General features: G+C 37.6%; 2 protein-coding genes across 2 annotated transcripts; one reads left to right on the top strand and one right to left on the bottom strand.

Moving 5' to 3' along the window:
- Positions 1 to 7,993: 7,993 nt before the first annotated feature.
- Positions 7,994 to 8,506, bottom strand: LOC145805779 (uncharacterized). Its single transcript, XM_082900988.1, has one exon. It carries the CDS (start codon positions 8,504 to 8,506, stop codon positions 7,994 to 7,996), a length of 513 nt encoding a protein of 170 aa, XP_082757114.1.
- A 12,658-nt stretch (positions 8,507 to 21,164) lies between these two features.
- On the top strand, positions 21,165 to 23,894 carry LOC114305586 (uncharacterized). The gene is made up of 7 exons (XM_082900987.1): positions 21,165 to 21,603; positions 21,670 to 22,043; positions 22,132 to 22,200; positions 22,271 to 22,579; positions 22,811 to 22,958; positions 23,601 to 23,785; positions 23,877 to 23,894. The coding sequence occupies exons 1-7, from the start codon at positions 21,165 to 21,167 to the stop codon at positions 23,892 to 23,894; spliced, it is 1,542 nt and encodes a 513-aa protein (XP_082757113.1).
- Positions 23,895 to 60,948: the final 37,054 nt, after the last annotated feature.

The raw sequence follows: 60,948 nt of genomic DNA, 5'->3' as shown, positions 1-60,948 counted from the left end.
ATTAATTGTGTGGTCACATGAGAATTTAATGTGATATTTAATGAATTTACTGTGGTAATTAATTAATTTAATGTGTTATTTAATTATATATAATTAATCCAAATATTTATATATTTAAATTTGTTATATATATAAAAAAAAGAGGCGTTATAGATATATATATATTATGTTATATTTATATATATTACAATTATGTTGTATTATATAATATAATATTGTATAATAGTTTATTAGGTTATTATATATTGAGATTTAGGTTTATATTATAATATATTTAAGAAGTCAATTATGTAAGAAGTTAATTAGAAGAAAGAAAAAGAGAGGGTATGTGGCTGTGTGAGTAAGAGAAAAGGAGAGGAAGAAAAGAGTTGTATTTTGGTGGCTTCATTAATCTTCTAAATATTTCTTTGATCTTCAAAAAAATATTGTGAGTACAAAACCCACTTCCCTTGATTTATATTTAATTCGTTGTTTTTATTTATTTATTTATATGTATTTGATGTTAAATTGATTTCATATTTGCATATAGATGATTGATCGATTTTAATTATTTTGATTAGTTGTGTATGCAAGGTTTAGGGTTTTTAGTTGATTGATTGATTTTAATTATTTTGATTAGTTGTGTATGCCAGGTTTAGGGTTTTTATATAGATTTATTTTATGGTTGTATTATATGAAATTAAAATAAATTAGGAACCCATAGATAAATTTCTTACACTCTACCATGACTCCATGGATTGTTATTTTATCTGAGTGATGGTGAGAAAGAGTGTATAAAAAAAAGTGAGGATTATGAAATTTATTTGAATGTCTTAGGCTTGGCATTGTTATGTTGTTCTTATGAGTGAGATGTTTTATATATGTATATTGTTGCCTTGTTCTCATGAGTAAACGAGTGTTTTGATTTACGCGCGTACGTATATGCTAACCATTCGGGGAGTGTGGGTCAAACTCGGGATGATATCCTCGTGCAAGTTTGGCTTCGGAGCGGTGTTAGGTATACGGGAGGCACATGGGATATATGTGTAGGCCGGAAGTGGAGGCCGAAGTGGTGGATTAAGGTACAAAGAATTTCATTATGAGTTTATTAGTATAGTGTGAATTGTATTGATTTGTACATCTTGAAAAATAGTAAACGATCTCGATAACTTATGAAATTTGAGCAGAGGCATGTATACGTGATTCTAGACAACTTTTGTGTTTTAACTTTTTACTAAAAAGATCGATTAGAACTTATAATCAAATAATCTTGGTTATTGTAGTTTTGATTTATTTTAGCAATGCAGATTTTAGGTGTTGTTTTAACCCATGAAACGAGCTCATTTTTATTGGTTTCGCGAAAACTGAAGTAAAACATTATTCTGTACACTTTTCGCGTTTTGAACTTTTCCAAAAAAAAACATCTTAGGGTAGTTTTTGTTCGTTTTTAGCTTCAAATTTTTCAGTTGAATTCCGTTTAGGTTTTTCTATCAAGCTTTTCTCTCAACCTGTTCAGTTTCTGTTAAATTCGTTATCGTTCACTTTTTGGAAATTTGATTTTGTACAACTTTCGTTCTTTGAGTTTTGGTCAATTCGAATTATTTAAGCATGAAATGATGCATTTTTATACTTCTTTAGCAAGTTACTTATGATTAAATTATACTACCTTTATTTTGCAGGATGGTAGGTCTTACTAACTTTTTTTTATGCAGGGCTGACCTACCATATTTTTATTTCTATTTTGTTTACTTTATAATCAATTTATATTTTGTTGTGTACGAACATCGCGAATGAATTTACCAGAAAATGGTAAATCCATATAAAAACCCTAAACTTGGCATACACAACTAATCAAAATAATTAAAATCAATCAATCAACTAAAAACCCTAAACCTTACATACACAACTAAACAAAATAATTAAAATCAATCAATCAACTAAAAACCCTAAACCTTACATACACAATTAATCAAAATAATTAAAATCGATCAATCATCTACATGCAAATATGAATTCAATTTAACATCAAATAAATATAAATAAATAAATAAAAACAACGAATTAAATATAAATCAAGGGAAGTGGGTTTTGTACTCACAATATTTTTTTGAAGATCAAAGAAATATTTAAAATATTAATGAAGCCACCAAAACAAAACCCCAACTCTTTTCTTTCTCTCTTTTTCTCTTACTCACATAGCCACAGACCGTCTCTTTTTCTTTCTTCTAATTAACTTCTAACCTAATTGACTTCTTAAATATATTGTAATATAAATCTAAATCTCAATATATAATAACCTAATAAACTATTATACAATATTATATTATATAATACAACATAATTATAATATATATATATATATCTCCCCTTTTTTTTTATATATATAACAAATGTAAATATATAAATATTTGGATTAATTATATATAATTAAATAACACATTAAATTAATTAATTACCACATTAAATTCATTAAATATCATATTAAATTCTCATGTGACCATACAATTAATAAAGCTAAAAATAAAATAAGATAATAATAACCATACTAATAATAAATAAAGACTTAAGAAAATTAGGGTCGCTACACCTATAGATACAACGCACCACACAAAAGCAAAGCGTCCGATTTTGTACATGAACCATCTCTAGAGCCAGATCCCAATATTCTAGAAGTTGCTCTGATCCCACTGACCGCTGAAAAAGAAATGGCCAAGCAAAGGGCGATAAAGTCAATGATCACCAGGCCAAGCTCTTCTGCTATGCTAATGCGAAGGCTAGACAACCGCAGATAATGGTGGCACGGTTTTATCCTTGGCCTCAACAGTGGTGCCCTAAACTTCTTCTCAACTAAAGAAAAGGTCCTGGGTTACGGCTATCAAACAAACCCTTGTCGATGAAGATGTGGCCGAGTTCCTTCCGACTGAACAATTGGAAGCCATTGAACAAACTAAAACCATTGTAGTTGATGACCCTACTCATTTCCCCCTAGCATGGAATCCCACTTTGAAGTACAAAGGTCGTGCTATCAATGTGACTGATTTTGTCTACGCTGACAACAATAATTAGCTCGGTTTCAACTTGGCTAAGGCCTTGTGCTTACCAGCTGACATAGAAAGACATCAGCAATTGACCAAATTGAAGGCCATCAAATCGACTACCAAGTCCATAGTTTTGGTAAGTCGTTGAATTTTTATTTTGATGTCAATTGTTTGCTCGACTATCTTACTTCATTTCTTATTTCAGGCCGTACAAAACAATCAAGTTGCCCATGAACGTGTGCTGGAGCTGAGGAAAAGTCTCAGAGCTGCCATTGCTGACAATGAGGATAAGAAGACCAACCTGGAAAATCTCAAGGCTTCTCTCACGAAAATAACCACCAAGAGAGATTAGTTGGCTGAAAAGTTACACACGGCGGATGCAGAGAAGGCCAAGGCAGTGGAAGCTAAGAAGGTAAGATATTTGGTCGAGCTAAGAAAACTTAGGGAGCAACATAAGGCCGAGTTGAAGACTCAAATTAACAAGGCAGAAAATCAAGGCTTTGAGGTTGGGGAGAAGACTTATGAACGTCAAGTAAAGGCGACCAACGACATCTTCTTTTAGTGCGGCCGAAAGGCGGTAGCTAAGAAACTTGGCCAAGCCGAAAATACTGAAATCTTCCTGAATCCTCCTCTTCACTTCATTCCACCTTGCATAGAGGCATATGCTAACGTTGTGCAGGAAAAACTAATTGAGGCTGCCCAGGTGGAGAGTGCGGTGCAGTAAATGACGGCCCAGGGAAATAACATAGTGCAGTAGACAACCACCCAAGCTGAAGATGAAAGCGTTTCGCTGCCCGAGGCTACTGTAGAAGAAGGTATCACTTATCTGACTGCCGGTGTGGATGCTACGGCCGAGGAGGAAACTAGTGATCATGTTGCTTAATCATTTTTCCTTCTCTCTCTCTCTCTCTCTTCTTTATTTTTTTATTTTCTTATTTTTATTGTAACCGGACTAAATGCCCCTCATTTTGTAACCGCCCCAAGACTTAATGAACAACCCCAAAGTTTTTTCAAGAGTTGTCGTGTTGTCTTCTTCATTCTCCCTAACATTGCCTTTGCCCCTTAAACCAAGAAATATCTTTGACAAACCTTCTCACTGAACAAAAATCAGCTCAGCAAGGAAGTTTAAAATTGAATAAAACATGAACTTGATCCTACCGAGCAAAATTAGCTGGGCAAGGAAGTTTAAAGTTGGACAAAATGTCAACTTTCAATGTGCTGAGTGATATCAACTCGGCAAGGCAGTTTAAAGTTGAACCAAACACCAACTTTCATCCTACCGAGCAAAAATTAGCTCGATAAAGAATTTTAAAGTTGAACAAGACACCAACTTTCCTCCTGTCGAGCAAAAAGCAGCTTGGCAAGGAATTTTAAAGTTGAACAAAACACCAACTTTCATCTTGCCAAGCAAAATCAACTTGGCAAGGAATTTTAAAGTTGAACTATCACGACCCAAACCCGTCCCTAAAAGTTGGTCCATGACCGACCTGTACATAGGCCTCCAAACAAAATTTTAAAATAATATTTTACCATATATGGGGCCTTAGGCGGAAGCAATATCAATAAAAGACAACATCCATTGGGCTTGTGCATACCTGATGGTTTAATTAGATTTAAGCATTAACTACATTTCCAAATAGACATATACAATCACAGAATTTATATAGATCTCACACACCCTTACAGAAGATTTACTAATTTATATGACTCCCAACAATAAATTAAGGCCTCCACGTGAAGACATACCCCAGGTGTCTTGGCAGACAGGCGAACCTTTGTACAACTCTAGTGTCAATCCCCGATGACTCACCTACAGAAATATACATAAAACAGAATGAGCAAAGCTCAGTGAATAATAGCACTCAAACAATTTAATGATTAACTTGAGTTGTAATATTTATAACGTATATAAGTGTAAAGGTCATATAATTACTCTTGTCTTGCAAACATTTTCAGAATGGCCTTGGCCCCAGTTTTTAAACAGAATGGCTTTAAGCCCTTGAACAGAGTGGCATTAAGCCCTTAAACAGAATGGCAGTAAGCCCTTAAACTCCTTAAGCCCATAAACAGAACGACATTAAGCCATTTTCATGTATGTATGAACTCAAGTGGTGTCTCACATGGATTCTAGAGGTGGCTCACACTGTAGCACTTAGTTCCGTACAGCACTTTGTTCCATACCATAAATACAGAATGGCCTCTAGCCTAACAGATCATACAGAATGGCCATAGGCCCAGATTGGCTTTAAGCCTAGTTCATGTATGTATGGACTCAAGAGGTGGCTCGCACGGATTCTAGAGGTGACTCGCATTGCAGCACTTAGTTCCGTACAGCACGTTGTTCCATACCCGAAATACATAGATCTTAAAGACCGAACGATTCATATCATGTCATAGCATAGCATAAACAGAACGGATAAACAGAAACAAATTCATACATATTCTTAATTATGCTTGAATCATAAACAGAAATCAGGATTCATGTTTGATTATACATGGTACATTCAATAGCGCTAACAAATCAATATAGAGCATACTTGTTAGTTCCATAAAGGAACCTTCGGTACCGGGAACTTGTAACATACTTGAACCACAGTATTATTACCCCCGGGCAAGGGCCATAAGACCACGGTATTATTACCCTCGGGTAAGGGCCTTGTGCTAAGAATGACATGAATACTTTTATATATACGGACAATCATTCACTGATTCGAAACGTAACATATCAGAAAATAGAGCATTTCTTATCAGATCATGTCATTACAGTATGCTTAACAAAGACAGAACAATTCACTTTCTGACATGGGTTACATAATGATATTAAACCTTTGCATTCATGTTGTAGATTTTGAACAACCTCAGGTCCATATGTAACACAACAAAATTATTGCAGATTCATACAGGTGCACATGGCTTTTTCCAATTATTCTGATTCTTCGGAGGTATTTACACTCGGTGACTTATAACTGAATGACCTCAGGCCCTTTAGTAGCAAAATAGTATGCTCACATATTCACACCGAAACCGTTGTTCAAGAATGAACATAAGTTCCCTTTATTCATTAAGCACGACATAGTCCACTTACGGAGAATAGAATATTCATATTAACTATTAATCAGAATCATACAGAAGTATACACATTTGTTGAATCATTCATGTACGTTAACATAGTTAACCTGCAATTAACAGAGTGTTAATGGTAACCATTAGCTGTAAATAAAGTGTACTACGATAGTACTACTACTCACAGTGGTAGGTCTCTGATCGCGATGGAACGATGTCCTCCTATCGACTTACAAGTACAGTGCACAACACATAATATGAGATTATACTCGATCCTTTACTTATTCTCTTTGATCATTCAATCAATTAGCCATGGTGGTACCAAGCTCATTATTCCTTAATAAGTTTTACTCCATGTCTCAAAAAACAGGAGAAATCAATAGGAAATGGTTTAGGTGAAGAAATGGTATAAAATTGGTTGACAAAAAGTGAATAGTCGTCACTAATTTGGGCATAACTATTTCTGTATTTAGAATTTTTGAGTGAGACCACCGCCATTGGAAACTAGACTTCCAGATCTTGATTTTAGGCTCAAGAATCACTCAAAACGGAGTCCCGAGAAAAAGATATGCTTATTCAAATTTGGCTGAACAGAGTTGTCTCCCGCACGTGCGGGAAACAGAGCCGCACGTGCGGCCCTGGGCAGTTTGCAGTTCGAAAATGGCTGAAAAATTGGGACTTCTCATTTTCAAAATCAAACCTTCATTCCATGTAAATCAAAGCCCAAAACCCTTTAATACATGACCAATTTCACATTATTAATCTCCATTAAACATCATAACTCAAAATATGATTCAATTCCCAAGCGCAAGAACATAAGAACATAATATAGCCATAGTTGGGGTTCAAAGTTCACATCTCCCATATCAATCCTTGATTTCATGTAATTGATGCTTTAAACATAAGGATTCAAGATAGATGGTCATACCTTAGCTCAATCTTTGTTTTTCTTTTTGTTCTCTTCAATTTCCCTAAGCTTCCATGGTTGATTTTCTTTCTTTTTCTTCAATTTCTTCAAACCCCCATGGATTTGAGAAGCTTGCCTCTCTTTCTCTCTTCTTCTCCTTGAGTTCTCTCTTTCTCACGTGTCTTCCTCTCTCTTTCTACCTTAGATATTTTTAACTCAAATATCTTGAGTTCCCCAACTCACATAACATGTCTCCATATATATAAATATATACACACTTAAGCTTTCCACAATAAGGAGGCCAAACACGCCCTTACGAATCGCACAAAATCAAATTTCAATTAAACTTCCCAGATGACTCTAAAAATTATGTTGATCATAAATATGCCCTTTGTTCCGGTTTCTAAAACCTCTACGGCCTTCAATTTTGCAGTACAAAATTAACCACCCAAACATGCATTAACGAATCAGACAAATTAGAATTCCAATTAATTTTCCCAAATAGTTCTAAAAATTCCCATTAACATACCTGAGCACTCAATTTTGATTTCTGAACCTGTAAAGGTCGTCAATTCCAATCTTAAAGTCATAACTCAACAGATAGTTCTTCAATTCCAATAGATATAATTAAATTAAAACACATTATCCCCTAGTTAAATAAGGATGACTTCTTATACGCATTTTGGGGTTGTTACATGAACAAAACACTAACTTTCATCTTGCTGAGAAAAATCAGCTTAGTAATGAGGTTTGGTGTTGGCAGACCATCAGCTTTTGGTTGCCCCGAGGACCGTGCTGAATCTGCTCAGTGGGACTTAGTAGTATAGTAGTATAGTAAACCGAAAAGAAAACATATGAAAATACAACAATTTTGAAGAAAACAATCTCATTGTTTCATTACATCATAAGTAGAAAGGATTCCAACAAAAGCAAGGAAGATTACATAAGTGAGAAGGGTTAAGCCAAAAGTAAAGAAGATTACATTTAAAAGTAGAACAACTTTAGATTAGTCGCGTTCCATGGTTTGGGAATAGCTCGGCCATCCAAAGTCTTCTATGTGGTATGCCCCCTTTCTAGCCAAACCGGTAATTTTGTACGGTCCTTCCCAATTTACTCCCAGTTTTCCTTTACTCGGCACAAGAATATTGCCCATCACTTTACGCAAAACCCAATCTCCAATTTCGAACAATTGTGGGTGCATGGTCTTGTTATATTTCTTTGGCAACTCTTGTTGGTAAAGCGCAATGTGAGTTAGTGTTTTCTCCCTTCTTTCTTCAACAAGGTCCAACTCTAAGGCAATGGCTTTACCATTCAAATCTGGCTCAAAGTTCTCAGTTCTAATGGTTGGCATGCTAATTTCCAGCAAAACATCTGCCTCTATGCCATAGGCCATGTCAAAAGGCGTCTCCCTGGTTGACCTCCTTGGAGTAGTTCTATACACCCAAAGCACATTAGGGAGTTCCTCGGCCCATCTCCCTTTGGCTTTCTCCAGCCTCTTTTTCAGCTCGTCAAGAATCATTTTGTTTGAATCTTTGGCTTATTCGTTTGACTGAGGGTAGACTAGTGTGTAATTGTAGAACTCTATCTTTAATTCTCCACAAATCCCCTGAAGATCTTTCTATCAAATTGTGTGCCATTGTCTAAAATTAATGCCGATGGGACTCCAAACCGAGTGATCACATTCTGGTAAACGAACTTCTTTACATCTTTTTCTTTGATAGAGGCCAAGGGTTCAGCTTCAACCCATTTGGTGAAATAATTTGTTGTTGCGATGAAGAACTTACGATTGCCCAGTGCGGTTGGAAGTGGCCCAACAATGTCCAGTCCCGAGAGAGCAAAAAGCCAAGGGCTTGTTAGAGGTACGAGTTCTCTGGCCAGTTGATGGATTTGGTGTGTAAATTTTTGGCATTTCTAGCACTTCCATACATACTTCTGAGCGTCTGTTGCATGCACGACCACCAATACCTTTGAGAGATAGCTCGGTAGGCCAATGGCCTCCCCTCAATATGGCTTCTACACATGCCCTCATGAATTTCGAAGAAAAAGACCTCTGTCTAGCTGGGGTGAACACACTTTAAGTACAATTTAGTGAAAGACTTCTTATACAATGCTTTGGATGAGAAAATCCAAAACCGTTCAGACTTAGCCTAGATTTTGTTCACTTTTTTCTTCTTAGTTGGGAAGGTTCTGTCCTTTAGAAAGGTGATGGTGGGATCTATCATGATGGCCCTAGCTCAAAGCAAAACACCTCAATTACTTCTGGCTCTTCGATGTTTGGTTTTGGCAAGAATTCAATCAGGAAGGGGTTGGGAGTTGCAAGGTTTGCCATAGATACTAGACTGACTAATTCATCTACCTTGATGTTTTGTTCTTGACCGATCTGTGCTACTCTTATTGCTTGGAACTTCTTGATCTCTTCCCTCACCAAAGCTTGATACTTTGCCATTCTATCATCTCTGGTTTCGTATTTCCCTAACACTTGGTTCACCACTAGCTTTGAGTCATTATAAACCATCAGATCAGTTGCTTTCATATGCCAGGCACTTTTTAGCCTAACAACCAGTGCTTTATATTCAACTTCATTGTTTAATGCAGGAAACCCTAGTCTAATCTTGCTCAATCACAAGACTATCTGGAGAGATTAAGGCAACTCCTAGCCTGGCTCTATGTCAGTTTGATGCCACGTCGACAAAAAGCTTCCACATTTCACCAATGAACAACTTTCAACAATCCGTCGGATCTTCAAAGTTCTTTAATTTGGAGTTAAGATGATTTCTTTGTGTGACTTCTTCGAATGTACTTCCAACTCGCTGGTCAGCTGTCTGACCATTTCCTCGAAGATTGCCTCACTTCGGCATTGGGTACAATAAATTGCATTACTGGTTCCAAACCCAAGGGCATGCTATTAGACTGAGCAGATAGTGGAAAAGGTTCATCTTGGTGCAAAGTGGTTGTTAGCCAGACTGTCTTCGCATTAATTGATTTCTCTTGCTTGGTTGTTTGAGTTAGGTCAACGGGGCAAACCGGGTGAGTTTCAAGGGAGAATTTAGCCACAAAATTTGCTGAGGCTGGCACCTTAATTGTAATTTTGGGTTGGAACTTGAGTTATACTATCCTAGTTCAACCTGTTATTTTAAGATACTGCTAGAAAAATCTACCCTCTTAAACAATGCTTTCAGCGGGAATTTCCTTAGCACCACTATTGCATGAGTGTGAAAATAGTGTGCTAGCTTTCTAGAGGCCATCATAAGTGCCAAAGCAAGTTTCTCTAGGGGTAGGTAACTCGACTCTACATGGAGCAAACTTTTGCTCACAAAAAAGATAGGCAGGTGTTGTATTCCATCAACCCAAACGAGTACCGCACTAATAGCATGCTGAGAAACGACCAAGTACAGGAAAAGTTCTTCGTTGGGCTTTGGAGTCACCAAGAGTGGAGCAGCGGATAGGTATGCCTTCAAATTTGTTAGAGCTTGGTTACATTCTTCGTCCCAAAGGAAGTTGGACCTAAGAGATTGGAAGAAAGGCCTATAATGATATGATGACCGCCTAATAAATCTATTAAGCATGGCTGCCATCTCGGCAATATGTTGCACGTTCTTTGTGGAATTTTGCTGCTCTAACTCTTGTATTGCCTTTATCTGTGAGGGCTTTGCTTCTATTCCATGGTTTGTCACCAAGAAGCCTAAAAATTTCCCCAACCCCGTGGCGAATGTGCACTTGGATGCATTCAAGCGCAACTTGTGACGCTTGAGGATTTCAAATATTTCAACAAGGTCGGCCAGATAATCAGATTCAAACTTGCTTTTGACCACCATGTCGTCAATGTAGGCCTCCATTATACGGCCGAGCAAAGGAGCAAACATTTTGGTGATCATTCTTTGAAAGGTTGCCCCTGCATTCTTCAAACTGAAAGGCATGACCTTGTAATAATACAACCCTCTTAGGGTTGTGAAGGAAGTGATCTCTCTGTTCGACTCGTACATGGTTATATGGTGATAGCTGCGGTATACATCTAAGAAATTGAACCTCATATGCTCGGCTATAAGGTCCACCAATTGGTTGATTCTAGGTGGCAGGAAGCTATCTTTAGGGCAAGCTTTGTTGACTATCTTGTAGTCGATGCAAACTCGCCACTTTTCATTCTTCTTCGGTACCACCACTTGTTGAAAATCCATTTGGGTAGTGCACCTCTTGGATTGCCCTTGCTTCTAACAAGTTTTTGACCTCCTTTGCAATCACCTCGGCGTGATGGAAGGCTAATCGCTGAGTTCGTTGTATGACCGGCCGGGAATTCAGAAAGACATTGAACTAATGGAAAATGAAGCTTGGATCAATGCCAGGCATATCGTAATGTGTCCAAAAAAACACTTCCATGTTAGAAATCAAAAAGTCCACAATTTCCAACCATTCTTTGCTAGACAAAGATGATTCTAGCAGAAAGAACTTACTCGGATCATTTTCATCAATTTGGACTTCCACCAAGTCCTCCACAGCCTTCTCTTTAGCTTTATTGCCAACATTGACTAGGACTTCTTTGTCCTTCGGTCCTTCGATCCTTCGATCATCTGGACGAAGCCTTTAGCAGCCAGGCTACCATTTACCACAACAAAGCATTGCTTTGACATCATTTGGTCTCCCCAAACTTCTTCTATCACCTCAGATATTGAAGGGGAGCACATTATTTGGTGATAAGTTGATGCCACTGCTTGTATGACATGCAACCATCCTCTTCCAACAATTAGGTTGTAGGTAGAAAACACATTCAGCACCCAAAACTCCACTTTCTTGGTGACCGAGACTGCTTTTATCGGCAATATGATCTTGCCCAATGGCCATTTGGGCTAAGAATTAAAGTCGACCAAAGGAAAAGTTGCTAGTGCCAAGTCTTTGTTCTCCAACTTCAGCTGCTTAAAGGCATCATCATACATTATCTCGACCGAACTGCCTTGGTCAATCAAAATCCTTTTGATGTCGAAGTCTTTGATACGTAGAGTGACAACTAGTGCATTGTTATGGTGATTCTAAATCCTCTCTAAGTCCTTGCTCGAAAAAGTCATAATATCTTTCATCTCAGTTCTGCCTTTCTTATTGACCAACTGAACAAACAGTACCTACCTCATGTGCTTCACTTTTTTAATCACCCCCTGAGCTCACTTATTCGTCTCGGCTCAATGATCCCATGGATCATGTTGATGACTTCTTGAAGGAGAGCATCTAGAATAGCTAGGTTGTTAGGCTCGGCCTATCCTTGTGATGCCGCTTTAATGCCTCTATCAATGTACCGGTCTAAATGTCCTGCTGCAATCAACTCTTCCAAGTGTTGTTTCAAAGGCATGCAATCTTCTGTGCAGCGCCCTTGTTCATCGTGGTAAGTGCAACGGTACCTTGTATTGAACCCCCTTTGAAGATCCCCCAATTTGACCAGCCACCAGACGTATGCCTCATCACTGATTTCATTTAAGATATGATAGATCGGTATCTTAAAGATTGCAATGATGCCAGTCTGGGCTTTCAACTTTCTTCTGGCATCTTCCTCCTCATCACAAGGATTGTTAGCTCGGTCATTGTTTCTATTTTGGTTTCGGTTGTTGTGGTTAGTGCTACAGTTGTGTTCTCTTCTGTGGTTGTTTGGATGGTTATTCTCCCGTCCGACCGTGTGAACTTTCTTGGCAACTCTTTTTTCTGCCTCCACCAGATTTGTCTTCACGGTGACCCCGCCCGCATCATCCTCAACCGTTATGTTTTCGTTGATTCTTTGCATCAATAACTCTATCGTCGAGGGTTAATTCATTGTAAGCAAGTCTCTTAGCCTATGTCTGACTAGAAGGCTAGGCTTGTATTAAGGGATAGCTAGGTTGGTGGGGCAATCATGAATCTCATTAAATGCTTCCCAATATCTGGCATTATATGCCTTCAGTGACTCTCCTTGTCCTATGTTTACTCCTAGAAGATGGTCAACTTCCTTTGGCGTTGTTGTATTTGTCTCAAATCTGGTGACGAACGCCTTTGCCAGTTGCTGCCAACCATGGATGCTTCCCTATGGCAACCCCTTAAACCATTTCAGGCCCAACTCGCCCAAACTTGATGGGAAGAGAATTCACATTAAGGCATCGTTGCACCTATGAACAACCATGACATGCCGAAAATGGATTACGTGCAGGTAGGGATCGATTTTCCTATCATAGAGGTCGATCTTGGATTGGTGAAAGCCTATGGGAAGAGGCGCATTCTCAATCTCAAGGGAAAAAGGGGTGACGTTCAGTCTCGCCAAATCTCTATCTACAAGTGTGCGCAACGCAACATGTGGCGATGACATTATGACCTCTTTACTACCATGGGACCTAGAGGCCAGCCTCTGCAATGCCGGTACCTTTTTGGCCTCTCTCCATCGTGCTCTCTCTTCCAAGATGTCACTCAGGTCCTCCGATCGAGCGAAGTAAGAATATTTGGACGTCATCCATGGATGTGAGCGGCAATAACTGTTGTCCTAAGTATAGGACTTCTTCGTCAGTGATGTGGAACTACTAGTTCTAAAGCTTCTGGATATAGATAGCGCAGGCATCTCTTGCCTCCTTTGATCACCTGAGCAATGGGATTAGGCGTGCTTATTATGATTCTCCACTCTAGCTACTAAAACGCCCCCAAAATAATACAATAACTACTACCCAAACACATATTAATAATAGCATGAATCACAGTAAATAGTCTTTTCATTACATGGAGTTAATACTTACAAAAGAGTTTGAGAAAGAGATAAATGTCCTATCGGCTTACACTTTTCCAAGTCTTGACTTGGTTACAACAAAATGAGCTTCGCTCAATTACAAATTTAGCCCTAGGCTATACAAAATAAACAAAACATGAAGCCCTTGCTTCCTAAAATGTTCTTTCAATGCTATCACCTCGGTGGAGACATGCCATCATTACCTGAAAATGTTATTCCCAAATAGGGTGAGCCACAACCCAGTAGAAATCATCTAACACAGTATATGAAACTTAGCAAAGATATAAGTGCACTATGCATACACAACGTCAGTGATAGAGACATCCACAAGTATATAGTCACAAGGTACCAATTCCCTTTCATCTCATTACATGGATCAATTTCATTATCTTTTTAACAATCTAAATAAGACTTCAACTCATTAGTTCCACAATCACATCAACAATGCATGAACACTTCAAAATTTTCTTTTGCAGAAATTTCATCTGCGGGGCAGCCGTCAAACGGGACCCATGTAAACGTAGGCTATACAAGCATTACAATTGCCATTTTATGGATATTTTGTCCGCGGGCTAGGCACCCGTGTATAAATTTCGAGACTTTCACCCAAGACACTCCAGCCAACTTAATTATAATGGAGTCCAACCCATTTCTCCTCCCAAACAATCATTCATACATACGCAATGTATATAAACACAACCAAACAATAGAGTACATCCCCTTTCATTCCCAAGTAATCACACATGCACAATGTATATAGACACGGCCATATTCAATGACAACCATCAAAGATTAGTTTCAGTTTGCCTAATGCACATGCCATTTCTACAACAATCGAAGTTATCCTCCACCGATAACCCAATATCGATATTTCTAAACAGATAAACAATCTCATGACAGATAATTTATTCAAACTTCCAAAGAAATGAGTTAATACATAACCAATTCCACCATTCATGTCTATATCCTCTCAATTCCACATTTCCAATGCCAATTTCAATTATTTATAAAAATAATTATGATAGTCATTTTAGGGCAAAATTCCCCTTTTCCCCAAAATATTAACCATGTGCCAAAATCATCAAATTAGCCTCAATGCAACACCATTTTCAAACCCTACAAGCATTTATTTCATCTTCACCCAAAACCCCTCTATCTATTTTGTACACAAACCCTAGGTTTATTTAAAACATCCCCAAATCACTCCATTGTTACACAAGAGACAATAACTAAGCTAAATATCATATAAAAGTGTAGAAAGATCCCTACCTCAAAGGAAGAAGATGAGCCAAATGAGAGGAAAACTCCAAGAACGCCGAAACCCAGTTCTAATCAGATCAAAAAGTAGATCTTGGCGAGCTCCACCTTTTTCCCAAAGGCACTAGGGTGGAAATCTCAATGGATCTAGATGAAATCTTAGAGAGAAGGTGATTTGTAGAGAGAGGGGCTCAAGAACAAGCTTTTGGAAAGTTTTAGAGATAGAGAGATATGAAAAAGTGGTTCAAAATATCATCTTCTCGGACTGTTATACGAGCAGTCTGCTCGAGCGTGGAAAGCCCCACTCGAGCATTAGACACAAAGTTCCGCTCAAGTGTGAAAGTTGGCGCTTAAGCGTAGATTACACAATTCTAGAAGTTTTGCAGACGAAGGTCCCCGCTCGAGTGTGGAACTGGACGCTCGAGCGTCCAATGTATACTTCCAGTGTTTTCAGACCTACAACAGAAATACTGAGATTTGACGAATCCCGCTCGAGCATGAGAATGGCCGCTCGAGCAGAGGAGTAAAATTTGTGAAGCCCGCTCAAGCACAAGAAATCTCGCTCAAGTGGAAGTGCCAAAATCTGGGCAATAAAAGTTTGAAAAGAAAGGTAACCAACCTGCCCCAAACGCACAACTACAACCCGATAACCAAAATAAAGGGAAAGACAACGGAAAGAGATATGAATAACTATTCAAAACCAAACCAACCCGAGTCCAAAATGCAATAAGTAATGGGTCAAAACTGGAATCGCTATAACCTCCCCCCTTTAAAGAATTTCGTCCCCGAAATTGCAAATTAAATTCAAAATTGAAAATAAACCATTCACTACTGTGTCATTCTTACAGGTTGAACACCATGATACATTCTCGATTATCCATTCCCATCGCCTTGATGCACAAGTCTCAATTTAAGATAAAATTTTCAATTTTCCAAAACATTTACAATGTTTAATCAAATCCGAGTTCTCAAAACTCACACAGCATATGCAATGCTTTCAAAATAATACAACATCATCAATATTCCATATTCGTAAAATATGTGCAATGTTTCTATTAAATCCATGTTTCCAAAATACTTATAACATATACAATGTACTCATATTGAAACATATACAACGTCTTTACATTCCATTTACATAATGAAAACCTTAACATAAAACTAAACATCAACAAATAACTCCGGATGTTTTTCACGAACTTCCAATTCGGGCTCCCAGGTTGCTTCCTCAACCCCGTGGTGTTTCCACAAAACTTTAACTAAAGGAATTGTCTTGCCTCGTAAGACTTGGTCCCTTCTATCCAAGACTCTCACCGGTCTCTCCTCATATGAGGCACCCTCATCTACCTCCAAGTCGGTCCAATCCAACACGTACAATGGATCCAGCTCATACTTTTGAAGCATACTAACATGAAACACGTCATGAATCCCGAAAAGTTGTGGCGGCAATGCCAATCGATAAGCAACCTCCCCAATTCGCTCAAGGATCTCAAAAGGGCCAATAAACCAAGGGGACAACTTCTCACTCTTCTCAAATCTCATCAAACCTCGCTTAGGCGATATTTTCAAAAACACATGGTCTCCTACCTCAAAAGACAAGGGCCATCTCCTACGATCAGCATAACTTTTCTGATGACTCTAAGCCGTAACCAATCTCTTACAAATGAGCGCTACCTTCTCTGTCGTTTCTCACACCAAATATGGGCCTAGCAAAGGTGCATCACCCACCTCGGCCCAACACACCAGAGACCTACAAGGTCGGCCATACAAGGCCTTAAATGGTGCCATGCCAATACTCGACTAAATACTGTTATTGTAGGCAAACTCCACTAAGGGCAGGTGCCTCTCCTATGACCCCTTAAAATCAAGTACACAACCTTGAAGCATATCCTCAAGGATTTGAACAGTATACTCGGATTGCCCGTCAGTCTGAGGATGATACGCAGTATTAAAGGTCAATCTGGTGCCCAAGGCACTTTGTAAGCTCTGTCACAACCTAGCTGTAAAACGCGGATCTCTACCCAAAACTATAGTCACAGGGATCTCGTGTAACCTCACTATGTCCCTGATATACAAGTCGGCAAGATAATCTACCGAATCACTTACGCGCATAGGAATAAAATGCGCTGACTTGGTTAACTAGTCAACTACCACTCAAATGGCATCACTAACCCGTTGAGTCCTCGGAAGGCCCACAATAAAATCCATCGTGACATGCTCCCATTTTCACTCAGCTATAAGTAAGGGTTGCAGCAAACTAGCTGGTCTCTGATGTTCAGCCTTCACTTGCTGACAAGTAAAGCACTTTGATACAAAAAACTGGTGACTCAGATCACGATACATCTTTGTGCCTCTCGAATGCACCGCAAGGCGTGAATGGTGAAATTGTTGAAGTACTTCCTCTCGGCAAGACTCCGGTACAAACAAACGGTCACGGTATCTCACACTCTGGTTAGGATACACATTCAAGCCCCGTTTTATTTTCCCATTGGCAATTTTCTCCCTGAAGGTTTCTACCTTAAGATCACTCCTCTGCACTTCTAACACTTGATTCACAAGTGTAGGTTGTGCAACCATAGAAAATAAGGCTGCAGATTCAACGGACTCACCAAGGTGCAAGTCAAATTCCCCAAGAGCACCCAACATTTCCAATTCCTGGATGGAAATACAAGCTACATTACTACTAGATTTACTACTCAAAGCATTGGCTACAACATTGGCCTTCCCCGGATGGTAATGCAACTCGAAATCATAATCCTCTATAAATTCCATCCACCTTCTCTGCCTCAAATTTAAGTCTTTCTGTGTAAACAGATATTTTAGACTCTTATGATCAGAAAACACCTCAAATCTCTCACCATATAGATAGTGCCTCCAAATCTTCAAGGCAAATATCACAGTTGCTAACTCTAGGTCATGAGTAGGGTAATTCCTCTCATGTGTTTTCAATTACCGTGAGCCATAGGTTACTATCTTCCCCTCTTACATCAAAACATAAACTAAACCTTCCCGTGAAGCATCACAGTAAACCAAGTAACCCAAACCCCTCTCCAGAATAATCAATGCTAGAGTAGTGGTAAGTCTAACTTTGAGCTCTTGGAACGAATTCTCACAATTCTCATCCCACACAAATTTGACTCCCTTCCTCGTTAGCCTAGTTAAAGGTGAAGCTAGCTTTCAGAAATCTTTCACAAACCTCCGATAGTACCTGGCCAGCCCCAGAAGACTACGAATCTTAAAGGCATTCTTAGGTTGTGCCCAATCTTTCACCACCTCTATCTTGGATGAATCTACAGTCACCCCTTCCCCGAATACCACATGGCCTAAGAACTTAACTTCTTTCAGTCATAACTCACATTTCCTAAATTTAGCATACTGCTTATGGGCTCTAAGCAGTTCAAGCACTACCCACAGGTGTTCTTCATGTTGTGAGAACCCGAATATACAAATTAAGTAAATAATTAAATAATAATATTACAATCTCAAATATTTTGGTGGTGAATTCTAAGGTGCAAATTAAATATTATTGGAGGATTCTTTAATTAATTTTTAAACCTAAAATAAATTTATGGTGAAAATTTTTAATTTAGAAACAAGGTTTATTAAAAAAAATAAAAAAAAAAATAGAGAGAGAGGAGGGTGTGACTTAAACTCTAAACCACAAGGTTAATATATAAGACTCCTACCATTTGAGTTACATATAACTTATACATATATTTTATATATTTATTTATTTATTTGACCTATGTGTGCCCACCGCTAGTATAAAATAAAATAAACACAAACCCGACTCTATTATTTGTTCACCACATAGGGCAACAACACAGCAGCCACGGGAGAGGGTTTGAGAGAAGGAAAAAAAAGAAGAAGATGTTGCAATCAAAGAACTTTTGGGTGTGTTGTGTTGTGTGTGATCATCAAAGGTTAGCCCTCCTTGGTTTTCTTCTCTTCTTTCTTTGTTCTTCATCCTTATTCTATAATTATTTTATTCATTCATGGAGAGGTTGTAGGTTTATGTAGTTTGTATATATATACTGTTAAGAAATTTGAGGAGTTAAATTTATGTATAAAGAATGGTGTAATTCATAGTCCAAAAATTCTGCACAGAATCACAAACTTTAAAAATCAGGAAACCATATCAAACGGATGAATTTTAATACGAAATTTTTACAGTAGATTAATTACATATTTAATTGCATATCTAATTGTTTTCATAATTTTTGGGAGTCAAAATCCATATAAATTGAGGTATTCAAATCTGTCTAGGAAACCAGTCCGAAATAGTAAATTCGGGAGTGTTGTTCTCTTTGGGTTTAAATCCAAAAATTATCAAATTAGTGTCATTAGAACCGGTTACGAGTCTAGTTTCGTACGTTTTTGGCCTTGCATTGATTGCTCTTATATATTAAGAGAACCGTTAATTTCTTTAAAGTGCTGCAGAAAACAACCTGTTTGGATATAATAAATTGTAGATAATTATTTTGATAAGCAAATCAAGTGAAACCAATTGGGTTTGAAACTTAGGATATATTAGATCATATCTGGAGGTTTTTGGAATTTTTCGAATAGCGTGGAGTGGGTTTTGTAATTTTCAAAGTTAGCGAATAGATTGGAAAAAACTTGTTTAAAACTCTGTTTTATCTTAAAGTTATTTTTATTTAAGTTTCGATCGGAACCCATGTCTTGGGTGATTTTAAACCTTGAAGAACATGAACTTAGGTAATATTTAAGAGTAACGGTGAGTTGGGTTGAGCCATGTTAGTGCGCTCTAGTTTGAGGTTACTTAGTTCCTATTTTTTTTAGTATTTTTAAATTAGTTGTGACGTGTAGTTTTTATACTTGGTTCAGGGCACTAGTTGGACTTTTACACTCTATACGAGGATTATATTATTTCGTTTTCAGGTGAGTAGTTTCATGCTACGTATTTTTATAAATGTAACCCTACCCTGAACTGTTGGAAAATTAAATTGTTGTTTCAAGACTAAACTGTTTTGATAAATTATTATATTATCAATTGAATCAAATTATTTCTGAAACATGTGTGAACTTGGCATACTGTAAACTATTTGTTTTGGTCTCATGTTTATAATGATGAACCACCATGTTTTGCGAAACTGATGTGTATTGATTATTGGGACCATGTGTGTATTTAGTCCAGGGAAATTATTCCACTATGTGTGGTGACTCTGGCCACTAGGGAACAGATCCGGGTTGGACCATGATGACTCTAGTGCTCAACAATTGTAAGGAAAAGACCTTTAAAAACAACTAGGTGACCTTCAATCGGATCGTCTTTGAGAAAAGGCCCAGGTGCCACCCTGAGGATGACTCTTAGTTCGGTATTGGATCCAACGGGGCTTATAGCCTTGAGAACTGTGTGGCAGATTATTTGTTTTTCTTGGTACCCAGAAAATTATTGGTGTTCATGTTATAATCTGTTTTAAGTAGAAAATGTTGTTTATCATGTTCTTGCGAGACATGAGTATTTTAAGTATTGAACTGTTGAACCTTCTTTTTGAAACAGATTGTATTTACCAAACTGTATGCCAATCTAGTTTCTGTGATATATATCTTATTTTGGAATTGAACCCTGTTTTGAAAACTACATTTACTATCCATGTTGCTACTCACTGAGCTATCAGCTGACTTAGTTGTTTACCATTTCCAGGTGTTAGAAGGACTTAGAGTCGACTCATGGCGTAGCGGGGACTCAATTACATGGACCTCTAGGGCATTTATTTAATTTATTTTAGGTTGCTTTGTCGAGTTTTGTGCATACATTGTGGTTGGATTTTATTTAGAATTATTTTATTTTGTGGGCGGTTTGTGTTCCATTTAGTATATATATGTTTTTAGAAAGTTGGTTATGACTTGTTTTTCACTTGTGGTATGTCACTGGATTGAGTGTTGATTTATTTATTTCTGGGCTATGATCACATTTATTCTTTATGGTTTTGGGTTCATGTTTAGGCTTACGTGTGCCTTGGGCTAAGTCCCTATGGGCCACGGCCGGTCATGCCCAGATTTGGGGTGTGACAATTGTGGTATCAGAGCTATAGATTTATCAAGTTACATACCTTGCATTTCATCATTTAGACGAGGTCCGAGTCCCTATAGTACTTAGTAGTGTTTGGTTAAGTTAGTTTTGTTTAAGCTTGTGTTGAATCGTTCTTGATTTCATTTTGAAGGTTAAGAGATGGCACCTAGGAGAAGAAGTGTCAATGCTCTTGGAACTGATCAACCAGTTGCTAATCGTAGAGTTCCCCCTGTTCCTATACCCCCTACCGCACCACCTGTTGCTCCAGTCGTCCCTAAAGCACCAGGAGTTGTTCCTGCTGCACCAACCGCTCAGGTTTTACAGTCATTGTTGGGATTACTGAATAGTCATGTAGCCCCACAACCAGCAGTTCACCCAACTTTAACTTTGGATAGAGGTTCCTTATTTGAGAGGTTTATGAAGGCAAAACCTCCAGAATTTCATGGAACAGTGGACCCTACGGAGGCATGGGTACTAGAGATGGAGAAAATATTTGATGTTCTAGGTTGTTCAGCAGACCAGAAGGTGGCCTTCGCAGCTTTTAGGTTCAAGGGTCAAGCAGAGCATTGGTGGCGCATGTTGAAGCGTCAATATGAGGGTAGAGAAACATAGCTAGTGTGGAGCAAGTTTCTAGAATTGTTTAATGAGAAATACTTCCCTGAAGCGGTGCGAAGGCAGAAGCAAGTGGATTTTCTCAATTTGAAGCAAAATGACATGTCGGTGGCTCAGTATGAAGCCAAGTTTGCGGAGTTGTCGAGGTATGCCCCACATCAGGTGGCCATAGAGGAAGATAGAGTGATGTTGTTTGAGAATGGCTTGCGGTCAGAGATCTATGCAAAAGTAGCTATTTTGGAGATGAAGACATATTCTGCATTGGTAAGCAAGGCATTACTAGCTGAAAGGGGAGTAGAAGAGGAAAAGAGAGCTGAGGAACAAAAGGCTAAGGAACCACAAAACAAGAGACTTAGAGGGGAGAGACAAGTAGAGCATCGTGGTGGTGGTAGCAATCCTAGCAAGAAGCCTTACACCCAAGGCCAGGTTAGCAATGGCATGAGGCAGCAGAATCGGAGGATTTGTGATAAATGTGGTAAATCACATTCTGTTGGGTATAATTGTGATGGCACAGCTTGAATATGCTTTAAGTGTGGCAAGCCTGGGCATCTCTCTGCACAATGTAGGTCTAAGGGACTGGGAGGTTAGTTAGTAGCACAGTCATCTCAAGGGCAAGGGCAAAGACGAATTTTTATAGCGGTGGGTTTAACCAGAAGCAGAATAATGGCAAAAGTGGGACTACCCAAGGTCAGACATCCGGGAATGGGACTCGGGAAAAGAAATCAGCAGCTACCCAAGGACGTGTTTATGCTCTCACTAGAGAGGAGGCTGAGGTTGCTCCATCTGTGGTGCAAGGTACACTCCTTATATCATTTGTACCTGCCAGAGTTTTAATTGATTCAGGATCTATACATTCTTTTGCTGCACCTAAGTTTCTACGTTGCTTGTCTATTCCTTGTGAGCCTTTGGATGCATGTATTGCTGTGTCTACTCCATTAGGAGAAACAATAGTGTTAGGGGATGTTTGTAGATCTTGTGAGATAAAGTTAGATAGTAGAATTTTTCCAGTGGATTTGATTTCTTTAGAGATGAAGGATTTTGATGTGATTTTGGGGATGGATTGGTTAACGAAGCATCATGCCTCTATTGATTGTTTTAGAAAGAGGGTAGTTTTTGCTATGCCGGGGCAACATGAGTTTTTCTTTCAGGGAGATGTGAAAGGGTCTTCTATTTGTTTTATTTCTTCCCTTCAGGCTAACCGAATGTTGAGAAAAGGGTGTCATGGTTATTTAGCTTGTGTGATGAGTACTGAACAACCAGAGCAGAGGTTAGAGGAGCTACCTGTAGTGAGGGAATTTGTTGATGTTTTTCCAGAGGATCTACCTGGTCTTCCTCCAGATCGTGAGGTTGAATTTTCCATTGACTTGATCCTTAATACAACACCTATCTCTAAAGCACCCTATAGAATGGCACCGTTGGAGTTGAGGGAGTTACAAACTCAGTTACAGGAGTTGCTAGACAAAGGTTTTATTAGGCCTAGTGTTTCACCTTGGGGAGCGCCTGTGCTGTTTGTAAAGAAGAAGGATGGGTCTATGAGATTGTGTATTGATTATAGAGAGCTGAATAAAGTCACAGTGAAGAATAGGTATCCTTTGCCACGCATTGATGATCTATTTAATCAGTTGCAGGGAGCTCAAGTATTCTCTAAAATTGACTTGAGGTCAGGCTATCACCAGTTGAAGGTAAGGGATGAGGATGTTCCTAAGACTGCTTTTAGAACCCATTATGGGCATTATGAGTTTTTGGTGATGCCTTTTGGTCTCACAAATGCACCGGCCGCATTCATGGATTTAATGAACAGAGTATTTAAACCCCAACTGGATAAATTTGTGGTAGTGTTTATTGATGACATCCTAATTTATTCGAGGAGTAAGGAGGAGCATGAGCAGCATTTGAGGGTAGTATTGCAGATCCTTAGGGAGAAGAGATTGTATGCAAAATTTAAGAAGTGTGAATTCTGGTTGAGCAGTGTATCCTTTTTAGGTCATGTAGTGAGTAAAGATGGGGTATCTGTGGATAGTACAAAGGTGTCAGCAATTATTGATTGGCCACGACCTACTTCTGTGACGGAGGTACATAGCTTTCTAGGGCTTGCTGGGTATTACAGACGGTTTGTGGAAGGATTTTCCCGTATTTCTTTGCCACTTACCAATCTCACCAGAAAAGGGGTAAAGTTTGAGTGGAATGATGATTGCGAGCGTAGTTTCCAAGATTTTAAACAGAGATTGACATCAGCTCCATTCCTTGCCTTACCTACAGATGGAGGTGGTTTTGTGATTTATAGTGATGCTTCACGACAGGGTTTAGGATGTGTGCTCATGCAGCATGGGAAGGTGATTGCTTATGCGTCACGACAGTTGAAAGTACATGAGAGAAACTATCCTACACACGACTTAGAGTTAGCAGCAGTGATTTTTGCTCTTAAGATCTGGCGACATTATTTGTATGGAGAGTCATGTGAGATTTACACTAATCATAAGAGTTTGAAGTATATTTTCACACAGAAGGAACTAAATTTGAGGCAAAGAAGATGGCTTGAGTTACTAAAAGATTATGATGTGAATATTTTATATCATACGGGGAAGGCAAATGTGGTTGCAGATGCCTTGAGTAGGAAGGTCGCAGTTGGAGATATAGCTGCTTTGTCTATTGAGAGTTGTTTGGTGGAAGACATGAGACGTTTGAGGCTTGAGGTTGTTACACCTGGTAATAGGGCTTATTGTAATCAATTGATAGTTCAGCCAACCTTGAGAGAACGGATTCGTTTAGCACAGGAGATTGACCCCCAGTGTGAGCGTATTGAAGGAGAGATGGCAGAGGGTAAGAATGTAGACTTTGTGGTTAGTGATGACGGGTTGCTTAGATTCCGTAGCCGAATTTGTGTTCCTACTAGTGGTGATTTGAGGAAGGAGATTATGACAGAGGCACATAGTTCTAGTTACAGCATTCATCCTGGAAGCACTAAGATGTATCGGGATCTTCATGAACATTTTTGGTGGAATGGTATAAAGGGAGATATTGCAGAATTTGTGGCTCAGTGTTTGGTGTGAAAACAAGTTAAAGTAGAATATTAGAAACCTGCGGGGAAACTACAACCCTTACCTATACCAGAGTGGAAGCGGGATCATGATACCATGGACTTTGTGTGTGCTTTACCTTGTACTAGTAGTAATCACGATGCAGTTTGGGTTGTTGTTGATAGATTAACCAAGTCAGCACATTTTATTGCAGTTCGGATGAATTATTCTCTAGCTCGATTTGCACAGTTGTATGTGAAGGAGATTGTTAGATTGCATGGTGCACCTGTGTCAATAGTGTCAGATCGGGACCCTCGCTTTGTGTCTAAGTTTTCGGGTACGTTACAATCAGCTATGGGTACTCGGTTAAATTTTAGTTCAACTTATCACCCTCAGACAAATGGGCAATCAGAGAGGACTATTCAAACCCTTGAGGATATGTTGAGGGCTTGTGCTTTGGAGTGGAGAGGTAATTGTGATGATTATTTGCTGCTTATGGAGTTTGCGTATAATAATAGTTATCATTCTAGTTTGGGAGTAGCTCCTTATGAGGCTTTGTATGTGAGGAAGTGTAGGTCTCCTTTGTGTTGGTATGAGGTTAGTGAAAGGCAATGGTTGCGACCTAATTTGGTGGAGGATGCTACAAAAAAAAAAATTAAAATTATCACCATCAGAGAGAGATTATTGACTGCTCAGAGTAGACAAAAAAGTTATGCTAATCATCGTAGGAGAGACTTAGAGTTTCATGTGAGGGATATGGTATTCTTGAAAGTATCACCATGGAAAGGAGTGATCAAGTTTGGAAAAAAAGAGGAAAGTTGAGTTCTAGATACATTGGACCATTTGAGGTATTAGAGAAGGTTAGGGAGGTTGTGTACCGTGTTGTTTTACCCCCTAGGTTAGCAGGAGTGCATAATGTGTTTCACGTGTCTATACTGAGGAAATATGTGCACAATCCCTCGCATGTGATAGATTATGAGCCGCTTCAGATTAGAGAGGATTTTTCGTATGAGGAGATGCCTGTTCAGATTTTGGATTCGAAAGAGAAAATGTTGCGTACAAACGCCATTAAATTGGTTAAGGTACTGTGGCGTAATCATCTAGTTGAAGAGGCAACTTGGGAACGCGAGGATGAGATGCACAAGAAGTGCCCACATCTATTCTCATGATTTACTCAGGTTAGTTTCGAGGACGAAACTTTTCTTTTAGGGGGGGAGAATGTGAGAACCCGAATATACAAATTAAGTAAATAATTAAATAATAATATTACAATCTCAAATATTTTGGTGGTGAATTCTAAGGTGCAAATTAAATATTATTGGAGGATCTTTTAATTAATTTTTAAACCTAAAATAAATTTATGGTGAAAATTTTTAATTTAGAAACAAGGTTTATTAAAAAAAATAAAAAAAAAAATAGAGAGAGAGGAGGGTGTGACTTGAACTCTAGACCACAAGGTTAATATATAAGACTCCTACCATTTGAGTTACATATAACTTATACATATATTTTGTATATATATTTATTTATTTGACCTATGTGTGCCCACCGCTAGTATAAAATAAAATGTTGGACCATTTTAATATCTTATATTTATTTATTGATTTATCTTTTTCATTAATGGGGTTTTATTACTTTGGTAACCTCTTGGTCATAAATAGAGGTTTAATAGAATTTATGAACTTGGTTAATGGTCATTATTTTGATGTAACCATTTTCTTGTTTAATGGTCATTATTTTTGGTGTAACTGTAAGGTCCTTATAGCCTATATATATAGTCTACTCTTTTCTATCTATAGAGATAAGCTATTTTCTATACAAGAGAGATTACTAGCAAAGAAGGGTGTTTTATTAGTGGAGCTTTGGGTTCACCATCTTGTGCAGAGTTGGCCTGAACCATACGACAAGTGGTCGGGCTGTTGTATCCTGGAGGGGACAAGTCATAGTATTGTGACTGCTGCATCGGTATTTGGATTCTTCCTACCGCAGTGGGCTTGATCTCCTTAAAGAAAACGAGATATCCGTGCCTCAGCCTGATCTATTTGTATCTCATTTTCTTTGCATCATTTATCAATAATATTGTTTAGTTTCTGGTATTTTCTCCAACAATTTTAAGGAGATCAACCATGGAACAAGTACCAGAAAAAACCAATGATGGAATTGGAGATCTCAACAAACCTTTCAAGTTCAAGGAGTTCATTTTAAGAGGTGGAAAGGAAAAGTTCGTTTTTACCTTAGCCTTTTGAAAGTTGCATATGTTCTTACCGAAAAGAATCCGAACAAAATCCCAACCGAGGAGATGAATGATGAAGACTATGAGGCACATGAAGCAAAAGTGGAATAAGGCTGGTTTTAAGCAAACTATGGAATCTGATCAATATGTGATTACCAAGAAGGGTATTTTTGTGGGTAAGGGTTATGCTTGTGATGGGATGTTCAAATTGAATGTTGAGATTAATAAACCATCTACTAATTCGGTTTACATGTTGTCTTCTATTAATTTGTGGCATGCTCGCTTGTGTCATATAAATAGTAAATATGTGGGAATCATGAGTAGTTTAGAATTAATTCCTAAAGTGACAAAAATTTTTGAGAAATGTGAAGTTTGCAGTAAAGCAAAAATTACCAAGAGGCCTCATAAAAGTGTTGAAAAAAATACCGAATTGCTAGAATTTAAAGAATTCCTTCTTGAAGTGGAAAATCAATTCGGTAAAAAGATTAAAAGAATTAGAAGTGATAGAGGCCGGGAGTATGAATCTCTAGGATTCAACTCTTTTGTTCAGTCATTGGGAATTATTCATGAGACTACTCCACCATATTCACCTTCATCAAATGGCGTAGCTGAAAGAAAAAATAGAACGTTAATTGACTTGACGAATGCTATGCTTATTGATTCAGGTACTCCCTCAAATTTTTGGGGTGAGGCTATTTTGACAGCTTGCCATGTGATAAATAGAGTGCCACACAAAAAGACTAAAATTGTCCCTTATGAGTTGTGGCGAGGGCATAAACCAAATTTAGGTTATTTGAGGGTTTGGGGTTGTTTAGCTTTTGTGAGGCTTGCAGATCCTAAACGACCTAAATTGGGTGAACGAGCTACCACTTGTGCTTTTCTTGGATATGCGTTGCATAGTACAGCTTATAGATTTTTTGATATGGAAAATAATATTATTTTTGAATCAGGTGATGCTATTTTTCATGAAAATAAATTTCCTTTCAAATCTAGAAATAGTGGGGGTCAAATAATATCTGAAAATATTTTATCTATGCCTAGCTCTTCTACTCCTTCTCAAGTTTTTCAAGAAAAAGAAAATTTTCAAATTCAACCAAGAAGAAGTAAACGAGCTAGAGTTGAAAAAGATTTTGGCCCTGACTATTATCTTTACAATGTGGAAGAAATTCCTCATACGGTACAAGAAGCTTTATTATCACCTGATGCTATTTTCTGGAGAGAGGCTGTAAATGATGAGATAGACTCACTACTTTCAAATAAAACATGGAAGTTAGTGGATTTACCTCCAGGTTGTAAAACTATTGGGTGTAAATGGGTCCTTCGTAAAAAACTTAAACCGGATGGAACTATTGATAAATATAAAGCGAGGCTTGTCGCTAAAGGTTTTAAGCAACAAGTTGATCTTGATTTCTTTGATACTTTTTCTCCGGTTACTAGAGTAACATCCATTAGACTGTTGATTGCAGTGGCTGCAATTCATGATTTAAAAATTCATCAAATGGATGTAAAAACAGCATTTTTAAATGGAGATCTAGATGAGGAGATTTACATGGACCAACCTGAAGGCTTTGTGGAGCCTGGCCAAGAAAGCAAAGTGTGTAAGCTAACTAAATCCCTTTATGGTTTAAAACAAGCTCCTAAACAGTGGCATGAGAAATTTGATTCCTGCATGCTTGAGAATGGCTATAAGACTAATGAATGTGATAAGTGCATATATTATAAAACTTGTGAGAATGCACATGTGATTATTAGTCTATATGTGGATGATCTACTTATCTTTGGCTCTAATTTGCATATTATAAATGAGACTAAAAATATGCTTAATAGCCACTTTGATATGAAAGATCTTGGTGAAGCTAATTTTATTTTGGGAATTAAAGTTACCAAGACTGAGGATGGCATTTTTCTTGATCAGTCACATTATGTTGAGAAAATGTTAAAGAAATATAATTTTCTAGACTGTAAATATGTTGCTACTCCTTTTGATGCAAGCATACACTTATCTGTTGTAACAAATGAAAAAGAAGTGATTAATCAAAAGGAATATGCTAGTATGATTGGTAGTTTGAGATATATTACTGACTGTACTAGACCTGACATTGCATATGCTGTTGGAGTACTTAGCAGGTTTACTAGCAAACCAAGTCGAGATCATTGGCTAGCCATGGGAAGAATTATGAGATATTTATTTGGAACAAAAAATTATGGTTTGTTTTATAACAAGTATCCTGCGGTACTTGAGGGATATAGTGATGCCGATTGGAACACTTTGTCAGGTGATTCTCTCTCTACCTCGGGTTTTATTTTTACCTTGGGTGGTGGTGCTATATGTTGGAAGTCTAAAAAACAGACGATAATTGCTAATTCTACAATGGAAGCTGAGCTTATAGCGTTAGCTTCAGCATGTGAGGAAGCGAATTGGTTGAGAGATTTGTTACATGAAATTCCTTTTTGGGAAAAACCAATTCCTCCTGTGTTAATTCGTTGTGATAGCACTGTTGCTATTGGTAGAGTGAACAATCATTTTTATAATGGTAAATCCAGACCTATTAGAAGGAAACACAGTAATGTGAGATCCTTTTTGAGTAATGGCATCATAACTGTGAATTATGTAAGATCTTGTGATAATCTTGCGGATCCATTAACCAAGGCCTTGGCGAGAGATAGGGTCTGGAATACATCGAGGGGGATGGGTTTGAAGCCTATAAAATCAAAAACCATGTATGAGGATACCCAACCTAGGGACCAGAGATCCTGTAACTAGGTTCAATGGGAAGAACGAATCATATGGTGGTTGTAAAAATGCACTCTTTAATATTTTGTTATCCATCCCTATGATGTAAGTGCATTTGTCCTGTAATGTTGGAGGGTTGAGTTTTTATACTCTTAATGAAATTCTGTAGCTCTTGTTGAGTGGGGTGTGTAAATTACAGGAACATCCTTGACAGATTTCACCTATGTGAGCATGAAAGTGGGGCCGCTTTCTATGAGAACAAGGCTTATTCTCAAATATGCTCATGAAACTGGGATTAGCACAAGGCCGTAATGTGCTGGCTATTAAAGCTCATGTCAACACCTGGACTATTATGTGTGAGCAGTAATACTTTATTTCCCTTAAGCAGTCATAGTTCAAGTCTGAGACCACTACTGACTCTGGAGTAGAGGTTGCTGTTTCACTAATGAAGGTTCAATGCAGAGCACACCTTCATGATGCATACTAGTCTATCTTTGTTTGGTAATCTCTTTTATCCTTGTTGATATTAAAATGAGTGGGGGATTGTTGGACCATTTTAATATCTTATATTTATTTATGGATTTATCTTTTTCATTAATGGGGTTTTATTACTTTGGTAACCTCTTGGTCATAAATAGAGGTTTAATAGAATTTATGAACTTGGTTAATGGTCATTATTTTGATGTAACCATTTTCTTGTTTAATGGTCATTATTTTTGGTGTAACTGTAAGGTCCTTATAGCCTATATATATAGTCTACTCTTTTCTATCTACAGAGATAAGCTATTTTCTATACAAGAGAGATTACTAGCAAAGAAGGGTGTTTTATTAGTGGAGCTTTGGGTTCACCATCTTGTGCAGAGTTGGCCTGAACCATACGACAAGTGGTCGGGCTGTTGTATCCTGGAGGGGACAAGTCATAGTATTGTGACTGCTGCATCGGTATTTGGATTCTTCCTACCGCAGTGGGCTTGATCTCCTTAAAGAAAACGAGATATCCGTGCCTCAGCCTGATCTATTTGTATCTCATTTTCTTTGCATCATTTATCAATAATATTGTTTAGTTTCTGGTATTTTCTCCAACATAAAATAAACACAAACCCTACTCTATTATTTGTTCACCACATAGGGCAACAACACAGCAGCCACGGGAGAGGGTTTGAGAGAAGGAAAAAAAAGAAGAAGATGTTGCAATCAAAGAACTTTTGGGTGTGTTGTGTTGTGTGTGATCATCAAAAGTTAGCCCTCCTTGGTTTTCTTCTCTTCTTTCTTTGTTCTTCATCCTTATTCTATAATTATTTATTCATTCATGGAGAGGTTGTAGGTTTATGTATTTTGTATATATATATACTGTTAAGAAATTTGAGGAGTTAAATTTATGTATAAAGAATGGTGTAATTCTTAGTCCAAAAATTCTGCACAGAATCACAAACTTTAAAAATCAGGAAATCATATCAAACGGATGAATTTTAATACGAAATTTTTACAGTAGATTAATTACATATTTAATTGCAAATTTAATTTTTTTCATAATTTTTAGGAGTCAAAATCCATATAAATTGAGGTATTCAAATCTGTCCAGGAAACCAGTCCGAAACAGTAAATTTGGGAGTGTTGTTCTCTTTGGGTTTAAATCCAAAAATTATTAAATTAGTGTCATTAGAACCGGTTACGAGTCTAGTTTCGTACGTTTTTGGCCTTGCATTGATTGCTCTTGTATATTAAGAGAACCGTCAATTTCTTTAAAGTGCTGCAGAAAATAACCTGTTTGGATATAATAAATTGTAGATAATTATTTTGATAAGAAAATCAAGTGAAACCAATTGGGTTTGAAACTTAGGATATATTAGATCATATCTGGAGGTTTTTGGAATTTTTCGAATAACGTGGAGTGGGTTTTGTAATTTTCAAAGTTAGCGAATAGATTGGAAAAAACTTGTTTAAAACTCTGTTTTATCTTAAAGTTATTTTTAGTTAAGTTTCGATCGGAACCCATGTCTTGGGTGATTTTAAACCTTGAAGAACATGAACTTAGGTAATATTTAAGAGTAACGGTGAGTTGGGTTGAGCCGTGTTAGTGCGCTCTAGTTTGAGGTTACTTAGGTCCTATTTTTTTTAGTATTTTTAAATTAGTTGTGACGTGTAGTTTTTATCCTTGGTTCAGGGCACTAGTTGGACTTTTACACTCTATACGAGGATTATATTATTTCGTTTTCAGGTGAGTAGTTTCATGCTACGTATTTTTATAAATGTTACCCTACCCTGAACTGTTGGAAAATTAAATTGTTGTTGCAAGACTAAACTGTTTTGATAAATTATTATATTATCAATTGAATCAAATTATTTCTGAAACATGTGTGAACTTGGCATACTGTAAACTATTTGTTTTGGTCTCATGTTTATAATGATGAACCACCATGTTTTGCGAAACTGATGTGTATTGATTATTGGGACCATGTGTGTATTTAGTCCAGGGAAATTATTCCACTGTGTGTGGTGACTCTGGCCACTAGGGAACAGATCCGGGTTGGACCATGATGACTCTAGTGCTCAACGATTGTAAGGAAAGACCTTTAAAAACAACTAGGTGACCTTCAATCGGATCGTCTTTGAGAAAAGGCCCAGGTGCCACCCTGAGGATGACTCTTAGTTCGGTATTGGATCCAACGGGGCTTATAGCCTTGAGAACTGTGTGGCAGATTATTTGTTTTTCTTGGTACCCAGAAAATTATTGGTGTTCATGTTATAATCTGTTTTAAGTAGAAAATGTTGTTTATCATGTTCTTGCGAGTAATGAGTATTTTAAGTATTGAACTGTTGAACCTTCTTTTTGAAACAGATTGTATTTACCAAACTGTATGCCAATCTAGTTTCTGTGATATATATCTTATTTTGGAATTGAACCCTGTTTTCAAAACTGTATTTACTATCCATGTTGCTACTCACTGAGCTATCAGCTGACTTAGTTGTTTACCATTTCCAGGTGTTAGAAGGACTTAGAGTCGACTCATGGCGTAGCGGGGACTCAATTACATGGACCTCTAGGGCATTTATTTAATTTATTTTAGGTTGCTTTGTCGAGTTTTGTGCATACATTGTGGTTGGATTTTATTTAGAATTATTTTATTTTGTGGGCGGTTTGTGTTCCATTTAGTATATATATGTTTTTAGAAAGTTGGTTATGACTTGTTTTTCACTTGTGGTATGTCACTGGATTGAGTGTTGATTTATTTATTTGTGGGCTATGATCACATTTATTCTTTATGGTTTTGGGTTCATGTTTAGGCTTACGTGTGCCTTGGGCTAAGTCCCTGTGGGCCACGGCCGGTCATGCCCGGATTTGGGGTGTGACACATGTTCCTCCTTGGGGGGTGAATAAATCAAGATGTCGTCTACAAAGACGACCACGAAACAATCTAGGAACTCACGGAAGATTTAGTTCATCAAATCCATAAATACAACTGGAGTGTTAGTTAGTCCAAAAGGCATTACTAAGAACTCGTAATGGCCATACCGTGTACGAAATGCGGTCCTCGGGATATCCTCCTCCCTTACCCTTAACTGATGGTAACCTGACCTCAAGTCTATCTTAGAGAAGCAGCAGGAACCTTTCAACTGGTCGAACAGATCATCTATACAAGGCATTAGGTACTTATTCTTAACAGTAACCCGGTTCAATTTTTGGTAATCGGAACAAAGTCGCAGGGCTCCATCTTTCTTCTTAGCAAAGAGAACCGGTGCTCCCCAAGGCGAAGTACTAGGGTGGATAAAACCCTTATCTAACAATTCTTGGAGTTGAACCTTCAACTCACTCAACTCAGTAGGTGTAAACCGATATGGTGCCATAGAAATCGGTGTCGTGCCAGACACTAAGTCAATAGAGAACTCAATCTCTCGGTGAGGTGGTAAACTAATAAGGTCCTCAGGAAAGACATCCGGGTATTCACAAACTACCCTTAGTAACTCACCCCAGGCTTCCTCACACTCACCACTCAAGAAACTAACAAAGAGACAACTGAGCTTGCTCCGCCCACGCGGATCATACATCAGTGGTAAAACTCTATCCACCCGGTCCTCCAAGAAATAAAAGCAATCCCCGCTCAAGGTACATACAGTAACCTTCTGCCGGTAGCAATCTATAATAGCCCAGTATGACGATAACCAGTCCATACCCAAAATAACATCAAAGCTAGGCATATCAATCAAAACAAATGCAAATGGGAGTTGACGACCAGCGACCTATATGTCACAACCCTGACACCCCTGCCTTAGAATAACTTCACCACCAATAGGTGACTCTACACAAATAGGAGGTGCTAACTGTGCCAACTCCAACCCCAAAACTGATGCGAATGCAGATGAGATAAAAAAATGAGATGCACCCGTATCAATCAATACACTAGCAACTGAATTGCAAAACAGAAAGGTACCTCTCACTATTGAAGGAGCAGGTACAAGGTCTGGCGTTGTAACGGCATACACACGCCCTGTTGGCCTCTGATCAACCTGCTCACCCCTCGGAGCATAGGCCTGTTGCACTGACTGAGCCGAAGAAGCTCCCTGATTGGCCCTCGAGGCCTGTGCTGACTGTGTAGACTGGTGACTCTATGTCTGTCTCGAACCAAATGCACCAGATGTACCACTCAACTGTGGGCACGATCTTTTCAAGTGCCCCGCCTGGCCACACTGATAACAAGTGGGTGGCTATCCTCTACCCTGACTCTGGCTCTAAAAATGAGCTGAAGACGAAGCTGATCACTACCCTCCTCCTCTCTGCGGGCAAGCTGGAGACTTGTGACCCAACTGGCCACACTTGAAGCAAGTCACATCCCCCTGACCACCTCTCCCAGAACCTGAACTAGGCACTGGAAAGGTAGACCTTGATTGGACTCCCTGGGACTACTAAGGATTAGAAGCCCTCTGCCTCTTACCGTCCCCTTGATTGTTCTAACTCCTCCTGGAGTCCCTCATCCTCTCCTCTTCAACCTGCATGATGGTCTCAAGATGGGATGTAGCCTCCATAAGGCGCCCGTAATCTCTAATCATGGACCCGGCCACTCGAAACATGAGTCCGGTCCTCAACCTCTTCTTGAACTTCAGATAAGGGCATTCCTCGGTCGCCACCAACTCAAGTGCAAACCTAGAGAGGCTAGTGAAGGTGGCCTCAAACTCAGCTACAGGCGTGTTCAACTGCTTGAGGCGAGAGAACTGATCTCTCAACTTCTCCCTAACAGTGGGAGGCAAATACTTGTCCTAGAAAGCGTCGATGAAGGCCTTCCAAGTCCCTCTAATGCGCCCCAATGCATATTTTCACCACTGACCCACATCTCCTTTCAACTAGAAAGATGCCAAAGTCACTCTCAAACCTCTATCTTCGATGCCAAGCATCTCAAATGTTTTCACCATCTGTTCAAGCCATTCATTTGCCTTCAATGGCTCTTTTGGGTCACCTAAGAACTCATCCGGATTCGGCTAGAAGATCTCCCTCTTCAGAAAAGAAGGCCTTGCCTTAGCTACCTAGGCCTAGACTTGATTCTCTACTCTGAGAATGTCCATAGATTCCCTTAATGCTCCGACCATTTCGTGGGCCAAGGCGCCCATGGCTTGTTGACCTACTAGCTTGGCCATGTTGGCCTGACCAACTCCTTCCTTCCGTGCCGAAATTTCACTCGGTATAGGCACCTCGCGCCTACCACGCCTACCATGCCTAGCACCACCATGTCCATATCCTGACATCCTAATAAAGGTAACGAAAAGATTAGCACATTTACAAATGTGCCGAAGCTAACTCACTCGCGTCCTAATACATTGTACAATAGTAATTCAGTCCACATGAGCACATAATTAGGTAAACACATACGAAATTTCATCTCTGGATAATGACCATCTCGCGGCGTTGTTAGAGTTCCAATTAGAAATGGCAGTGATCAAGTGCCTTTCTAACAGGACTCTTAAAAACTCGTAGATCCAATCAACATCCTAGAAACTCAATCCCATACTCAAATAATCACTTAGGCATGTTGTCATATAAACACATATCGTTCACACATAAGTCTCTAATAAGCGAGACAAATCTATTGTGGTACTAACCACTTCCCGCGTACCCAAAGTATTCAAACCCGGTACGCTCTGATACCAAGTTGAAATGCCCCCAAAATAATACAATAAATACTACCCAAGCATATATTAATAATAGCATGAATCAGAGTAAATAGTCTTTTTATTGCATGGAGTTAATACTTACAAAAGAGTTTGAGAAAGAGATAAATGCCCTATCGGCTTACACCTTTCCAGGTCTTGACTTGGTTACAACAAAATGAGCTTTGCTCAATTACAAATTTAGCCCTAGGCTATACAAAATAAACAAAACATGAAGCCCTTGCTTCCCAAAATGTTCCTCTAATGTTATCACCTCGGTGGATGCATGCCATCATTACCTGAAAATATTATTCCCAAATAAGGTGAGCCACAGCCCAGTAGAAATCATCTAACACATTATACGAAACTTAGCAAAGATATAAGTACACTATGCATACACAACGTCAGTGATAGAGACATCCACAAGTATACAGTCACAAGGTACCAATTCCCTTTCATCTTATTACATGGATCAATTTCATTATCTTTTTAACAATCTAAATAAGACTTCAACTCATTAGTCCCACAATCACATCAACAATGCATGAACACTTCAAACTTTTCTTTCATGGAAATTTCGTCCGTGGGTAGCCGTCAAATGGGACCCATGTAAATGTAGGCTATACAAGCACTACAATTGCCATTTTACGGATATTTCATCCGCGGGCTAGGCACCTGTGTATAAATTTCGGGACTTTCACCCAGGACACTCTGGCCAACTTAATTATAATGGAGTCCAACCTCTTTCTCCTCCCAAAGAATCATTCATACATATGCAATGTATATAAACACAAAACCAAACAATGGAGTACATTCCCTTTCATTCCCAAGTAATCACACATGCACAATGTATGTAGACATGGCCATATTCAATGACAACCATCAAAGATTAGTTTCAGTTTGCCTAATCCACATGTCATTTCTACAACAATCGAAGTTATCCTCCACCAATAGCCCAATACAGATATTTCTAAACAGATACACAATCTCATGACAGATAATTTATTCGAACTTTCAAAGAAATGAGTTAATACACAACCAATTCCGCCATTCACGTCTATACCCTCTCAATTTCACATTTCCAATGCCAATTTCAATTATTTATAAAAATAATTGTGATAGTCATTTTAGGGAAAAATTTTCCTTTTTTCCAAAATATTAACCATGTGCCAAAATCATCAAATTAGCCTCAATGCAACACCATTCTCAAACCCCACAAGAATTTATTTCATCTTCACCCAAAACCCCTCTTTCTATTTTGTACCCAAACCATAGGTTTATTTAAAACATCCCTAAATCACTCCATTGTTACACAAGAGACAATAACTAAGCTAAATATCATATAAAAGTGTAGAAAGATCCCTACCTCAAAGGAAGAAGATGAACCAAACAAGAGGAAAACTCCAAGAATGCCGAAACCCACTTCTAATCAGATCAAAAAGTAGATCTTGGCGAGCTCCACCTTTTTCCCAAAGGCACTAGGGTGGAAATCTCAATGGATCTAGATGAAATCTTAGAGAGAAGGTGATTTGTAGAGAGAGAGGCTCAAGAACAAGCTTTTGGAAAGTTTTAGAGAGAGAGAGAGATATGAAAAAGTGGTTCAAAATATCATCTTCTCGGACTGTTATACGCACAGTCCGCTCGAGCGTAGAAAGCTCTGCTCAAGCGTCAGACGCAAAGTTTTGCTTGAGTGTAGATTACACAATTCCAGAAGTTTTACAGACGAAGGTCCCCGCTCAAGCATGGGACAGGACACTCGAGCATCCAATGCATACTTCCAGTATTTTCAGACCTGCAACAGAGATACTAAGACTTGACAAATCCCGCTCGAGCATGAGAATGGCCGCTCGAGCAGAGGAGCAAAATCTATGAAGCCCATTCGAGCGCAAGAAATCCCGCTCGAGCGGAAGGGCCAAAATTTGGGCAATAAAAGTTTGAAAAAAAGGCAACCAACCTGCCCCAAACGTATAACTACAAATCGATAACCAAAATAAAGGGGAAAACAAGGAAAAGAGATATGAATAACTATTCAAAACCAAACCAACCCAAGTCCGGAATGTAATAAGTAATGGGTCAAAATCGGAAACGGTATAGCTACGCCTTTTCCCTTCAACTGTCGCTTCATGGCTTCCATTTCCATCGCCATCCTTTGGATAATGGCATCCTCATTCCTCAATCTGCTCTCTAGGTGTTGAGTGTGCAGCCCTCTTTGTCGTCGGTGCCCTTCAGGGCTCTGTGAATGTTCCAAACTCCTCTCACGCTTATCTCGCACATCTCTAAGCAGTCCTTGCGTAGAAATCTCCAAACCTGCCATTGTTGGAATGGAGGGCAAGTTATCACACCTCATAATGGACTCTTGGTGTTACTCGGTCGATAGTAGAAATTTGAAGGTCTTCATTGTTTGCCATTGAAGTCGCTTAGAAAAACTTGGATGACAAGGTTGTGTCTGTTAAGATTCTACAAACGGCGTCAATTGTACAGGTGAGAAATATTTGTCGCATCTGTACTCCTTGTGTCCAAGCTCCTATTGCTCCAAATGGCGTCTCGCTTCCTAAAAATACAATGAAAATGAGCTACCTAGCGGATGTTTTGACGGAAAACTCCTCCGGCGATCAAGTTGGCACCCTTGGGAGATGAAGAAATATAGAGAGAGTGAATAGTATAGGATTGCTTACCCTTTTCTGAGTGAAGTCGCGCACCTTATCTAGGTTGCCGCCTTGCTTTCCAAGGTTGTGCACACATTACTTCCTTAGTCCTTTGCTGGACGCGTAGATGTACTATCCTCTCCTTTCATTACACGAGTGCGCGTCAATATTGCCAAACAGCATTGGCCAAACAGTATTGATGCATACTTTGAGCAGTTTCTCCCCCATACACTCTATTGGGCCACGTGGCGTACTTTGACCAAGCCATATTTAGCCAAACTAACTTTGATTGCCCACATGCCAAGTTAACCTTGGCCGACTTGTGCCTAACTGACTTCACCAGCTTGATCAAAGCTCTTCGAGACTCTCCACTATATTTAGCCAAGCTAACTTCACCTATTCGCCACTTGGATGGACCTCTCAAACCTAGCTCATCGCATACTTGTGGCCGCCTACTCAGCGCATGATCGCATCCTTAAGCTAGCTCAGTTCGACCTATACTTGTGATCGCACTCTAGCTTAGCCCAGTCGATGCTTGTGGCCTTGCTTTAGCTCAACTCGGTCCATGCTTGTGGACTCATTCCAGCTTAGCCCGACCCATTACCAAGGGGCAAGCTCGGCTCGGCCTGGCCCACAACCCAAGTTCATCACCTAACTCGGCCCAACTTCCAAGATGACACGCTAGTCCGATTGCACATTCTAAAACGAAGGTCCGTGATTTAGCTTGGTCCATTTGTTTGGGATAAATTCCCCTTTCGTATACAAACCCTTCGATTGGCCTAAACAAAAATGTTTTTCTAGATATACAAATTAAACAACTATCACAACAATAAAGAAAAGGCATCAATAATGCATTGAAAAATAAAGACCCCTAAGAGCATCTCCACCTAAACCTTCAAAATTTAGTATGTTAAATTTTTTTGAAGGCTTAGGTGGCAAATTGGCATATGTCAATTTGACATGGAAGCTCTTCACCCGATATGTCGAATCTATTATTCTATTATTTTTTAAATTTGAACCCTTTTTATTTATTTTACATGGAAGCTCTTTTATTCAAAAAAAGCCATGAAGTAGAATCATGTCAAAATTGGCGTGAAAGGGTGATAACAAATGCCACATCAACTTCTGACACACCGGATGAAATTGATACTTAATGCCAAAATATAATTGTTGGTATGCTACATCAGTGGGGGTGCTGCTTCTTCAATACAAGAGTTAACCATCTGCTATATAGCAATTTGAACAAAACAAGAGCTCCAAATTTGACTTTACTATACCTTGTGTCAAATTCAAGGCCGACCTGACATTTTTGGGTGAAAATGAGGCCCCATTTTTATATATATAAAGAATTATATATGATAAATAGTAAAAATCTTTCATTTTTGATTTTTTATTTATACCAATACAAAAGTTGTTGTATATATAAACAATAAAATTACTATTTCTTTACCCAAAAAAATCACTTTAAATATATAGTGAGAAATTTAATTTTAAATTACTGTATTTGTAAGTGAAATAATTATAATTTATTTTTCACAATAGTTATAATATTATATCTTCTAAGTCATTTCATATGATTTTTTAAGTCAACATAAATAAAAAATCATAGTCATTGAGATTGACGTAAAACACAATTGTTGAGATAAATTTTGAACATTTTTGTTTGTTAATATTATTAATTTATTTACACTTTTTTTTTTGACGTAGTTGATTGAATTGTAAAATTTGATCAACTTCAACTTAAAATAAAGGAAAATTTATTTCTCCAGAAACAATTGTAACTATTCTAGTATCCATTACTTTTAAATAATTCACCAATTCAAAAAAAAAAATTAATTTTTTTTTTTTTGTGAAACTTCATTTTTAAACTACTAATGCTACAAATCTATAAAAATAAAAATAAAAATAAAAAAATTTGAAAAAAAAAAAAACCCTACTATTGCTATAATGTATTGTTTGGTTCACTTAAAAAAAAAAAATTTGAATTGAATGGAATGATTATGAGCTATTCTGCTTACACTACAATTTGAACTCATTACACTCATTTTCTCATTCCAATCAATCAATTTTGTACTCTCTCTCTTTACAATTTTCATTGTACCACTTTTTTATCTCTTCAACCCCACATCTCCTTACATCCATTTTCTTATCCTCTCTCTCCTGCGCTTTCCACTCCTCTCTACTGCCATTGCCATCGGTTGTCGCCACTGTCATTATCACTGATTGCCACTATCACCACTTTCACAACCCTCCAACCACCACGACCACCACCATCTCAAACACCACCTTCGCAGCCCCTCACCACTGCAACTATAATTCCCTCCATTGTTCCACCGCCATAACTACTCTTTTTGCATCACTTTCAGATATGCGTCCCTACTACCACGAGAGTAAGAGAGAGAGATGAAAGCTAGGTTAGGTTTTCAGATCTAGAAAAAGAAGAATAAGGAGACGAAGAAGAAGAAAAAGAGGGAGAATGAGGATGAGAGAGGTGACGAGAGGAGATGGAAGCGACGGAGAACCACCACAACCAACCGCTTCTACAACACTTTCAAATCTTCATCCCCACTATCGTGATCCATTGCCATCGTGACCACCCCATCTTCTATGAGAGTGAGAGAGGTGAAAACCTAGGGTTAGGTTTTAAAATCTTGAAGAAGAAGAAGAAGAAGAAGAGGAGGAATGCGGTGAGGGATTGTGTGGCGACGGTTGGTGGTGAAGGGATTGTCGACGACAATAGTGGGCTAATTGAGATGGTGGTGATGAGGTGTAATGAAAAATTAGGGTTTTCAAATTTTAAAGTGGAAAGATATTTTAGTAATTTTATACAATGGTTCAAATGTAATAAAAATTAAAATTAAAATTAAAGGGTGTAATGAGTTAAATCAGTGGTATAAGTAGAATTGCCCAATGATTATTCTTTAATCGTTTTATAGAATGACTATTCTCTCACAATGATGAATGATGATGTTGTTTGTAATATATATATATATATATATATAAATATATATTTAATTTTTATCTTTTAGTAAACTAAACATGATTATGGATATTGTGATGAAGAACTTGGACGGTTTCCAGTTGGATTAGCCAACTGGACGGTTTAGTCTGGCCCATTTTGGGCCCGTCTAGACGATCCAAACTGTTAAATGTGTAGGCCTTGTTGAGTATTTCATCCCTATAAAACATCACATTAATCGAATATCAATAGCCACTTGATCTGATCATATTTGTGTGAATAATTTATTTTTAAAATCATAATTACCATTGAAACATGTAACCCACCAAAATATTACAAATAAATCCATCCATAAGATAAGAGTGCATAATATAATAGATATACTTTTATTCATCAGAGTTTATTTTACAAAAAGTATTACATGCATTATACATTCATAAATGTTCATCCTGAATCTATAATATGTAACCTTAGTTAATAACAACGAAATAAATGCCCTACGGGCTTACATCTTTCCAAGATATCACTTAGTTACAACAAAAAAGAGTTCAAAACTCTATACATGTAAAGCCTTTGACTTGAATAAACATTTAAACATAAACACAAAACAAAGCCTCTAGCTCCTATGTCCTCCCTAGCTACGTCCTTGGAGGTAATGTGTCACCAATACCTGAAAATGGTTTCCTAAGTAGGGTGAGCCAAAGCCCAGTAGAAACAACCTAATACAATGTATGAAATTTAACTAAGATATAAGTGTCAGATAAATGTTCAATATCCATGACCAACTTACATTCATCCCATAACCATTCAGTACCGATATACACATTTCAATTCAATTCCATTTATTCATTTCACGTTAGTTCATTTCAAAATAACTCATAGGCCACGTTTATAATTTCCCGAATAACCCAACTGAAACTACAACTCAGTGGTTCACAATTCAATGCAACCATTATTCAAACAACTTCAATTTTCCATTTTACGGAATTCTTGTCCGAGGGAATCGACACCCATGTATAAACAAGATTTTGAGACTTTCACCCAGGACACTCCGACCAACTCAATTTTAAATGGAGTCCATCCTCTATCTCCTCCCAAACAATGATACATATACAATGTATTTGAAAGCATCGTCATATACAATGACTATCCACAACTCATATTCAATGATTTAATCATACCATCATATTCAATGACATAGTTTAAGTGATTAGTTTCAATTCACCTAATCCTCATACAATTTCTACAACAATCATAGTTATTCTTCACCGATAGCCCAAAATAGATATTTCTAAATAGATATACAATCTTTAGAATAGATAATTCCTCAAATTTCCATAGGTGAGTGATTCAATAAATCCAACTACACCATTTATACATACGTCCTCTCAATTTCACATTTTTCATACAAATTTCATTATTTTTACATGTAAATCTAAGGTAAACGCAGCGGATGAAATATTATGGTCATACATTTTTCTGTAGAGTCTAAATTGAAGGATCTCGTAGGTAAATCACGTGCTTCCTGAATCTGATCAATCAACCCAGTAATGGAGTGATATTACAGAATGAATATCACCCACACAAGTCACGGTGCAAAATGGCTCTTGATCGTTGTATTTTAGGAGAGAGTCAGTATATGGGAAAAACATACGACATACGTTGTTTTTCTCTTAATCATCCATATCCCATATCATATCAGATATATTGGATAATATCTCATCTATCCATATCAGTTGATATGATAGATATGGATATCCTGAGTGGTTATCCAAGTAAGTTTTGAATTCAAATTCAAACTTGCATGGATATGGTTCAAAAGGTTCAAAGAGTCATACCATATGGGCGCCCAATTTCTAACATCTCCCACTCGGACATGAGTTGGCACGACACTGCCACATCTCTATCTCAATCTCCCCAAAAATGAACAATCTCATACTAGCCACTGCACCGTGCGACAATTGAGAACACCTGCATGTGGGAGCTCTATACTAGAAACTCAAAATGAGCCAGCATAGAGACATCAACCCAAAAAGAACAGAAATAGTGTCTCATATACCCCAGACCCATCTAATTACACCAGTCCAAAAAACATCTCTAATCTCTCAAAAAAAGAGCATGTTTGACCCTCTCAATTCTTGCAATATATTCACACTCAATCCACCTCTCATACAGAGCGATGTGAGTTGCCGACAGTGAATATACAACAGTGGTGTAATACTAGATGATCTTCCCTTTGCCCTCATGCCATTTAGTTTAGGATTGACTGCTTTCCCAATGATGTCCCTTAAGGCCGAATCATACGTGACCGTAGGCAACATACCAAAGTAGCAGAACATCAACCCCTTACCTTATGACATAGTCAAAAGTCACAAAAGGGTACATAAATGAAAGTCATATCAATAGTGACATGTAAGACTTACACGGTGAGGAAACATGGATCCATTCTCTCACCGCATTACTCGGTCGCCAAGCACATATAGTATGAATACATGTTACGGTGGAGTAACTCTTCCAAAAGAGTGACGCCATACTCGATACACCGTACAGATCTTAGTCTAGTCGCTTTCTAGCACCTAACCCGAATTCTCTATTTGCTTGCCTTCTAAGCGCCAAATGAGATCTCGTATCTAGCTAATCATAACAGGCACAACATGGAAAGTGGGTACTAACATCCATGTTTGGTCCTTAACACGACCTCATCTTGGTTGTAACCATGGCGACATGCATAGTGGATAATTTAAGCCTCTCTTGGCTCCAAATAAAAAATAAACCACTAGTCTCATCCTTACTCGCTCTCAAGAGCCAAGGGCGATTGTTCGTGTGAGTGAGCCAATCTTGCCTGCTGACATCATCATCTGCTAATCATTATGACACAAACCATAATAGTGTCAATATCCCATCATCTCACAACAAATAAGTGATTGATTTTTTAAAAACACAACAGCAGTCTGCGCAATTCTAGATTCCAAGCATAAGCCTTATCAGCACCTCTTGCGATAAAGCATATACAACGGAATCCACCATTTGCGCCTCACATGAAGTGGTTCAAGATCATTACCTCTTGCGCAATTACCTCTCTAAAGATATTTTGGTGACCAATTTGCGTTCATTCTTAATGCGCCCAACTAGCGCAGATGCGCCCAACTAGCGCATTGAATCTTACAAGGAGCAAAGTAATATACTACTAGTAAAGCATTCTATCTGCAGTCTAATGAGCAAGGTCAACGTCTAAACAACTCAGTTGACCATTTACCAAAGATAACACTTATCATGTCGAATACGCCCACAAAGCGTACTTTAGGTCCCACAACCAAGAAAAGATCAAGGAATATAGGTCATCTGTTTCTCCCAAAGACAATCCGAGGATACACTCAATAGCTAAGGCTCTGGCTTTTACCGATAGGTAAGTCCATGGGTTTGCAATTTTGCATCTAGAATCATTCTAGGATATTCCTTATGTAAGTCATCGAAGTCAAACCGAGAATTTTCCCAAAATAATCCCTAAGGATCGTACATCCGAGCATATAAATTACATCACCCATGTCCATCATATCTAAAATAGAGGACTGCCCACCCTAGGTGGCGACAACCTTATAAATTCCTGGCTCATAATGACTAAGTAAGGAAAAACTTCTTTTGGACCATTGATCATGCCTCAGTGGCCTTCATCGATCATCGTTGGCTTATCATGGCTTGAAGAAATCTAAGAACCACTATTTGGATAATTGTTTTAGGCTGTAAAAGATTTATTGGAACTAGCAACCTTTTTGCGCTCCTAACTTTTCACCATAAAAGCAGAAGATAAATCCCTACGGATCTACTTATCCAATTCTCTAACAAGAAAGTTGGGTCACAATGTCCACAAATCAATGTTCCGAACTTATGTCAATCATAGCCTAAGTCAAAATAACCTCACTCCCCAGGAGGAAGTCTTCTCATGGTCTACACTTCCCTTAATGGTGCGAGTTTTCGGTATCTAGCTAGCCTTATGCCTCAACAATGACTATCCAAACTACGCATAACTTTAGAACAGTTTTCGCGTCATAATGGAAAGTCAACCAAATTATAGAAATGGTTAATCCTCAAAGACTTTGTCTTAAACTGCGCAACATTAATCCACTTTCTAAAAACAGGGGACTAGAGCCTTTGGCATTATCCTAGGCTCTTTATCATCTTGCGGAGCAATCATGAATGTTTCCCTCTCAATCACCCAGTGATGACGTGGAAAATTTTCACATTCGCTACCACGCAACTAAGAATGTAGAGTATTCTTCTCTAATGGAGTAATCCATTAGTAGGCACATCGCTCCCACTATCCCTAGGATATTGGAAATTTGTTTTCATTCTCAACTTGGCTACATAGAGCGTTATGCTTAGAATTCTCTATCTTATAGAGTTCCAAAAACTCTATTCACGTCACCTTTACTAAGAAAACTTTATGTGACTTAGTTACACTCCCACAAAGCTGCTTACCTATATGCACATGACCCGGAGGATTTACATGACAGCATACAATAATGCGCCATAGAACTCTAGGTCTTAACTTCGCAACCTTATGAGAAGTAAAAATAAAGATAAGATGCTTAATGGTCACAGATTGCCCATAGATGGCTCTCCACTAACCCATTGCATAAATGGAGTGTAAAAATTTGATATGGAGGGCATTTAGTTAGGGATACAGGCAACAAACTAAAGTGCAATTCCCAATTGGGAAACATTTTGCGCCATTATCCACCTAACATTAACAATACTTAATTCCTTATCTCTACTACACCATTGTGTTATTGAGTATTAGGAATAATCAATTTTCTAAGCATCCATTTCTCTTCACAAAGTTTTTTCTAAAATAACTCAAATAGATACTCGTCACCTTGGTCAAAACTAAAAGCACGAAAGCTGTTATCTAATTGATCTCAACCTCATATGTGCAATGACAAAAATCATCTCAAAACTTTTGACTTATGGGAGATCAAATAGTCTTGACTCAGATGCGTATCGTAATCTATAAATGTGTCGAGATTGAGGCTTAGCTATCATACCCTTACTCATATCTAGTCACAAATATCATAGTGGACTAAATGCGCCAAAACAAATGACCTTCTACGGCTTTCCTACTTACTTGTGCGCACCCATTGCGAACAAAGTTACACATTCACATGAGAGTAGGATGTCATAAGCGAGTGGGCCCGAGAAGGCCTACTCAAACCATCGTGTCATCATCTCATTAATGTGATTAAGTATAATAAGCCATTGGTTCATGACCAATGTCATAAACTAATTCCAATCATCTTAATGTGTGAGTTCTCGAAGACAAGTTTTAAAGGTTTAGGCCCAACTAGGTAATGACTCACGACTAATTCATATTCACTAGATCATAAAAGGATGTCATGGAGATATCAAGTGCGCCTAAGTCGCAAATTTAACTAGTAAATGCTAATCCCCTGCACCTTCAAGTCAATTTTATTCTCCATACACTTTATTGCATCTAGTTGAAAGATGTCGATACTCCTCTTGCCATATCTATTTCTCGCTTCATAGTTACTTGCAATTAATTCTACTATCTACAAGAAGAGAGAATAAGCTATCAACTATGATAGCTCCTGAAGTAACTTAAGCGCGAATTAGGCTAAAGAGTCTAATTCAACACAATGCTCTCACAAGCCATGCGTCAAATTCTTAGAGTCATAACAACCTTGCCGGCCTTGACCTTTTCATTACTATACTGCAACGTTTGCGTTTAGTGGTAAACATTATTCAAAACGTTAGCCTAGCTAAGGAATTATACAAAGAAGCACCTCCTCATGTCTCACACTAAAGTGTGGAAATAGTAAGTGTCCAGACTAAGACAAGTTGGCAATGCTAATAGATTTTGCAGCCACTTGGCGCTAATCTCTTCACTTAGTGGTAATAGATTTTTCTGCTTCTAAGCGCTCATCTTTTCACATAGTGTTAATAGATTTTGCAGCTTCTAAGCGCTAATCTTTTAACTTCACGTGATATTTCAACGCACACTATTATAATGCGTGAAATTTTGCTCCATCCACTCCCAATAATTGGGTAGAGAGCAAAACACTACTCATACTGGCTACTCGTCTTACACTTAATGACTAATTTATTAAAGCTCGCATTTCTTGGATGACGTGACTCTTGAATGTTACTTCATCGAATGATGCAACATCATTACAAATCAAATTACAAAGTCAATCCGCACAGCCCAATAGTCAAGATCATAGACAGATCTATTGAGGGCTTAACAATTTCATAACTCCAAAACTCGCCAACCAAAACTACATAGCATGCCGCTAACCATAGCGCACACATTAGTTTTTATTGTGCCAAACAAGGCAACAAAACCACGGCGACTTTGAGTCATGTTTCCTTACTTTGGCTCAATTAAGGTCTAACCTAAAGTTTCCAAGACTTTTGCTCATCTAAAGAATAGAATTGCATTGTTCACATTTGAACATCTTTACTAAGTCTAGGTCAACCAATTAACTTCTATAAGCTAAGTCAATTTAGAGAGAAATTCGCATTGGGATTAATTTGATTAGCATAATATAATTTTACCACAAAAATCTAAATCAAATAGTGACAATATTACACAAGTCGCGAGATCGAAAATCCGCTATACTCATAATCATCTCTTGCGCCACAGGTGACAATTATCCAAAATTTAATTTAATTTATGCGCAAAATATTGGTTTTCAGGAGTTAATTTACAAAGATTTCTCTCAACCAAATAACCTCCCACTGACTATGGCATGTCTAAAAGCATGATAAAAAATTTTAATTCCATACAATAGCATCATAATGTAGATTCACAACCAACTCATGCTATGTCACAATTAATAATGGAATTTAACAAATAACAATTAATCATGCTATTCTAATTACAACATATTAGAAACTCTAGGCAAAAAATAACAATATGCTGTATTTAATATTCAAATTATGCCACAATAAAAAGTACATCATTCTTAAATTTTCTAAAATTCTAAATAACTAATAAACACACATAAAATTAGAAATAAAAAATTTCAGAATCTGATAAACTGAAAAATTATACTAGTAAATAGTAAAACATTTCAGAAGTCTACAATAAAAATTTCATCCCCAAAAATTATTTATGCAATACCAGAAGCATTTTAAAGCATAAATAATGAATTATTATCACAGAAAAAATACTTTTTATTTTCATAAAATTTCCAAAATTTTACAGAACATGGAAAATGTAATTCTGAGTCTAACAATACTAACCACGCATAAAACAAATCTATAACGAATTAATTATTACCATTTAACGCGATTCAGAATTAAAAACAAAACAAACAGTGCCTTATGCAGCAGCAGCCAAGTCGGCGAAGGAAAACGGCGCGGCGCAGCACGCGGCGCGCATGTGTGACGCGTAGGGCGCGCGCGTGGACAGCGCCGCTGATGCGCGCGTGATGGCGCTTGGAGGCGCGTTGGAAACGCGTCTGGCGCGTGGCAGTGCGTGGCTGCATGTGTAAGCAGCTCACGGCGTCAGGTGGCGCGTGCGGACCACACGCCGCCTTCCAAGGTATTTTGTGGTCCAATTTTTGTACTGCCGGACTCCATTTTTCAAAATAAAACCATTTATGGTATTAAAAATGACATTACTAAACATAAAAATAGGGTTTTTTATGCTCTCAATCTAATGAGAGTTGACATTTTCCTCCTTTATAAACATTCATGTATATAATATGTACATATATATATATATATATATAAAATATACACATGATTAGAGAAAACACAAAAATACCCATTCATGCTCTGATACCAATGTAAATCTAAGGTAAACGCAGCGGATGAAAAATTATGGTCATACCTTTTTCTGCAGAGTCTGAATTGAAAGATCTCACGGGTAAATCACGTGCCTCCTGAATCTGATCAATCAACCCAGCAATGGAGTGATATTACAGAATGAATATCACCCACACAAGTCACAATGCAAAATGGCTCTTGATCGTTGTATTTTGGGAGAGAGTCAGTATATGGGAAAAACATACGACATACGTTGTTTTTCTCTTAATCACCCATATCCCATATCATATCAGATATATAGGATAATATCTCATCTATCCATATCAGTTGATATGATAGATATGGATATCCTGAGTGTTTATCCAAGTAAGTTTTGAATTCAAATTCAAACTTACATGGATAAGGTTCAAAAGCTTCAAAGGGTCATGCCACATGGGCGCCCAATTTCTAACCTTACAAAATAATTATTCAAGTATATTAGGGCAAACTTCCCATTCTTCCAATATTGATCCATAGGTCAAAATCAACCATTTTAACATAAGATAACTTCAAAACCAAGCCCCATGACCAATTATATAGCACCACATAGAAACCCCTCTTTTAATTTGAGACCAAACCCTAAGTTTACCTAAAAGCTCCCAAAATTTCCACCATTTATACATAACAACAAATAACTAGGTTAAAACACATACTAAAGTATAGAATATCCCTACCTCAAAGAGAGAAGATGAGCCAAGCAAGAGAAAAACCCCAAACATGCTGAAATCTAACTTTGCTCAGTTCAATATGTGGATCTTGAGATGCTCCAACTTTTTATCAAAATATGTAGGGTGAGGAGATCACTAGATCTAGGCCAAAAAGAAGAGAGAAAGAGAGAGAGTATTTTAGAGAGAGAACCTCAAGATTTAGGGTTTTGGTGAGTTTTAGAGAGAGAAAGATATGGAAAAGTGATATAAAATGTCACTTTTACAATTTGATATACGTGTAGTCTGCTCGAGAGGAGAGTTTCATGTTCGAGCGTCAAACACAAAGATTTGTTGCGCTCGAGCACAAGCAGAGGCCTACTCGAGCATAGAATACACACCTTCAGAACTTTTGCAGACGACAGACCAACCGCTCGAGCTCAAGAAGGGACGTTCGAGAGCCACCCGCTCGAGCATGAAAGACACCCCTCCAGTACTTTTGTAGACGAGCAAAGTACTGAAGGTTTGTAACTCCCGCTCGAGTGCAAGAAAGGCCGCTCGAGTGGAGGACCAAAATTTACACAGCCTACTCAAGCGCAAGAATGGCCGCTCGAGCGGAAGACAAAAAATCTAGGCAACACAAGGTTTGAAAACTAAGTAACCAACCTGTTCCAAACACAACCACAACAACCCAAAGACCAATTTCAAAGGTATACAAGGGAAGAAAGAGATAGTCAACAATATGAAAACATTAAACCCGAGCCCAGAATAACACAAGAGTCGGGTAAAAATCGGGATTGCTATAAAACAAATTTGATTTGATCAAGTAACTATCGATATCCAATCAACGTGATTTTTTTGCAAGGATGAAGTACTCGAAGAGTTCTACACATTGAATGGTTTGGATCATCGATATTGGCTTTGTTGTGGGCCCATAGAGGCCCAACAACATGTGCCAGTCTAATTTCGTACTAGAGAGAAGCCATTGCCTATGATGAAATGATTATTTCATTCAATTTCATTTCAATAAGCATAACTTAAGACTGAAATAATTAACACAACATAACTTAAAATCAAAAATATTTCGAGGCCCTATTTTTTAGATAGATTTTGGGAGCCCGAGGTGATGGCCTTGCTAGAGGGCCAACCCTAGTCAAATTGCCAGTTTGACATATTGACAAATCTGCCGCCACATCAAAACAACTTTTTTTTTTTTTTTTGTCTTTATATTTTGGGTTTCCAAGAAAAAAAAAACATCAAACTTCAATAGATGCGTATATGAAGACTTCACAAAAATATAAAATGTATATGTAATTAAAAGAAATAAAAAGAAATAAATACTAATTAGGTGAGGAAAAAATGAACAAAAACAACAAAATTATAATTTCCATATGATTTTTTCTTCTTGTGGAAGTGGAAATAATTTTTTAAAATTTAAAAATATCTTTTTAGCTTCTATTTTTGTCAAACAAGTTTCAAGAATTTTGAAAATAAATCTTGAAAAGCAAGCCAAAGATTGTGGTAATTATGGTTGAAAGAATTAAAAATTGTTGGCAGTTGAAATGTTAAAAAATTAAAAATTTATTGGTGGTTAAAAAAAATTTAAAAGTTGGTTGGTGGTTGAAAAGAGTAAATGTGGAGGGAATAGTGATTGTACCAAAATATAGCATTTGTGCATTGGAGTAAGATTGCTATTAAGAGTGCTATAGTTTGATATTTTGACAAACTTCTGATTGAACTTCTGATTTTTTACTCAAAATACACCACAATCTTCCTTTTTTACCCTAGGACACAAATAATTTGTTTGAGTACACACCACCATAAACATCACACATTGTACATGGTTCACCATCACCTTAACCTTCATCGTAACTATACATCGGCAGTGGCGGCACATTGGCGACAATTGGGATAACATTGGCAATGGCACATCACCATAACTACTCACCCTTGAAGGATCATTATTGCCTCGCCAACGTTGAAGAAATGATTCACCTTCCATAGCAATTTTCTATTTTGAATTTGGCTCGACACTAGTTATTTGAACAAAGTATTATTGTATAATAAAATAAAATTGAACAAATTAATTATGTTCGAATTATTTATGTTGAACAATGTCAACCCATTCAAACTTTTTATGTTGAGCATGTTGATATTTTTTCCATAATAATACTAAAAAATATATATATAATAAAATTAAAGAGAAATGACAACATTTTTGTTTTAATTATTATTAAAGAATGAAATATAGAACTAAAAATATAGGAATGAAATAGATTACATCATGGAACATATTACAAGATGGATTCACATGGACATACAAAATAATATACAAGAAATAGTTTAAATTTAAAACTTCAAAAAATAAAAGATAAGAGATGCAAACCAAAGCCTGTGTGTTTCTTAAAATAGATTCACCGCCTCACCGATGGGTGTTGGAGGTACATCGGCGTCTGTCTCCCAAAATAGGACAGTCAAAACCAGCTAGAGCAGAAACACCTTCTGAATAGCTTCGGCAAACTTCTAAATAGCTTCAGTGAACTTGACAATGGCAACACTCTCTTTCTAACAAGAACCAAAGAAAGGGGCTAGCAAAAAGAAGATAGGAAACATTTCTTCGGTGTAAAAACCATCTCCAACTTTATTATCTCAAAACAACATCTCCATTTTCCATCAAATGCCATCAATTATAGCCATTAAGGCTAGAGTTACAAAACTTTAAAACTCCAAAAGCATTATATAAATCATAATGTGTATATAATACATAAGTTTGAGAATTAAACCAGATGGGTCGCAAAATGGGTACAGGTATTAGTCACAACCCGACCCAAGCCCAATCTCAAACACATGCACAAGCTAAGCCCAACACAGCCCAGCCCAAGCTCAAGATTAAGTCCAAGTCCAAGACCAAACCCAACACATGCACAAGCACAAACCTAAGCCAGTCCAAACCAAGACTCAGTCCAAATTTAAGCCCAACTTTTATTGATGCCCACTTTATGAGACAATTCTCATTCACAATCTAATGGTTTCGATTCACTATTTTTATATTGTAATCTTCTCACTTAAGATAATACAACCCCACTCGGACCCACCTCAACTGGTGGTTGGGTCCCACTTTAATTTCAAATTAAAGGTGCCAAAAAATCATTATTTTCCAACAATCTCCCACATTAATAAAGTTTGTCGAACAAAGAAAAATGGCAATGCTTAACAACAAAGACTTGGAGAGAGAGTACACAGAATAACCCTGCATCAGAAAAGATAGATGTTGGCCTTGAACCTTTCGTAGTAAAAGCATATCAGATTTACTAGCTGATCCGTGAATGTGATGCCTTGAACTGTTCTACCAGTAAACTAAGACAATAGACCTCCCACAAGAGTCACTCCAACCATTGTTCTGTTCTCACTGTTGTGTCTTGTTTGGCCCTGGAACACTTGCCTGGTTTAGTGAGTGTTTTTAAAGAATTCATGCTTGTCAATTCTTAAAAAAGCAGCCCCACTTTGCACTCACATAGGTGACCTACATAAGGTATATCGCTATACCACTGTTGACTATTCATAGCACTTAGGTCATTAAAAACATCAGCTTAACCTTCTACCCCACAAGGTATCACTGTATAAAGAAATGGGCAAGAGGATTTACCTCCACAATGACTCAATTGTTACACGCTATTAGGTTGTCTCTTTGAATCTAGATCTTTGGATCTCCAGTTAACTAGGTTGGGTTTTCCATTTCGGTAACACTTGCTAAACGCCTTAACCCCATTCTTTTTGATGACTTTTCTCTGAACTCTCAATTTAACCCTTTGGTTAGCGAATCCACAATATTGTCTTTAGACTTCACATAGTCTATAGAGACAACACACAAGAGTAGTCGTCTTATGGAATTATGTCTTCGATGAAACATATAAGAGTAGTCGTCATATGGAATTTTGTCTTCGACGAAAATGTCTAGACCTTCTATCTGCACCCTACCAATACTTGATTAGTTGTCACAAAGTATATAAATTTGCTAGCACAAGTTTAGATCAACATGGAATATCCTCAAGAAAACGGCAAAGCCATTCAGCTACTTCAGTAGCTTTATCTGAGGCACTAAACTCTGACTCTATCGTTGATCTCACGATACACATCTGCTTAGAAGGTTTCCAAGACACGATTGCACCTTCAAAAGTGAAAGCTAGTCCACTAACGAACAAGATATCCAGTAGGCATGCCTCCTAGTACAACTGGATATCAAGTGTAATGCTATCCATAGTCTCGATTATACCATAAGTACCTTAGTACATGCACAATCGCCTTCTAAAGATAGGCATTGGGATTACTCATGTATCTACTTAGCCTACTAACTGAGTAGGCTATATTTGGCCTTGTACAACTCATCAGATATATCAAACTTCCAGTGACTCGAGAATATCCTAGTTAATAGACACTCTCACCATTTTTCTTGGCCAAATGTAAACTCAAATCTACCTGTGTCCAAATACCACCAAATGTCCTGGTAATCTTAATACCTAGAATCACATTTGCAAGGCCCATCTTCCATTTAAACTGAAGTTTAACAACCTCTTGGTAATTCTAAACATCTCATCCTTACTACCAACAATAAGTATGTTATCAACGTATAGACACAGAATGACATAACCTCTGTCAGTGTCTTTGACATATACACATTTGTGACATTCATTGATTCTAAACCCATTCGACCACATAGCGTTGTAAAACTTCTCATACCATTGCTTAGGGGCTTAATTCAAACCATACAATGATTTGACAAGTTTACTGTCATGACCCCAACCTGCCCCTAAAGGTTAGAGTGGTGACCGACAAGTAATCATAGATTACTTACGGCCTCAAAATCAAATCAAAAAAATATTTATTTAATATTGGGGCCTGAAGTGAAGCAAAACAAAAATATTTTTGTCCATTGAGCAATGCATAAGTGATATAACAAACTCATATATATAAGTATTACATATACATAACAAATATATTACATCAAACACATTCACATTTACAAAAGCGATATAGGTCTTGACTTCTCAAAACTTGGCAAAGGATCCGAAACAAAAGCCTTAGCTCAAGGCAATAACTCCAAAAGCTTTACAAAGGCTGACATAGGCAAAACTCTAAGCTTAATCCTTTTGCTGAAAACCTACATACATACAAGGGAAGGGGGTGAGCTAAAGCCCAGTGAGTAATATTAGTATAAAGAGGTTAAATGAATGAAGTCTACCATAATTCAAATATATCTCATGGGTTTCAAAAAAAATCATAAATAAGTACTTGACATATCAAAGTTCATAAATCATATTTCATATGTGGTACATCCAATAGCTCAAAGCAAAGGGCACGGAAGCATATCAAAGGGACCACATGGGTCTAACAAAAGGACTATATAGGTTAAGCGAAGGCACCACTTGGGTCATCATCAAAGATCTCTGTGCACATATATCAAAGGGCCACGGTATTGTTTCCCCCAGGTAAGGGCCTTATTAACGAAGAGACACGGTATTGTTTCCCCTGGGCGAGGGCCTTATAGCAAAGGGCCATGATATTATTACCCCCAAGCGAGAGCTTAACTAAAGGATGCCACAATTACTTTTCAAAAGAGTTAATCATTCATTCTTATTAAAATAACATTTCAAAATAACATTCTTGTAGTTAATCAAAATACGTTTTAACAACATATCTTTACAAAGATTCTACTCACAATGGGCTTGTCTCTAGTAATCCTCTACGAAAGTTCGTCCTACATAAACACATATAAACATTGGTAATAAATTATGATCAATTGAACTTAATTTTCTTTTCTAATCAATTTACTTATTGGTTTCTAGTTTAATTTAATGCTTAATTAGACTTAATTTATGCATAAAGATGATTAGAAAATGAAAACAAAATAAAATATGAATAAAAAAAATGCATTTAAAAATATGTTGAAACAGGATGTCCGCTCGAGCAATCCTTCCACTGCTCGAGCGGTGAATTCGAATACTTAGTAATTTGTCTGGAAAAAAAAATAATGGTTGCTCTGAAAGTTTACTCGAGCGGTTTGCAAAAATTTAGTTTTTCAAAGACTGCAGAATTAGCTTCCAAAATGCAAATTCCAAGACTTGGGTTCAAACATGGCTTTGCTAAAAACATGTAATCTTTTTAATAATCAAGAAAACATAATAAATTTCAAACCATTTACAACCAAGCTCTTTTAATTTCAAGATTAAACTCAAAATATTCGTAAACTCATAATTTTTCAATTCTTCTTTCAAAACATGAAATTAATCCTTTAAAACTTTTTGAAAATTCATGATACGTGTGCAATTGAAACTCAAAACTTATAGAATTTATTCATGCATGTAAAAATGAAACTCTAATTTATGCAAGACAACAAAAATCAAACCCAAAATCAAAGGACATTCAAATTCACCGTTTTGGACGTGAGAATTGAACACTTAGGTAATTTAGAAAACCTTAAATGAGATGTTTAAGTTAAACTAATATCGTTATGCTACAATTATTCTGTAAATTCTCTTTCCTAGAGGCTAAGCAAGGTTAGTTTTTGTTAAACTTGGCCACTTAAACTAATGAAACAATTATTGGCTTAAGCTAATTAGTTCATAGAACAAAATAGAGAAGGATAGAGAAGGATGGAGAAAGATAGAGAGAAACATTCTGCTTCAGAGCTAGAAGACAAAGTTAGAGAAAAGAAAGAGAAATATGAAGATAATCAAAGGGCATTCAAATTCATCATTTTGGACTTGAGAATTGAACACTTAGGTGATTTTGAAAACCTTAAATGAGGTTCTTAAGTTAAACTAATATCTTTAAGTTATAATTACTCAGAAAATTCTCTTTTTTAGAGGCAAAGTAAAGTTAGTTTGAGTTAAACTTGGCCACTTAAGTAAATGATACAATTAGTGGCCCAAGCTAATTAGTTCCTAGAACAAAATAGATAAGGATGGAGACGGACAGAGAAAATTAGATAGAAACTTTCTTTTTGAGAGCTATAAGAGAAAGTTGGAGCAAAGAAAAAGAAATAGGAAGAAAATCAAAGAGAATTCCAATTCCTCCTTTTGGACTCAAGAATTGAACACTTAGGTGATTTATCAAACCTTAAATGAGGTGCTTAAGTTAAACTAATATCATTAAGCTACAATTACTCAGAAAATTTTCTTTCTTAGAGGTTAAGCAATGTTAGTTTGAGTTAAACTTGGCCACTTAAGCTAATAAAACAATTAGGGGCCTAATCTAATTAGTTCCTAGAATAAAATAGAGAATGATGGAGAAGGACAAAGAAAGTTACAGAGAAACATTCTTCTTGAGAATTGAACACTTAATGAATTAGAAAACCTTAAATAAGGTGCTTAAGTTAAACTAATATCGGTTAATTACACAGAAAATTCTATTTCTTGGAGGCTAAGCAAGGTTAGTTTGAGTTAAAATTTCCAACTCAAGCTAATGAAGTAATTAGTAGCCTAAGCTAATTAGTTCCTTGAACAAAATAGAGAAGGATGGAGAAGGACGGAGAAAGGTAGAGAGACATTTTTCTTGAGAGGTAGAAGAGAAAGTTAGAGAAAATAAATAGTAACAGGAAAGATCCTTTTGGACTTGAGAGTTAAACACTTAAGTGAATTACATGAAATTGATTTCAAACTCTTTTCTATTTTTCTTCAAAATATGAAATTAAAGTTGTAAACCTCTTAGAAAAACATTTGCATGTATGAAATATATATCAAAATCAAACCAATTCTTGATTATCAAACTCAAACCATAATTTTATTTCTTAATTAAACTCATAAAAATCCCAAAAATCTTGAAATTCCATGATGCATGTGAGGATGAATTTCAAATTTATGAAGAATATGAAAAATTAAACTCAAATGATGAATTACAAGATCAATTCTTTAATTATTTAACTTAACTCAATTTTTTTCTTCATTCATCTTCTAATTTCTTTCTAATTCTATGGAATTCAACCCAATTACTTCTTAATTTTAGTTTTAGGTGACTTATCTACAACATTTAAACTTGATTTAGGTTCTCCAGCACAAACCCTCTCTCTCTTTCTCTCTCTAACTTTCAGATTGTGAAAAGATGAATAGGTTCAAGCACAAGGATACATACATGATGTAGACACATACTGTAGACACCCCATTTTTGATCGACCTTCAGACTTGGGCGCTACTGATGGTTTACTTGGTGGTGAAAGATGTGCAGAGCAAAAGTTCGATTTCTTCGGCAAGAGGAGAGTCAAATCCTAACCTCACACCCCATTTTTGGACTAAAATTATTTTGAATGGCTTTTAGACCTTAAAACCCTCTCTTTTAAAATATTTTTGAAAAAAAGTTTCTACGATGTTCCGAGGCTCGCATTTTGTCAAATGTTGCATTTTTCGATAAATTGAGCAAGGACAAAGTGGAAATGAATGAAAGAGAGTTGAAATCTTTGAAAAATCTTTCAAAACACCTTGTTTAGGGGTTTGGAGTTGAAGAAAAGAGGAGAAGAGGGAAGAAACTTAGCTAAGGAAGAAGTTGGGTATGAATCGCTAAGAGAGAGTCGAGCGGTCCTCGCTAAATCAGGCTTATCTATCTATGCACTTGTATTTAAGCTATGAGGCCACCACCGTTGGAAATAAGACTTCTGGGGCTTCATTTCATACTCAAGAATCTCCTAAATCTGAGTTCGGATGGGGAAGATATGGTTGGTTGAAGTTGGGCATCAATTTGGGTAGGATCGAAACTGAGCGGCTTCACCAAAACAAGCATAAATTTTTTCATAGTTGGACTTTTGATGCAAGGCTACCACCATTGGAAATCTTACTTCTGGGGCTTCAATTTGGACACAAGAATGACCTGAAAAGGAGTGCATATGAAGGAGTTATGCCCATTTGAAGTTGGGCCTGGAAAGCAGACTTTTGTGGCCGATCAGCCAAAAAAGTAACAGATCGGCCATCACAAGCAGCAGATCGGCACAAAAGATGGCTGATCAGCCAAGAGTGACACAAATTCAGATTTTTTGAAGATATTTCATCTCCAGCTATTTCCAGCAAGCTCCAGCTGTCCCAACTCGGATATTTTCGACCAAAAGCTCTTGAATTGCTATATATGAACCTATATCTCATATTTTTAGGGGGTTAGAACTTCTTAAACAAGTTTGAGAGCTTCTCTCACTAAAAACTCCTCTCTCTCTACAATTTCCAGAGCTAAATCTCTGCCTCTCTCTCTAGTTTGCTCTCTCTTTTACCCTTTTGTGCATAGAAGCGCATAGAAGTAAAGAAATAATTCTAGTTTGCCTAGGCATCCTTCATCAAGGTTGCATATCTATGGGCTGAGGTCCCTTAGAGCTTATTTTTGGGCTGATAGAAGGTCATTTGAGCCAAGAAAGAGGCCATTTTGCTGCTGTGCTCCAAAGGTAATCACTCACCCCTTTTAGCATGTTTTGCATACTAGCTTTCCCATAGTTTTCAACTACTTTGGGGCTGTTTTTTGGGGTGGTGTTGAACTACAAAAACCTCTGTTTTTTCTCTGTTTTTTAGTCCTAAAAGTCTTGGTTTGTGCCTTGGTTGGCTAAGGGGTTGTCCTCCCTTTTGCTCCTTGGCTTGTAAGGCCTTGTGAGCTAACTTTCAAACATTTCAACCAACTTCTCTTTGGCCTTAGAACCACTGAAATCCAAAGGATTTTCAGTGATAAAAACCCTGTTTTGAGAGCCCAAATAGGAGAGGGTGGTCCCCTCTCCTCTTGTCTTGCTTGCTAGTGTTGATGGCCAACCAAATGAGCATGTGTTTTTACTTCTTTATGGCTTTGTTTAGGCTCATTTTTGTAACTTATCAGACCTACCATAACTCTGTTTTTGGCTGTCTTGGTCACCTCTTGCATGCTTATTGCACTTGTAGTGTAAATCCTCTTTGCTAGCCTTGTTAGCCTTACAAAGTAGCATGCTTTTGTGGTTTGAATTAGCTTAGTTCAAGCATATTTTTGGTGTTATTTTGACATGTTATAACTCTGATTTTGATTGGTGGACTCACCTCTTGCATGCTTTATACACTTGTAGTGTAAGCCATGCTTACTAGTCTAACATGCTTAATGTTTTGGCCAATCATGCTAGCTTATTTTGGCTATACTCCATATATGTTTTAGCATTATTTTGACATGCTTTAGGACTGTTTTGGGCTGCCTTGGTCATATGACTCATGTTTTGTATAGCTATAGTGCAAATGCCTTGACTAGTCTTGAGTTTTGAGGCCCCTACCATGTTATACTTGTGATGTTTGCATGCCTTGGCATCATTTGGCATGGATGTCAGAACTTATGTCTTTGCCATATTCTCGTGTTTGTCACTCTTTAATTGTCTTTAAGGAGTTGGTTCTTTATGCCTTAAGTATGAGCCTATATGCATGCCATCTTGCCTAAGCTTTTGTGCCACCATATCAATGCATTTTTGGTGTTATTTTGCCATAATATAACTTTGATTTTTGTTGGTAAAGCCAACTCATGCTTGGTTTTGATAGGTGTAGTGTAACCTTCATTATTGGCCTTGCATACTCCATGCTTCATGCCCTTTATGCTAGCTTGTTTTGGCTCTAGTCCATGCATGTTTTAGCCTTGATTTGACATGCTCTAGGACTGTTTTGAGGTGTCTTGGCCATATGGTTCATGTTTTGCATAGCTATAGTGCAAGTGCCTATGCTGGTTTCAAGCTTTGAGCCTTCTAGCATGCCATGCTTATGTTGTTTGAATGATTTTAAATCATTTCTTACTTGATTTTAGAGCTTATAGTGTTGTCACACTTCCACATTTGTCACTCCTTGAGCACTTCTGAGAGTTGTGCTCTTGTACGTAGTTGATGGGCCATTGCATGAGCATGCATTTTCTAGCCTTTCATACCATCTTTTAAGAGTGTTATGGCCACTGATTTGGGCATGATTGAGATCTGTCCACTTTTGGTTTAAGTCCATTGAGTATGTTGTTTCAATGTTGTTATATTGTATCATGTTTGCATGCTTGAGTTGCATGACATTTGCATGCTTATGATATTCTTACTTGCATGTTGTTGCATGCTAGTTACATTGCATGACATTGTTGCATGTTGTTGCATGCCATGTTGTTGCATGCCATGTTGTTTGCATGCTTG

Source organism: Camellia sinensis, chromosome 13 (assembly GCF_055761805.1).
Source record: "Camellia sinensis isolate YWXY chromosome 13, ASM5576180v1, whole genome shotgun sequence".
Classification (NCBI taxonomy): Eukaryota; Viridiplantae; Streptophyta; class Magnoliopsida; order Ericales; family Theaceae; genus Camellia; species Camellia sinensis.
Note: the sequence above shows the minus strand (reverse complement) of the source record. Positions and strands in the feature narration are given on the sequence as shown.

Coding starts and splice junctions, on each gene's coding strand:
- LOC145805779 (XM_082900988.1), bottom strand. CDS start 8,506: ATGATTCTTGACGAGCTGAAAAAGAGGCTGGAGAAAGCCAAAGGGAGA.
- LOC114305586 (XM_082900987.1), top strand. CDS start 21,165: ATGGCACCTAGGAGAAGAAGTGTCAATGCTCTTGGAACTGATCAACCA. Junction 21,604..21,669: donor GTTGAAGCGTCAATATGAGG/GTAGAGAAACAT, acceptor ACTTCCCTGAAG/CGGTGCGAAGGCAGAAGCAA. Junction 22,044..22,131: donor AGCCTTACACCCAAGGCCAG/GTTAGCAATGGC, acceptor GTGATGGCACAG/CTTGAATATGCTTTAAGTGT.